A 72,089-nucleotide genomic window follows, 5' to 3' on the forward strand; every position below is an offset into this window, starting at 1 on the left:
GGAAAGTAATATTATAGGACTGATATTATATCCAATATGTATTTTAATATCACTACAGCCTTCCTTTTGATGCATTAACCTTGAAATGTTATTCCCAAATTTACCTATTTCAATTATGACTTTTCCTACTTTTCCACCAGAGAATATATTAAATAAAAATGTTTTGCTGAGATACTCAGTAATCAATATTTACTATTTCTTAACAAATTTGGATTTGCAAAGTCAACATAAGGCTTAACATTTAAAGACTTGGACTAAGTTATTTTAATTACATCAGGCATCAGGAATCTAATAACTTATCCCTTTATTTTCCATTAAGGTATAGCCTTCATTAAAATAATAGCATGAAATATTTAACTGCCCACTCATTACTAAGTAAAACAAAAATGGATGGACTATAGAACACTTTTAAAGAAATATAACCACCTGGGTACAAGTTAACAACTTTTATCTTATCGGCCATCTGGCTGCAACATCTGTTGCCCCTTGATTGCTGATTTTCATTTGCATGGTCTGGATTACTAGGTGAGGTATAGAAGAATTTTTCTCTACAGAAGTGGATCATTTTTTGAACCTGAGTACACAGAGAGCAGTGTTTTTATTCATTAGAAGTTCATAATCTATTGCTACTTTTAATTATGTTCTGTTTGAAGTAATGATCTGTCTTATTGCTCTGCTACCAATTTGGGTCAGAGACCTGCTTAAACCTGGTCACAAGTGAGTTGATAGGTGATTGCTGAATTGCTTATCAATAAGCAACCCTGGAGCACTGTCGCTGCATATAAGGATGTAAGAGGATTGTAGACAGGCACAAAGGAGTAAGACAGAGTCTATTAGGGATATAGAAATAACCTACAGTATAAGAGAACTGCAGAACCAGTAAGAAAGTGGAAATGAACTGGACCAAAGCATTGTCATGCTATGGAACTTGATTTGGTATAGACAGTAAAGGTTACTGAAAGCATTTTATTATTTTTTCCCAAGATTTATTTATTTATTTGTTTGTTTGTTTATTTATGCATACAAGAACTGGTACGGGCCAGAGGTGTGGGGGTGAGAGGACTCACCAGAGACAGAGAGGAAGCATAACAGGCAGATCTACTGAAATACACTGCTGAGGGGAACAGCAGGTGAAACAAGAGAGGTATGATGCACCATGTGGGTCAGCTCCCTGGCCAGGGATTGGACCCCTGCTTCAGAGGCTTCAGATATTTCATAGTGCTGAGACTTAACCCTTGTGCCACCAGGGAGGCCCCTGAAGGCATTTTAATAGGAGAGTGATATGAACATGACTTAAGTAAAGTTTAAAATGTTAAGGGGTCACCAAAACACAGAGATAGAAGTTCAAACTATTGTAACCATCAAAGTTAGATCAGTTCCTGTCATTCTGGAGTCTGAATATTGCATTCTTAGTCTCTATCTCTGTCCTATCCTGCAATTCACTGTCAAACAAGGACTTCTTTGCCTAATGTTTGACTAGTCAGCTTGTAATGTTCTCCAATTTGCCCTACTTGAGGTCAAGGGAAATTATTACCACTTTCTACAGCTTTTATTGATCTTCTTTTATTTTTTAAAATTGTTTATTAATGTTTAGTTTTATTTTTTAAGTCTTTCCCATCACTTAAATCCTCTTTTTAGAACTACCAAACACTCAATCTTAAATAAACACTCAATATTACCCTACATAACACTCAATATTAAATACATTCCCAGCCCTTGACCTAACATCTCTCAGTCCTATTTACAATGGCTGATGTCTGTTCCTCCTTTCCTCTGTCCCAGAATAATTCCTCTTTCTGGTATAGCCCACTTGACTATCAATTTGAAATGTTGCCTAGAATATTCATTTCTCTTGTTTTCTCATCAAACAGATCTTTAGTACAATTTTCAGAAACATATCTGAAATTGCTCATTGTAGCTTGAGATTTTTTTTTTTAAGATTTATTTATTCATACAAGAACTGAGGTACAGGCCAGATGCGTGGGAGGGTGAAAGGATTCACCAGAGACAGAGGGAGCAGAACAGGCAGACTGAAGAAATACACAGCTGAGGGCAGAAGCGGGCAAGACAGGAGAGGTCTGCTTCGCCATGTGGATTCTCGCCGCTGGCCAGGATTGAACTCATGCTGCAGAGGCTGTGGACAGCTTCACAGTGCAGCACTCAACCACCTGTGTCACCAGGGAGGCCCTGTAGCTTGAGATTTTTTGATCCTCATTTTTTGCTTACTCTTGACATGTTGGTTGTAGCTTCAGTTTTTACTCCATATTAATAAGTATGTTACTGCTCATGTTTTTACCATGAAAATCTCTATAAAAGACATTTTTCATTAAGAAGAAACCCTTAAATCATGACTTAGATATTACAGTATATAGCTTTCTACAGGCATGCTTTTGTTTTCTTATTTACCAAATTAGCTCTCATATAACAATTTCACAAAGCTCCATTTAAGTGTTCAACATATTTAATTTAATGATTTTGCTCTTTCAAGGATAATAAACTCAAATGACTTCAGAAAGGTTACATACTTATATAAATCCTCAATACATAAGTTGGTGAATAGCGTATTTCTTCGGTATATTCAAATACAATAACAAAGCAGCTTCTAGCAATGACATGGTAATTTCAAAATACTCCACTCAAAACAACCAGAAAATCAGGAAAAATATCTTTCAAAATATGTCTGAAAGGATTGATTTTCAAACTACCAAAACAATAAGAACCTGTGGATCTAAGACTCTGAGGGAGAGTGAAAAGAAAGCCACAGGAGCTGAGTTTGATATTTGACACCATTTTTCACCTGTGGAATTTGCCATTTAATAGTGCAGCTGAAAGACTGAGAAATTGAGAACTTTGACAATATCACTGAACTGAGTGAACAAAAGTTAGAATTTAGGGCTTGACAAAATTCTGATTAAATCCCAAGCATTTGGATTAATGTGATTCAATCCCAGGCTATTTGTCTTATAGAAAGAAAATATACTTTGGGAAAAAGTGATACAGCCTATAGACTGAAACATTTTCTATATTATTTCAATCATAACACCCATCATTCATTTAGGTAAATGGTAATGAGGCAAGGAAAGACCAAATAACAATAAAAAATGAAAACAGGTCCAAAATAGATTGGTCAAGTAAAAGGTGCTATCTTCCTCTTCCTTCTTTTTTTTTTTTTCTTTTTTGCTTCTATCCTTTTTAATAGAAAAATACATTAAGCAGAGAAAATATTTTTTGCTAACGTTTTAACTCGAGTTTGCTTAATCATTGAATCAATATCAAAGTCTCATGTGTTCTCATAAACTCTACACGTCCTATTATTGTTTCAACTATTTTGGTTGTTTAGTACATTTTCTGAAAACACTTATGGTACATATTGGAGGTAAGTGCTCAAAATAATTTTATAGTTAAAACTCTAACAAGTGAAAAGAAAATCAGTTAATTTTTACACACTTGTTTCTGATCTATTTGACATGAACCATTCTCAGTGGAGTGCAGCGGTATTTCATTGTGGTTTTGGTTTCATTTCCCTGGTGATAAAAGTGATGTTGAACATTTTTCATGTCTTCTTTGGAAAAATGTCTATTTAGGTCTTCTGCCCCTTTTTGTATAGGATTATTTGTTTCTCTGTGTGAGTGTGTGTGTGTCTATGTGCTGTTGTTGAATTGTATGAGTTCTTTCAAGATGTTGGATATTAGCTTCTTATCAGATAAATGATGTGAAATATTTTCTCCTATTCAGTATAGTGTTTTTTCATTTTAATGATAGTTTATTTTTCTGTACAGAAGCTTCCTAGTTTGATGTGGCCCCATTTACTCATTTTTGCTGTTGTTTTTATTGCCATTGGAATTGAATTCCCCATACATATCACTGAAACCAATGTTGCTAGTGTTTCCCCATCTTTAATCCAAGTTCTTAATGCATTTTGAGTTAATTTTTGTTATTACACAAAAACTATGGTATAAGAGAGTGGTGTTGTTTTCTTCTTCTGGAGGTGGTTGTCTAGTTTTCTCATCCCCATTTGTCAAAGACTCTTCTATCTCTGTTGTATACTCCAGGCTACCTTGCTATAGATTAACTGCCCATATAAGTATGGATTTATTGCTGACCTTTAAATTGTAGTACATGATCTATGTGTTTATGTTTAATCCAATACCATATAATTTTGATTACTATAGCCTTGTATTATTGTTTAAAGTGTGGAAACACGATACCTCCATTCCTCTTCTCTGTCACGTTTGCTTTGGCTATTTGGGGTGTTTGTGGGTCCATAAATTTCAGATAATGTTTTCTCTATTTATTTAAAGAATCCATTGAAACTTTGAAGGATTTCATCAATTTACATATTGTTTTGGGTAAGATGGACAGTTTAATAACATTGATTTTTCCAAACCATCTTTTGTTCAGCATAGTACTGGAAGTTGTAGCAAACACAATTAGGTAAGAGAAAGATAAAGAAGAAACCAAATTGGAAAAGAAGTAAAATTATGTTTTTTTTAAATGACATGACTATATACATAGAAAACCCTAAAGACTCCACTAAAAAGTAAAAAAAAAAAACTGTTCAAAACAATAAATTGATATAATAAAATGGCAAGATACAAAATCAACATACAAAATTCTATTGAATTCCTATATGCAAATAATGAACAAGAAGAGAAAGAAATCAAGAAAAGAATCCCATTGACAGTAACATCAAAAAGTATTAAATATTGGGCCTCCCTGTTGGTGCAAGAGGTTAAGACGCAACCTATGAAGCTATCCGCAACCTCTGCAGCATGAGTTCGATCCCCAGCCAGTTAGGGAGCAACTCACATGGGGCAGCAGACCTCTTCTGTCTCGCCCGCTGCTCCTCTCAGCAGTGCATTTCATTCAGTCTGCCTGTTTTGTTCCTCACTCTGTCTCTGGTGAATCCTCTCACCCTCCCCCCAACATGTCTGGCCTGTACCCCAGCTCTTATATGCATAAATAAATAAAGCTAAAAAAAGTATTAAATATCTAGGAATAAACCTAATAAGGGAGGTAAAAGACCTACTTTATGAAAACTATAAGACATTGTTCAAAGAAATAGAAGACACAAGAAATACTGATCATATTTTGCTTTTTGGTGGGTCTTATTCTTTCTTATAGTATACTAAGTAATTAACATGTATACTTACAATATGCTAAGTAGTTAACTAAGTAATTAACAAGAAACTACCAAATATTTTACCTTATATTTTCCAACCCTGAAGGGTTTGCATTATTTTTTTCTTTATTCCAATTTAAACAAATTAGAGACCTACTTAGGTATGAGACCCATCCCAAACCTAGCAAGCATGTCTGGTATATAAGGATAACAAACTTTCACAGGAGATAGGTAGGGTGTGTGTGTGTGTGTGTGTGTGTGTGTGTGTGTGTGTGTGCGCGTGAATGTTTTTCTCATCAATTACAATATTTTTCTCTCTGCTTCATCTCATCTGCATAACACCAGCTCTAATTCTAGCACAGCTGTTCTTGGCTTGGTAATGAATGCTGCTTTTCCATGGTGGATGCTGCTATAGATAGCATAATTGGGTTAACAAGAATCCATCATCAGTATATAGTTTCCATATATAAATAAACCTAGATATTTTACAAAGTGGATCAGATCATTATTAATTAACTTTGATTTAGGACAAAGTATAGAATGACATATCAAAATACTATGGAATAATATATGAAAAATATAGCACTAGTTCTTAATAGAATATAAAATTTTATGAGGTCTGAGATGTCATCCAAGTCTCCTTGACAGGAGAACTGCTCTTTCCAATAAAAACTGAATAATGTACCTTCTGTAAATATAGATATCACACGTTAGGGAGAAAATATAAATCACACCATCAACTCTAGAACAGCATGACCCTCAAACTGTGAGTCTATCTCATTTATTATATTACACATGTGAGAATTATATATTAATCTGACTGCTATTACCAGTGATAACCTCAATAATAGGTGCTGGGAAAAGGATGAATGGCAAGTACTTTGAATAAGCTGCAGAAAGCCTTTTAAGTGGTAAAGTAGACCTAAAATACACCAAGGGAAAAATATAATCCTGAAAAAAACAAAGGAGTTTCTTATAGGCAGTAAAACAAAATCCTCTGTGGCCATTTTTGCTTTATGTTATAACCTGAATGCTATGAATAAATGTGATGCTGAGTTGAAATAATTTCCCATCTGGTGGGTGACCATGCTATTTTTTTTCTTCTGTTGTTAGTACAGTTGATGACTCTTTTGAAAAGCAAATGAAGAATTTTCAGATGGGTTGAGAGTCCTATTTACCAAATTTGGAAGAACTATGCCAAATATACCTTCAATTCTGTATTGTCCACAACAAACTCAAAAATTTTAGTAAAAAACATCATTAAAGCTACTATCTATATTTCCACTAGAATTATATTTACTAGTTTACATATCTTATTATATTAGGAAAATGTCGCTAATCATTACTCCTTAATGAATCCCCAAATGATATGATTTTATTTTATTTTATTTTTTAAAGATTTATTGGGACCTCCCAGGTGGTGTAAGGGATTAAGACTCAGCACTATGAAGCTATTCACAGCCACTGCAGCACGAGTTCGAGCGCCAGCCAGGGAGCTAACCCACATGGCACAGCAGACCTCCCCTGACTTGCCTGCTGCTCCCCTCAGCAATGTATTTCACTCAGTGTGCCTGTTCTGCCTCCCACTCTGTCTCTAGTGAATCCTTTCATGCCCCATTTATGCATACAAGAACTGAGATACAGGCCAGAGGTGGGGGTGGGTGGGTGAGAAGTTTCACCAGAGACAGAGTGGGGAGCAGAACAGGTGGATAGACTGAAACACACTGATGAGGGGAGCAGCAGGCGAATCAGGAGAGGTCTGCTGTGCCATGTGGGTAGCTCCTTGGCTGGGCATTGAAGCTGTGATGCAGTGGCTGTGGATAGCTGCATAAGTTGCATCTTAACCCCTTGAGCCACCACGGAGGCCCCCAAATGATACAATTTTAAAAACAAATTTATTTCTAAAGTAAAATATATCATTGATTTACATCCAGGTTCTAGTATGTATTTTTATTTGATGATTCAATTTATATTTAAAAAATTCTATTATTTACATAGTGCTACACAGATGACTTAAATCAATCCATAACACCCACATAGTGTATTTTTCATCTGAATACTAGAAAAGTATCAGATATTTATAATGAAATGCAGAGTACATGTTATATTGAAATAAAGCTTCATCCATTAACCTCAAGGTAGAGCTTATAATTAATTGGGAACATCAGGGAAGACTTCCTGGAGGAAGCAAATTTTAAAATTGATATTCAATAATTGCTAATACTTTGCTAAGTAGATAGGAGACCAAATTAATAATTGCATAGGGAACTTATCTGACATAAAATCAGTATTTTGTAAATGCTCATTAAATTTGAATTCAATTTTCCAGAAAACACAAGTGAAAAAATAGAACTAGTAAAGGAAAGCCATGTTTGAGAGTGGTCAATAGCACAAATTGTTTGGACCATCAGTTTAAGATAAGTCCTAGGTGAGAGGCCACAGTATAGAAGGCTCATATCACTCTGAGAACTCAGTTTCTTATTAAATATGGATGTAAGCAGGTATATAAATATACATGAGGTTTTCTGGGAAAGAATAAAGCACTCATAGAGTCAGTTAATCTGTCCATAGGCTGTAAAAGGATTCTGAATGAGATACCTGGAGGCAAAAGAATCAGTTAAGAGATTTTGCAATAATCCTTTTGATAGCGGCTGGTTGGCACTTTTCCGCTGAGCACCTGGTAAGACTCCATTTCTCCGACCAGTTGAAGTTTGATCAGCCATGTGTTTTTGCTTTCCCCAAATAATAACACAACAAAAATATGTAGGTGGAAAATGTTAGAATCAGGCCATGTTTTGCTTCTTCTCATTACGTTTGCCATTTTACTAAGCGGCTGCCCTAACATATCAATCCTGGCGTTAGGATGACATTCATGCAAAGCAGTGAATCTAATTGACACTTGACCTTTAGCATGAGTGAGAAATGTCTTAAAAAATAAGCCTTTGAGATTTGAAGATTGGCTTTTATTGCGCTATAAATTCCCTATACTGACTGACCTAATAAAAGGTAATTAGAATTTCGAATAGCATTGATTTAGGGAAAAGGAAATGTTAAAATTGATATGAGATTTTTTATTTTGTGGACTCAATATTCCTTACACTGCTATGATTCCACTTTCTGGGGTTCTGATTATGTTCTCTAATTTTAGAACACCAACTCAAAGGTCCTCCCAGGATTCAAAATATATGCAATAAAATTTTGGATGATACTGCATTACTTAATGACACATAACATTTTGAGAAGAGACAAATAAAAGAGGGCATTAAAACCCATACTAATCAAAGAAAACTTGGAGAAATTTAGAAGTACAATTTTTTAAAAAGATTTATTTTTATTTATGCATTGATAGTACTGAGACTTTAACACCTGCACCACTAGGGAGGTCTGAGAAGCATGATTTTTAAGGATTATATTGTTTCTAAAATTTTTCAACACTGTGTTGAAAAATAGGTGGATTAGGGTTATGACTTCCTCACAATCAGCTGGAGTGTCAATAGGAACGTGATTTCCTGAGTCCAATGCATTCTGAACATCTATGAAAACTAATTTTCTACATGAAAATTTCAGGAAACTAATGCCACACTAAAATTTAAGAACCACCACTAGTGTTATTATGCCCTTGTTTCTGTAAATTCTTAAGAGACTTTATTTTCTTTCCACAATTATAACTCTTAAAATGGTTTACCTAATTGATAGTATTGGATGAGTCTTTTGTTTTTAGCTGTGTGTATGCTCCCAGGAGTCATGGATTACCATTTTTTGAGCTCCATAAGGCACAGTTGTCTCATAGCAGAAATGAAAAAAAAAATACTCAATAGATGGTTCATTGGGTTATGTCACACACACACACACACACACACACACACAGAGAGAGAGAGAGAGAGGAAAGATTTGTTAATGACATTGACTGCCTCGTGGGAAACCTAAGGAAATGTGAGGAAGAAACTAGTCAAAATTGCCACTTACAATCTAGAAGTTTCTCAAAGCAACCACAAGACCTTTGCCACTAGAATGACCCGAGTTTTAAAGCAGGTGTTATACAGCCTACACCCTTGAAAAACTGTTGGTTTCAACTGAGTATTTGAAAGATGGTAAATTCTAGGAAACATGACTCACATCAATTTTCTCACTTTAACATTCATGTTTTTCATGAATATCTATGGATGGAAGAATCTAGTTCTTATGCCTGCATTCATGGCAATGTAGAACTCATAATATTGAAAATCTCAAAATGAAGAGAGACTCAAATAACTGAACCAGCCACAAATTAAAAATGCACACTCTGTGGTTACATGTAACATTCTTTTGTGTGTGTATTCTAAGCATTATATACTGTGTTCTTTCTTTTTTTAAGAGTGTATTTACGCATACAAGAGCTGGGGTATAGGACAGAGGTGTGGGGGGGAGGGGGGTAGAGGATTCACCAGAGACAGATTGGGGAGCAGAACAGGTAGATTGACTGAAATACACTGCTGAGGGGAACAAAGGGAGAGACAGGAGAAGTCTGCTGAGCCATGTGGGTAGCTCCCTGGCCATGATGGAACTCGTGCTACAGTGGCTGCAGATAGCTTCATAGTGCTGAGACTTGACCCCTTGTACCGCCAGGGAGGCAGTGCATTTCAACAGATCCACCTGTTCTGCTCCCCACTGTGTCTCTGTTAATCCTCTCACTCCCCAACCCCCCACCTGTGGCCTACACCCCAGTTCTTTTATGCATAAATAAAAATAAATCTTCAGAAAAAAACGTATGGGTAATATACAGGAAAAACATGGGACAAAAAATAAGACACTGAGGATTCTATCCTAGGATATTACATTTTGGTTATTTAATCTGATCACAGACCTCCAGAAAGTCATAAATCTGGATTGTAATGGATAGCTTTTTAAAGATTTTTTTTTATTTATACAAGAGCTGGGGCACAGGCCAGAGTCGCCGGAGGGTGAGAAGATTCACCACAGAGTGGGAAGCAGAACAGGCAGATGGATCAAAGGCACTGCTGAAGGGCACAGCGGGCGTGACAGGAGAGGTCTGCTTCACTAAGTGGGATTCTCCCTGCCTGGCTGGGAATTGAACCAGCGCTGCGGAAGCTGTGTAGAGCTTTACAGTGTGACGCTCAACCTGCTGCGCCATTGGGGAGGCCCTGCCAGGGAGGCCCTGTAATTGATATTTTTTAAGAGATATTTCTCTTTTAGTTCTCGGGCTATTAATTTTATTCAGATTTCTACCTCCATCTTCCCCTTTTTCTACCAGCTGGAAGTCCTTTGTCTATAAATGTGTTATATGGCACATGATTCGAGATCATAGAGTTCAAAAGCTTTTTCCTCTTGCTTATTGGTTGTAGGTTTATTTGACCTTATGTAATGTTTCATGTGATGCCAAGCCACCCATTTGGGAAGAGGGTTAGTGACCTCATTGACAATATAAAATAACCAAACAGGTTCACTATAACCTCCAACGAGTAAGATGAAAAGGGGGCAATGCATTAAATAGCGATATATACAGCTATTCTTTTAAAGAAAATGAAAGCTGTTGGCATGAATAAAAAACACTCATAGTATTATGGTTCATGTTTTTCTACTTTTTTTTTTTTTAAATTGGGATCTTCCTTTTAGAGATCTATGCTCTAAAGTGTTCTTACTTTAAGGTTTTAGGAGTAAAACCCATTTCTTTTTTTTTTTTTAATCTTTAACACTATCCCTTGTATCCCCCCATATGCCTTTTTAGTTTAACATACACTTTTGCTATAGCATTAGTTGCTGGAATAATTGTGTGCCTTATAGCCACCCAAATAGGGAGAGGGTACACATTCCTAGATGAAATTTTCTGTCCTAAGATATATTAAAAAAGGAAGGCATTAAATAATTGACAATTCAATATTGGTGGAATGAAATGTCAAAGAAGGAGATGACAGTCTCTAATGAAATAATGATACCTAATGAGATTTCTAACTACTCATTTTCACGTTCTAGATGAAACACATTTTTTTAAACTATTACTGCCACAATTTTCCAGCAGCTTATTCTTCATTACATCTAAGGCTATTTTCTCTCACTTAACCTGAGTGACTGTTACAGTTCAGACCAATTTCAAGTGAACTTTCATTCAGCACCTGAATGTTCTGGCTCTTCCATCCTCTTTCTTGATTCTACATAAAACCTTTTCCTTGCATGGATCAACCCCATGGACTTAGGAATGCTCTTTTATGCCTATTTGTTCTTAATATAGCTGTACAACATGAAGAATTTGGGTTTCTTTTATGTCCCCATCTCATCTCTTTATCAGAATTTACATTCTTTTTCTCTTTTTTTTGCATAGAAGAACTGGGGTGTAGGCCAGAAGTGTGAGGGTGACAGGATTCACCAGAGACAGAATAGGGAGCAGAACAGGTGGATCTACTGAAATACACTGCTAATGGGAGCAGTAGGCTAGACAGGAGAGGTCTGCTGCACCATATGTGGGTTAGCTCCCTGGCTGGCCATAGCAGTGATAGCCCTGAGACTTAACCCCTAGGCCACAAGGGATGCTCCAGAATTTACATTCTTGAGGATATGTTTCAAAAATATTCTATATGATTTTTTTTCTCTGCTCGTATTCTTTTCGTAAAATGCAGTATAAATGTATGACTGGATAAACAAGAGCCAAGCCCTCTATCGTTAGCTATTTGATCATGGCTAAAATTTTGCTGCCAACAAACTTTTAGTTATACTTTAAATAATTTTCTATATTGGAAGGGATAATACTTTAGTTTAAAGTACCATTTTATGAATGAGTTTAATCAGTAACTTTTTCTTAAGATTTATTTATTTATGCCTAGAAGAACTGGGGTATAGGCCAGAGGTATGGGGGATGAGAAGATTCAACAGAGAAAGAGTGGGGAGCAGAACAGGCAGATCTACTGAAATACACTGCTGAGGGGAGCAGCGGGTGAGACAGGAGAGGTCTGCTGCGCCATGTGGATCAGCTCCCTGGCCAGGGATTGAGCTCGACCTCATACTACAGTGACTGGGGATAGCTTGATAGCACTTTCTTTAACCCCTGTGCTACCAGGAAGCCCTAATCAGTATTTTTTTTTATTTCAGCACAGAAGTTGAGTCCTGAGACTAAGACTGCAATGTGGCTTGGAATGCAAGGGGTACCAAAGCCCTCAGCATGAATTCAGAAGCAACACCTTTCCTTAGAAGGGATGCATATGGATTTGGTTGAAAAGAGATATGATGGGACTTGTCTTGAAGCTGTGTTGAGTTTTAATTGAATTATTTATAAAGAATGGCTTGAGGAGAGGTCTGGTAGAATTAAATTCTCATCCAAGTCAAACCTTAGAATGGCTGCTTTAAATGCTAGTGCGGATGGGTTAGGTACTGGTTCTGGTCTTTCCAGTTTATTCATTTAGTCAAATATATTATCAGTGTCATGTAATCTTTCAGGTTTTAGTGATCCCATAAAAACAAAATAATTTCTTTTTGTGCAAACCATGGAACTGAATTCCCCCTCTTGTGCCTTAGTTATCACATTCTTTCAAAATCATGTGGAATGTTTCTTTCCTTGCATTTCTGAAAATTCAAATAGCCGTTCAGTCCCCTTTACCATGAAAGGTTTATTAGATAATAGCACAATATTGAAACAATAAGTCTGCCCAGTAAAAATCAAGCAAAATAGCCAATCCATCACAATGAGTTGTTCTTCGAAACAGAAACATCGCCCTTGGGAGAAAATAGTAAATGAGCCCATATATCCTTAGATCCTGAATGTGTGTTTTCGTGCATAAAGTCCTCAGGTAATTATGAGGAGCGGATTTAAAGACCAGCTAGGATTAGTGAGGTGGTGTCCTTAGCAGGAAGAGATACTGAAAATACAGAGGACTGGTTCTGGAACCTCGTCACATAAATAAGTATGAAATTCTCTTCCTTCATCTGGACTTAGCTTCCTACAAGTAAACCAGACTTCCCTGCGTAAATGGCATAAATTGCAAATCACTGTCGGGCAAACGGTCACAGTTCAGTTAACTTTTTCCTATAAAGCCCAAGACTTTATTTGAACAAAGTACTGATTTAAAAGTTAAAAAAAAAAATCCTCAAAATGAATTGTATCTTCATTAGACCAAATATTTACCAGAAGATAAACGCTTCATGACCAGCAAATGATTCTCCTTTACTAAGCTCCTGATCTCACAGCAAAGCAAGTCTACTATCCTGTGACCATTTAAATAAAACCTTTTTTTTAATTTAAAAATAAAATATTTACAGTTTAATGTAGACCATTTTAAAGAACAAATTATTATCATAGAAAAATAAAATGATTACCACCAAGTTCACATATGTTCACAACAACACAGATTTATTATCTCACAGTTTCTGTGGCTCAGCAGTCTGGACATGCTTATCCGAGCCCTTTGCATCAAGACCTTTGCTTCATTCAAATCTCACAAGGTGACAGACAAGGTGTCAGCCTGGGCTACAGCCTCATCTCAAGGTTCTACTGCAGAAGAATCTACTTTCAAGCACATGCGATTGTTGTGCTTTAAATCAGCTCCCTATGGTTTAAATCACTGAGTGTTTCGATTTCTCGCTGACTCTTGAATGGAAACTTCCTTCATTTTCTTGTGCTGTGGGTCTCTCCAGAGGACAGCTAAAAACAGCAGCTTGCTTTATCAAATCCAACAATAGAGTACCAGTGAAATGGATTATAATCTCATGTAATGTAAGCAAAGGTGCATTACCCACTATTTTTGTAGTATTCTATTGATTAAAGTAACCAATAAATTCTGCTCACACTCTAGGAGGGGAAATCATGCAAGGTGTGATAAAAGGAGATATAACTGGGGTCTCATCTTAAGAGTTTCTCCACTGTACTCCACCCTGTGAGTACAGGGTGAGTACACCCTATTTATGTCCATTTCATCTTAATAATACATTAATTTTCTCCCCAGGTCTCTAAGTGTCTTGTCCCATTGTCGCTTCTGCTCCAAGTCAAGAATGATATTGTTTAAATCAAGTACACATGTGGATGAATTTCCTTGGGTAGCATATTTTCTTTTTTTTATACACAAAATGCAATGATAGGGAAGGCACAAGAAAATAAACATCGATATTCCTATTTAAAAAAATGGCACATGGGAGACACAATTCTGAAATATAGTCCACGGCATCAGTCTATAGCAACTCGAAATTCAGCTGGCCAAAATGGGGGTATCTCCTAATTAGGTTTTAAAGATCTGGGAATAATTCACCTTGACTTTTGGTTTCAATGCCTGGGTCACCCTCCTTTTTCTAAAATGAAAAATAGGGGCCTCCCCGGTGGTGCAGCGGTTGAGCGCTGGGTTGCGAAGCTGCCCGCTGCCTCTGCGGCGCCGGTTCGATCCCCGGCTGCTCCCCGGCCACCGGAGGAGGATCCCACATGGTGCGCAGACCTCTCCTGCCACCCGCTGCTCCCCCCAGCAGTGTACTTCAGTCCTCCTGGCTGCTCTGCTCCCCACTCTGGCTCTGGTGAATTCTCTCACCCTCCCGCGCTTCTGACTGTACCCAGTGCATGTATAAACAAAAAAAAAAAACAAACAAATATAATAAATAATAAATAAATAAATAAAAACATGCCTCTATAAAAAAAAAATAAAATGAAAAATAGTATACATTTGCAGTTGAATGGTCTAACCAGTTGGCTTCCTCACCAATAGAATTTGAGGGACCCTACCTATAATCTCTTTGTTTTATTCATTTCATTTTCTGTCTTTCAATCCAAGTTTTCAGAAAGTTTTAATTTATTCTTATTTGGTCTGAAAATAATTGTCTCAAACACTTTGAGGATCTGTGGATCTCACTTGGGGTTCACTGCATTATGCAAGAAGCACACCCCAGAGATCTTTGAGACAAGACCTTCTCTGCCATGAATTAGAGCTAAAAGACTGAGAAGCAGTGTAATTATTTTTCTTAGAGGCCCTATTGTTAGGTTGTGAAGTCCTAGGAAGCACACTTTTATCTCTTTAATGGGTTCTCTGATTCTGACATTTTCATCTTTTTAAGATTTTCACTAAAGCAATAATCATTTCCTTAATTTTTCTCTTTTTTTCCTAGACCAGTTCTTAGTTTGATTCTAACTCCCTCAACAATATACTTGAAAGTTACTTAACTTTGGCATCTTTGACTATCAAAAGATAGATTTTCAACAATCAAGGGCAGATTCCAGTTTGTTTAAATATTTTTGACTCATTTCTCATATTTTCCTATAGTCAGGAAGAAATCAGAAAACCCTTTGCTTGGGATTCTCCTTAGTTTAAATAACCATGTTCATCACTTCACATTCTGATTTCTACATAACTGCAGCATGAATTTTGTCTATTTTTCTGCCACTATGTCATAAGCATCTTTCCTTCCTCCAGTTTCCAATATTTAGCACCTTACTAACTTCTCGGTCCTCAGTCACAATGTGATCCTCAAAGTTCAGACCTGTTGAAGTCACCTTAAATTTTCTCCATCACTGAAGTAACCATAGTTGGAAATATTGAGGTCTGGCCACTTACTAATACAGCTTATTGTGCGCTCTGTAAAATCATATCTACTCATGAGTCCCTCAAATGCATTTCCAGTTTATAATGTATTCTTTCTGTACACATCCTATTCTATGTTTTGGGTCCAAAATAGTTATTTAGGGGCCTCCCTGGTGGCACAAGGGGTTAAGATGCAGCACTGTAAAGCGATCCACAGCTACTGCAGCATGAGTTCTATACCCAGCCAGGAAGGTGACCCACAAGGCGCAGCAGACCACTCCTGTCTTGCCTGCTGCTCTCCTCAGAAGTGTATTTCAGTCAATCCACCCATTCTGCTCCCCATTCTTTCTCTGGTGAATCCTCTCACCCCCGCACCCCTGGACTATACCCCAGTTCTTGTATGCATAAATAAATATTTAAAAAAACCAAAAATCAATTCACTAAATTCACTATACACAGTTCCACACACATTTCCACATGGTTCTTTCTACAAGCTTACACTGTTCTATCTATAAGGGCTGTGTAACGTACAGTATTATATTTATCAAAAATTTCATAATTATTTTATGAGAATACCCAGGAATCTGTGCTATGAGTCTCCCACTAGTGCATGTTTCATGCTTCATCCTGCATCATTTGCCACTACTGACAGTCTAGAAGATTGTATAGCCCCTGTGCCAGGTACACTTGTATATGGACCTGTTGCAATACTTTTTCTGATCCAGACTCCATTTAGTATTGGCAGCCTTCCACTAACCATCTTAAGTATTAGTCAGATTCATTATTCTAAGTGTAACCACTGAATGCCTAAAACTGGAGTGAAATCAGGTCCCTGAATTTTTATAGAATTCACCCTCTACCTTCTGAAGCACATGTTTCTTTCTAAGACTTCCAGCATTTTAGCCTCTAGATTTGAATTATCTAATTAACATATTGTCATTAATTAGTTTATAATGTATTAGTGTGTTATTCAGTAAGATATCTAAGACATTAAGAACTTTTCAGACTATGTCATGACTGACGGTGGTGGATTTAACATAACCTGAAGGCAGAACAGTGAATGAATGCTTTTATTCCCAGGTAGATGCAATCCTTTTTATTTTCTTTCATAATTAGAATCTAAGAAGAATGTGTTTGCCAAATCAATTAATATTTCGTATCTATGTAAATTGTTTTTAATTTTCTCTAGCAATGATAATTCATCCGTCAGCCTAGCTATAAGTGAAGGAAACTATGGTATCTTTTAAAGTCATTCTCTAAGATCTCTATATAGTCTGCAGACTATATGATAATGATGTGAAAAGAACAGCCCCCCCACGCACACGCACATTCTTAAGGTGTTTGATGTTTACACTAATTTTTACCATCGGTTTGGAGATGCAGTATTATTTTTAAGTTATTATCTTGGACAGGGATGGGGCAGTTTCAGAAGTTTCTACTTGGTTAGCCTCAACTATGATAATTCTGTACTCCACAGATCAAAGACCCAATATGGAAATTCCTCCAAATTCCAAATATATCAAATCCAATTATATTCTGGGGCTGGAGAAATAGCTCTTTCATGGTAGATCTGTAGACCGAATGTGTCCTCTGTGAGCTAGGTATTAACAAGAACTCTAGTTGGTACTTTTTCTCCCAAGCCTGAAATGCAATGGGGAGGGAAGGGTGTTGTAAAGACATTTTGGGTTTATGGATAGCAGAAGGGTCAATGGGGTGGCCTAATTAGGAAAAAGGGGTCAATTGCATGATCAAGGATAGATTTTAACTTTTAGTGGTGAATGAACTTATAATAATTCTACATGCATGAAAGTTATATTATGTTATTATGTAAAATGTTACTTGAAAAACATTTTTAGAAAATAAATAATAGCTACAATATTAAAAAATAAAATTTGGTTGTATTTTTTTACTCAGTGATCAGTCACTGCAGTGATGCAATATGTCTCTTCAGGGAAAGAAGCAGATCACTAAAATATTTACCTGCTACACTGTGTTGTAGGTCCTTCCTCTTAGAAGCCTACCTTTTAGACCAATGGGTTCTGGATCATAGATTGGCTAATATCTAGGAACTGCCCAGTAAATCATGACTTTGGGGCAGCAACCACCCTTAGCAGCCTGCTTCCTTATTCTTGCCCCTTTTCTAGGTAAAGATAATGCCCAGAAAATTTTAGACTATACATTTCACTCCATGATATACTAGCAGTTTCTGAAATTTCTTGCCTGTCAGAGTCCCTTGGCTGTTGCTACAGCATTATTGGCTGAGAGATAAATGTTGTCTCTGACTTCTAGAGGTTAGGTATCAAAAACTGGCCTGTTACTTTGGGGCCCTTATCATCATTGACTAAAGTAACCTAGTGTGTGACCACTTCTCCTAATACATCTAGGCTGTAGAAGAGACACCGCTGAACTTTCTAGCGATGCTGGTGTGCCTTCCACCAGTCCATTTCTATGACCTTGGAGGACCGCATGTGCGCTGGGCCCTCCTTTGGAATATCACCCTCCTTTAGTGCTGCATACCTTGTGTAATATGTCCAACACACCCATTCCTGATTTTAAGGATTCTAGACTTTCCCCATTGGAAAACTGGTGTTTGCCATGGCAGGCATCTGTAGCTGTAACTTTCAGATTCTGAGTCTGCTGCTCCGCTTCACAGCAGGAGACAATGCCTCTTTGTAAGCTGTCAAAAGGTCCTAGGTCTGTTACAGTTTTCTGTCTTCACACTGTCTGCTTTGGTTTCTTATTATCCCTCTGCAGTCATCAATGCTACTAATTAAGCTGGGCCACTGTCGCTCTAGGCATTCTTCCTTTACATTATGTGTGAATGCCTGAATATTGCAAACTGGCACAGATGTTTATCTCCACTGGGATATTTTCAGAGGTCATAATTTTGGTAAAATATTTACAGTTGAGACACAACCTTGGTAGGCACTAAGCACTAGGAAAAGGGATGGGCTTTTGTCCCCAGGACAGCTGCTAGCATCAAGATTTGCTTACCTTTCAGAAATCTGGTCTTCAAAAATTCCCTCACAATCCATCCCCCTCAGTCATCCATGATTTCTTTAATGATTGGGGTGTCTCTGATGTTGCCTGCCACATATTTGAGAATTAAGTTTTCTGGGCACTGTTGTATTATGGGAAAAAGATAATTTATATCCCCTTTATTCTTGCCTTCTTTATTTTTCTAACTTTTTTTGTGAGAAAGTATGACAAATCAGATGTCTTGTTAGGTTAATAACGCATTGGTATTAGGTTATAAAGGAGGGGACTTATTAAGATAAAAAAATGTGGTTTTTTGGTCTCTTGAATGCTGAAATTCATTTTCTTTGAATTCTGAATAACTCAAGCTTGCCCTTCCAGAATTTTGAATCTTACAGAGAAGATATATATAATTCATAAACTTCTGAATTATCTACCTGTAAATATCATAGCAATGTCTCCTTTTTGATGACTTATAAAATACAAATAGATTAATTTTTCAGAAAATTTTATCATAATATTTAATTAATGTATTTTACAGTCTATAAGAACTCATACATTTATTTTCAGAAATTTATGCATAATCAAATTATTTTTTAGCATTAGTTTTCTATTGCATAATTAGTTTTCCCAAAACTTAGTGACTTAAGACTATTATCTCACTGTTTCTATAGGTCAGGAATGTTGATATGGTTTAACAGGTGCCTCTGGCTCAGGGTCTTTCATTGGGTTTTGTTCAAGCTGTGCCTTGACATATTGTGAAGCCAAGCAGAGGAGGATCTGCTACCAATATCCATATAATGTTGGTAGCAGAGCGATTGTATACATTATATAATGAAACATTATATAAATCCAGTAGTGAGACTCTCAGGCTGTAGAACTGAGAACCTCACTTTTTTCTAACTATTGATCAGAGTTTGAACAACATGCCATTCCAGCCTCTCCAGAGAGAAGCTCAATCATAACAGCTGGCTTTCCTAAGAATGAATGAGCCAAAGAGCCAGCAGAGGGAAGGGAAGGAGAAAGTATGAGCTGTCAAAAGAGAAACCATAGTCTTTTTATGACCTAATTTCTAAGATTATGTTCCATTCTTCTGCTGCATTCTCCTCATTATAAGAGAGCCAGTGCACCCATCCCATAGTCCAAGGTAAGAAAACACAGGGGATGTTACCAACAGTTGGTAAGTATTGAGGGTCATTTAAATGCTGGGGCCATTGTGCCTCCCACAATTCTCCTCCAACAATTTTAGAAGAATTTCTTTTATATTTTGATGATGATATATTGCATAATAGAAAGCACATCATGATCACTTAAGATGTTGGATTTTCTATTATTTTTGCTGCTTGCTACCAGTATCACCTGTGGCAGATTATTTAATTTGTGGGAATCTCATTTTCTTCCAAGAAAATATGGGGTAATAATATAAATCCTGTACATAAGGCATAGACATAGATATAAATCTTTTGCAGAGGGACTTTTAGTATGGATTAAGTATACATTTGTTAAATAAAATACAAAAGATGGCTACTAGTAATTACTTTCTTTATGTGAAATAATTATTCATTAGCATATATAACAGTTCTGTAAACTTACATACACCAAAGTTGTCTTTTATTCCTTCCAGGAAATGTTCCTTGCAACTTCATTTCTAAATATATGCAATGGAAAGTGTTTACCATTTTTATTATTATCAATTTAGTAGGAATTAACATCATTCTTAGATGAAGTGAGAACTTTATTAGGGCAGGTTTCTACTCTCTGCTCTACTGAATTATAAAAGTATCATTACAGGGTGGTCCCCAGGAAAATGGGAGGTTCCAGGTTCCCTGCCCCACCCAAAAGGAGGGTGGAGCTAAGCAGAGAAGAGAGGAGGCTGGAGAGGGACTGGAGAAGGGAGGAAGCAGGGTGGAGAGCAAGGAGGACACCTGGAGGAGGCACGTGGAACAGAGAGACATGTGAGGAAACTGCACTTGTTTCTTGGTCCTGGCCTGGTTGACACAGATGTGGGTGAGAGACCAGTGGGGAGAATAACCAAGGCAGCTTTTATCTTGATTTTGATTTTGCTGTTTTCCTCCCAGACTGGTCTGGCTGTTTCTGACCCTTTTCTATGGAATTGGCCCAGAGCAAGGCCCGAAAACCTGCCACAAGTCTAAAGCACCTTTTTGGCAGGTTTTCGGGCCTTGCTCTGGGCCAATTCCATTTGGGTGGAATTTGCCCACGAGGGGATGGGTAACTTTGGGTGCTTGATTTAGAAGCTATATTCTTTGTCTTTTCTGTATTGTTTACTAATTGTTTTAAAGTTCCTTTCCATTAAAAGTCTTATTTGTCTTGATGTGGCAGATGACAGAACCTATTTAGAGCAGGCAGGTTTAGGGGTTCTGGGGTGCCCCTCTCCCTGCCCTGTAACAGTACAAGTACAGTGAGTCAGGCAGTACTGGCTCTCACTCATCCATCCCCTCTGCAGCATTAGAGACCACCAAGCAGAGGCTATGTGACCTACCAGCCTCGAATGTGTCCTTCGACTTGTAACATAATGGGAGTGGACTAGGTATTTGGACCATCTCTGTACATTTGTCTCAGTTTCCTGAAAAATTATTGTAGGACATGCCTATTTTCACAAGGGATATGTCCTAAAACTGATCCCTATCAAGAGAATTTTTTTAAAGATTTATTTTTATTGGTGCATATAAGAATTGGGGTACAGGCCACAGGTCTGGGGGGGGTGAGGGGATTCACAAAAGGCAGAGAGGGGAACAGAACAGGCTGATTGACTGAAATATACTGCTGAGGGGAGCAGCGGTAGAGTCAGGAGAGGTCTGTTGTGCCATGTGGGTAGCTCCCTGGCCAGGGATCGAACTCCTGCTTCAGTCGCTGCGGATAGCTTCACAGTGCTGCATTTTAACCCCTTGTGCCACCAGGGAGACCCCTCAAGAGAAATTTTTAACAATTAACCCTTATAATATTACACCTCCCCTTTTCCTGGGCACCACCCTGTGGCACCACCACATTATGTTGATTAGAGTTATGTCAGCAATGATAAATTTAGTTATGTGTGCTGTGTATATTATCAATTTATTTGTTTAATGTTAAGAATAATTTAAACTCTCTGGATAATCTGGAAAAAAAAGTGCCAAGATTTGTGAACACATTTTAATATATCTTCCTATGGCTTTATACTTTATATATATATATATATATATATATATATATATATATATAATTTTTAATACTTATTTATGCATACAAGAAATGGGGTATAGATCAGAAATGGGGGTGAGGGGATTCACCAGAGATAGAGTGGGGAGCAGAACAGGCAGATCGACTGAAATACACTGCTGAGGGGAGCAGCGGCCAAGACAGGAGAGGTCTGCTGCGCCATGTGGGTCACCATGTGGGGATCGAACTTGTGCTGCAGTAGCTGCGGATAGCTTCATAGTGCTGACTCTTAACCCCTTGCGTCACCAGGGAGGCCCTATTTTTTATATTCTTAATGATGTTCACTGACAAATATATAATGGTACAATAAAATATAACATATATTACGTCAAAATACGTAAGAGCATTCTCTGTGTTTTTAAAATCTGGTGTTTTACTTTTTAATAAAAATATGCTTTCACTTAGACAGAAATTTGTTTGTTTTATGGTAAAAACAATTCTGTAGTAGGAATAGCAAAAATGAGTTCTTTGTAATGTGCTTTCCATTTGTTTTTCTGGTGATTTTGAAAGTGTCACTGCCGTTCCTTTAGAAATGTAATCCTGAGCTATCTTTGGCAATGTCCCATGGGGCAAATATGGAGAATAATATAATCTGACACTTAAATAACCATAAATGACAAAATAAATGTCCAAGTCACTAGGGGAAAGAGAAGGTCATAGGATCTGTATTTCAGCTGGCAGAGCAGGAATAAATTATGCCCCAGAGAACTGAGCTGTGTTCAAGGAGGAAGAACATTACCTATGTTAACATATTGACAGAGGACAAAGGAAGCTTTAATTAACTTAATAGTTAATCTTAAAAGTTTAAAAGAACCTACAACCAGAGAAGTAGTATCAAATCTATTATCTCTTTATAAAAAGGGTCATTTATCTGTATAACAATATAGAGCATCAAAAGAATGTAACATTTTACTGATATTTAAATCTAATTAGAGAAATTGAAATTATTACACACATGTAATAAAAATCAGATATATGCTATGTGTCATGAGAATATTTAAGAGAGAAATTTGAATCAGTTTTTGAAGATCAGGAAAAGATAATTAAAAAAAACGACCGTAGCTGAGAGCTGATGATTCAAGTTATTTACTAGCTATTAACCAAATGAGGGATGAGAGGTGAAAGAATTTGGAGAGAGAGCAGAACAGGGGCCTAGGTCTGTGGTAACTGCTCCATAGATAGCTATTTAGTAGTATATATAGTAGTCTACTAGAGTGGTTGGACAAGGAGTAAAAAGAAAATTGGTCACATAAATTTGGAGTAAAGTCTTTAAAGGACATACACTTTGGAAACATTGCAATACCCGATCTCAAATTCCGGTGGCAGGGTCTCGGGTGAGGGGCGGTGGCGCCATGTCTGGCCGCGAAGGTGGCAAGAAGAAGCCCTTGAAGCAGCCCAAGAAGCAGGCCAAGGAGATGGACGAGGAAGATAAGGCATTCAAGCAGAAGCAGAAAGAGGAGCAGAAGAAACTCGAGGAGCTAAAAGCGAAGGCTGCGGGGAAAGGCCCCCTGGCCACAGGTGGAATTAAGAAATCTGGCAAAAAGTAAGATGTTCCTTGTACCTGAGGCAATGGTGGTCCTTAATTCCATTCGTATTTCAACATGTGGATTCTCGGCCATAGTATCTTTCGATGCCAATAGCTAGAATGAAGTGTCTTGGAGCCTGTTGTACATTTAAGAATAAACTTTTGTAAAAAAATAAAATAAGAAAATAAGAAGTCATACACTGAAAAAAAAAGAATTATAAAAAATATTAATTCATAAATAAGAGTAACAAAAATTTAACTTTCATCAGAAGGCTAGGTTGATAGAGTTTTTGAAACATAAGAATCATTGAAAAATTATTTTTGGTTATGATTTCCTGGGAACAAGCTATCTGATGGGAATTTTAATGCTGGGTAGGGCCCTGATCATGCTGGGAGGTGTAGAGCATATTAAATATTTTGTGCTTTATTGTAAGAGAAAGGTAAGGACCTATTGTTGCAGAGGGACAATCTATTTAGAGTGTAGAAGAGAGAATGGGGCATGCCAACATGAAAGCTCATTCAATACATTCTTTTTTTTTTTAAGATTTATTTATTTATGCATGCAAGAAACTGGGGTACAGGCCAGACATGCAGGAGGTGAGAGGATTCACCAGACACAGAGTGGGGAGCAGTACAGGCAGATCTACTGAAATACACTGCTGAGGGGAGCAGCAGGTGAGACAGGAGAGGTCTACTGGGTCATGTAGGTCAGCTCCCTGGCCAGGAATCGAACTTGTACTTCAGTGGCTTCTGAAACTTCATAGTGCTGAGACTTCACCCCATGTGCCACCAAGGAGGCCTCACTTGCCTTCTATTTTTAAGGAAAGAGAGTTGCTTTGTCTTCTATGAAGACAGAAGACTATAAGGGTAAGTGACCCACCAAAATACAATTAAATCCAAAGTCCCTTTGATATTCGGTGATTCATTTTCAATTTTAAAAAGAGATTTATAGCTGGTGTAATTAAATTAATACACGGATATGGGTGCAATGAGCTTAAGTTCTAGACACAAATCCTTGGAAAAATTCAAAATGAAATCTGCATTTTTATGCCTTATTTTTATGTATTTCTCATTAATATCCATACTATTTTTTCCTCTTCAAAAACAATAAGCTCTCTTCATGGAAATATTTTCCTCTCTGAATATTTCTGCTTAGCAATATTATTGAATACACAGACACATACCATTTAAACTATATTTTGGTGCCCAAGAACCTAAACAAGTTAAAAAATTGATTCAGTAAAAACATTATCGTAATGAAAATTAATACCTACCCTGCTTCTTGATTTCCAATAAAAATTGTCTTTTAGTGTTTATTGAATTCATTAATTTCTCTAACTCTCATTAAATTTAACATCATTACAATGCCTAAGGCATTATGGAAAAAATCCTGATCCAAGATTAAAGCAAATTCTACAAGTATTGCTCAACTTCTAACTGTACTTGCTTTACTGTCACACAGGCTGATACCAATGGCTATAAAATAATATGTATTAGGAAATTTAAAGCAATAAACATGTCTTTATGGTGCATGTAAATTAATTTATTGAGTTTCAAGGAGTTATTTTATATTTTCTTTGATTTTATTGCCTTAGAGATGACTCTTTTTTTCAATGTATTTATTTATATAAGAACCAGGGTACAGGCCAGATTCGTGGGAGGGTGAGAGGAGTCACCAGAGACAGAGGGGAACAGAACAGGCAGACTGACAAAATACACTGCTGAGGGGAGCAGCAGGTGGGACAGGAGAGGTCTGCTCTCCATGTGGGTTGCTCCCCGGCCGGCGGGGATCGAACCGGCGCTGCAGAGGCTGCGGAAAGCTTCACAGCGCTGTGCCAACCGCCTGTGTCTCCAGGGGAGGCCCTAGAGATGACTCTTAATTACTTTCTTTCTTTGACTTCATATCTAATAAGATAGATCATTTTTGGTTCTACATTCAAAATATAATTGGTCATTCCCACTAATTCTGCTGAGTCCACATTGATACAAACTATTTTCATCTCTGACCTTGGCAACTGGCATTGTCTCTTCAAAGGTCTGACTTTCTGATGATTTGTTCTTAAAAGAACTGACAAAATGATGCTGCTTTAACAAAAATTACCTCCTATCATCCTGCTCAGTTTCCTCTAACTCTTTCTTACCTCAAATGCAATACAAAATCCTCATAATGGTCTGACACAAATCCTCTTATCATGCATTACATGGCTGACTTTATCACTACTCATTTCCCACTTGGTTATTTTCTTCTACCCACCTAGCTGTCTTACAGTTCTATTCATTGTAGGATATTTAGATGCACTCCTTACTTCTAACCACTAGACACAAGTAGCATTCCCTGCTCCAGTGGAGAAAAGTGGAAAATGTCTACAGACATTGTCAAATCTCCCCTGGGAGCAACTGAGAACCATTTATTTAGAGAAATCCAGAAGTTGTTACTGGCTGCAATCTTAGGAGATTCCCAGGTGTAATTTGAAACCACCCTGTATGGATGGGGATGATAGAGACACCTTAGAGAGAGGCCACTTCAGTTTTAATAGACAAAGGAACCTAGGATGTTTGAACAGCTGCAAGATGAGTTTTTTCCATTGCTCGTCAAATCTCAAAGTTTTCATGGACACTTTAACTGTGTTCAATCACACAGTTGGCTGTTCTATCCTACATTGTTGGCTCAACAGTGTATTATGGTCAACATATGCATTATATGTTTCAACAAGTTTTCTCACAGTTATATCCTGGAGCAGCTTCTGGGAATGCACATTCTAAGCCATGATACACCCACATCCAGATCTTGTGTCAAACACGGATTCATGTTCTCTTGATTGCCTACCCCACTATCATTGCAGTGTTAAGTCATCATGTTCTTGAATTCATTTTCAATTCCATAAATAACTCCTAACTGGCTGCTATCTTTCTCAAGAAGGTATTTGATGTTTGGTAAAACAACACATTTTTCTTGTGGAGGGGAGATAGAAACGTAAAACTTGACTGAACACTATATCATGCAACAGACAAATTATGATGTCTTCAAAAGTCTACAAAAGTCAAATACTTTTAATCACAAATTATTAGTGAACCTATACTATTACAATGGAAGTAATTTCTAAACCTGAAAATGTGCAGCCAAAAAAAAAAAATCACAATTATTAGGAAAAGAACCCTAAAAATCGGGCCTTATTTTTTTTAACATAAAATATTTTACATAAAATGTCAGATATTGTTATATAATAAACCATTCCAATAAAGCAATAAGAATTTATTTAAGGGCCTCCCTGGTGACACAAGGGTTAGGACGCAGCCTGTGAAGCTGTCTGTAGCCTCTGCAGCACGAGTTCGATCCCCGGCTGGCCAGGGAGCTACCCACATGGCGCAGCAGACCTCTCCTGACTCACCCACTGCTCCCCTCAGCAGTGTGCTTCGGTGGATCTGCCTGTTCTGTTCCCCACTCTGTCTTTGGTGAATCCTCTCACCTCCCACACACACACACACCTTTGGCCTGTACTCCAGCACTTGTATGCATAAATAAATCTTTTACAAACAGAATTTATTTAAAAGTCTAAAGCAATTGCATCTATTTAGTTCACAAATATACAACTTGATGGGGCCATTCTGCTGACCAGAGAGATGGGTTCTGCTAATAATAGGGGAGCAAAATTTTGCATCTGTGGTCAGCCAGGTAGCTCTGTGGATATCCATAGACAGGTCTCACACATCTGGGACCTGACTGGGATTACCGAACCAAGTTGTCCAGAAGCACAAAATCTCTGATTTTTGCAAAGGGTTTGGTTGCTCTTATTTATTCTCATGATAAAGAAGGGGTTCCAAAGAGAGTGAAATCCCACAAAGTTTCTTAAAGCTCAAATTCAGAAATGCCCTGTTTTATGTCTGCTGCATTCTATTGACCGAGAGAAATCACAAAGGCAGTTTAGATTGAAGTTTTAGCACAGAGGGTGCTACCTACCTGTGGGAAGAGCACAGTCCCTTTGCAAATGTGTACAAAAGACCACCAATGATACTATTCCTATGCGCCATCTGAATACTTTTTTGAAATATTTGATAAAAGAACACCTGTAAACCTATGTTTACTGCAGCACTATTTACAATAGGTAAGACCTGGAAACAACCCAAATGTCCCTAAATAGATGACTGGATTAAGAAGATGTGGCATATATACGCAATGGAATATTTTTCAGCAATCCAAAAAGATAAACTCATGCCATTCGCTGCAACATGGATGGAGCTAGAAGGAATTATGCTCAGTGAAATAAGCCAGAAGGAAAAAGAAAAATATCAGATGGTTTCACTTATAACAGGAATATAGGGAACCAAATAAGACATCAGTGTAAAAAAATAATAACAGTACAAAACACAACAAAGCAGAAATGGACAATTATAAATCAGAGACATCCTGCAGGGGAGGAGGAGGGAGAGGGATCAGAAGGAGGGAGGGAGGAGCACAGGGGACTGAGGTGATGGTGCACGGGTGCATTGGTGAAGGAAACTCTATGTGATAGACTACACCTGAGGGGGTGGGGGAAGCAAATATTGTTTAAAAATGAACAATGATGTAAAAAATTAAAAAAATATATATAAAAGATGAAAAAAATGAAGTCAAGCCAGAAGGAAAAAAAAAAAAAAAGAAAAAGAAAAAAAAATATCTGATGAACCCTCCTGGTGGCTCAAGGGGTGAAGATGCAACCTATGAAGCTATCCACAGCCTCTGCAGCATGAGTTCGATCCCCAGCCAGCCAGGGAGCAACCCACATGGTGCAGCAGACCTCTCCTGACTTGCCCACTGCTCCTCTCAGCAGTGTACTTTGGTCAATCTGCCCGTTCTGCTCCCCACTCTGTCTCTGGTGAACCCTCTCACCCCCCCCCCACACCTCTGGCCTGTACCCCAGCTCTTGTATACATAAATAAATCAATCTTAAAAAAATATTTAATGAAAATACCAGCTGCATAGCTCCTTCTCTAAGTTCTAATGTCCCATATGTTACACTAAAAACAAAAATCAATACAGTGTTTTTCAGATATACTCTGGAGCACCTGCTTAATTTGGAATTTTGCACACTGTGTAAAGTCTAATGGCTAAAGAAAATCAAAAGAACTTCAAGTTTGCTTCAAAGTCATCAGTGATCTCAGATATTTACACTCCTATAAAAAGCATTTATACTAAGTAACTTTGAGTGTTAATGTCTACTTTGAATAACAAATGTTTATTCAAAAGCATTATCAATGTAACACAAAAGGAGAAAATCTAAAATCACTCCCAAGAAAATAACTTTAATGACTTTTCATAACTTAATGTTTGCTTTTTGAGGGATTACCAGCTTCTTCAAACATCTGGCATTTGTGTTTATGTAAAGAATTCTTATTTGGGTGTTATTTAATTAGAATCAAACAATTCCAGTGTCTTTCATTAGTTCTTGGAAAATAACAATCCATGCCAATTGAGTACAGCTCGAAACACTTTAAACATTTATTTGCAAATATTTGAAACCAAAATAAATCTCTCCTTAAAGACACAAGATTTTCAAAGAAGTTATTATTTTAACAAAAATTCAATTTCTCCATTTAAATTTTACACAAAATTTCAAAAAGTGAATGCCATAAGATAGGAGGAGAGCTCATGATCTTGTCCTCAATTCATCTGTTTCACACAATACACACAATAATTCCTACTTTTACTAGCAACAAATTCTGAATATGTGATTAAACTTTGATAGAATGGAATTTACTGTACCATAATTAATAATACATGAATAAACAATATTATAAGGGAAATTGATGCACATATGTTAGCAAATATACTTAGTATATTTGCTTGGAGGAAAATACTAAAACACACCATTTTATTCTTTACTATACCATTATTATAAATATTTTCACTTTCTTCTTTATATCACCTATACATTTTAATATGGTTGTACTTCATAATCAGAGAGACATGACAAATTAATCATTTAGCAAACTAAACAAAATTAGCAGTTTTTTTATGTGATGCATAGTTGTTCACTTTTGGCACATGAAATATGCTTGAAGGATTTGACATTTTTATACATTAACAAATGCTTCTTGCTCTTTCTTAATAATATAATTGTTGTAAAAGCAGTACTATAGCAGTGAATGTGTGTTGAATGTATACTGATCCTACTAATCAATTATTGTTTCAAATAGTTTGCAAGTACCTGCTCATTTAATTCTTATCACAATGTGAGGCACAGCTATTATCCCTATTTTATAGCTGAGAAACCTGAGATTGGAGAGATATTTAATTTACCCAGCCAAACTTTTAGCCAGGCAGAAAAAAACACAACACATTTGGATAAATCAATGATTTACTAGTACCTCCTCCGTTGTTACATGCACATTGGAAAAAAAAAAATCTAAACAAGTACAAAACTGCATAGGTAAAATATATGATTTTCTTTTTATTTTTTTAAGATTTATTTTTATTTATTTATGCATTCAAGAACTGGGGCACAGGTCAGAGGTGTAGGGGTTGAGAGGATTCACCAGAGACAGATTGGGGAGCAGAACAGGCAGATCTACTGAAATACACTGCTGAGAGGAGCAGAGGGAGAGACAGGAGAGGTCTGCTGTGCCATGTGGGTCAGATCCCTGGCTGGCGGGGGATTGAACTCGTGCTGCAGAGGCTGCAGATATCTCACAGTGCTGTGCTTAACCCCTTGCACTACCAGGGAGGCCCCAATATACAATTTTCTTGGACTTGTTCATAAATGTTTGACAGAAACATGAATAGATCTTTTATTTTAATTCAAAGTACCTGCAATATGAATCTCAGCAAAACATCAGAAAGGTGTTTTTAATGTACATTAAATGTCTGTAAGTATGTAACATCTTTATATTTCAGAATAAAGTCATTTTAATATGATTATGTACCTCTAAATGCTACATGTTCTTAAGGTAAAATATCACAATCCATCCAAAAGTTTATCCTATTGAACACAATAGCTTCACAAGTTTTAGGCGAATATATCATAGTCAATGAATTGTTTAGAAAAAGAGAATTCCAATGTATCATAAAAATTGACATCCTGCACTAAAGTTTTTATACCACCTAAAGCGCAAAAGGATAGTCCCTAAAACCTCCATTCTAGATCCTAACCTTGCTGTCTCGTAACAGCTCATCCCCAATGTGTCTATCGAGTTTATTTTTGCCATGGCAACTTCTTCTGGAAAACTCTATTCACAAATGTATTCTAATCACAACTTCAGTTTTCTTCCAGTAATAAGAATATTGTTCTAAGTAGGAATTACTCAACATAGGATATTAGCCTAAGTGGGATAGATAGTCCATGATAGTTTGTCGCATGTCCCGTTCTACACAGTAGTCTGGGGCCCCTGACTTCACATGCACATCAAGGCATCCTGAATCCTTGATCCCTTCAGGCCCCCGCATCTACGTCAGTTGCAGGAATGCTATTATTTCCCTAGTTTTCCACAATGTAAAAAATTAAATTAAGGAGATACCCATATCATATGTTTCCCAAGGAAAGTTAACTCAGATACAATATAATCTAAAGCCTTAAAGAAATAGGAAATATGGCCTTAATATCTCTAAGTCCATTTTTTTCACACTGGCAAAAGTATGAACTTTTTTTTATGTAGTTCACTTAGTTTTTCCCCATTAGTTAGAACTTTGTAAAGGACAGAAACAAAAAGAAAATGATTCAAACTATATTGCTATCATCTGTCTGCTATCTCTCTCTCTCTCTATCATCTATCTACATGCCTGTCTATCTAACTATTTATTTTCTATCATCTATGTACCAATCAGTATCAACTACCATCTACTGCTTCCCTATTAAATTCATAGTTTTAAAGAGCATTCTGGAAAATGGGGTCAGAAAGAGATTCAAATACTCATTTTTTAAATTTTCTCTATCTGTTACTTAATAACAAGGCCTTTGATTAATTTAAATAATGTAGAGGTACTTGCAAAATGTCTCCAGGTTTATATGTTTTTGCTTCTAAAGGAAAACGTGTTTTCAAATGTCTAATAAAGCATTTAAAATGTGTAGTCACAGATGTTATTTCTAAAGTCTGAATTTAATTTCTGCCTGATTTGAAATATTATGTTTTTTATGCAAAGGCACATCGAGAGTACAAACTATGCAAATATCAGAAAGAGATTATTGTAGATGTAAGTGATATAGCAGAAAATGTAGTTTTCAGTAATTGGAAAAGCAAAATATGGCACATGCTAAAAAAAAAAAAATATCATCTAACAATTCATAACAGGTACAAATATAGTGACCTTGATCTAATCCTCACTTTATAATCAGTTTTGATTTCTGGTTTACTTACAATTGCAGGACATGCATAATTTGAATCATAATAAGGATACACATAAATATAATTGGTGGCAAAACCCAGTGACTATAAAAATGAATTTAAAATTGTGTCTGATGATGCTTCAAATATATAATTCAACTGTATCCTAAATGATAAAGTTATATGACTATGAAGAATGATGGCAAATATTGGAATTGCTCTCCTATATAAAAAGGTGATTTTAACTATAATACACAAATAATTTTTTTCTGAATTTATGAATTCAACAAGAGAGTGCCTTTAAAACTTTAGTGTGAATACACATAATACAAAGTAAATATTAGTTTCTTTATGGAAAATAATTCCCAGAAAATTACATGTTTTAAAGAAAGCTACTTATCTAGAAAACTGGAATTGGTATTGTTGACACCACCAAAGACAAAGGACTGTATAGAATAATCCAATAATAAAAGGGTTCTAGATTTGGTAGACATTCTTATAATATATTTTTTTAATATTTTCACAGAATAATTCACATGATGATTACAAAATTTGGTGATTCTTTGAAGACATAAAGAGGATATCAATGTAACAATTTAATGAATTTTGCTTTTGACAATGTTTCAATTGTATTATTGTAAATGAAATTGCAGTTTGCCTTTGATAATGTTGGAAAACACCAATTTTTTACATGAAATTTTGGCCTCATAAATATTCCTGGAACTCTTCATTGCTGATGTTTTATTTAATTAACTGTATTTATTGATATTGCAATAAAGCAGAGTCACTAAAAGCATGAACTTTAAAGTCAAGAAGGCAAAGATTAAACCATTTTGGTAAACTTGAGTTTCACAGAATGATGTAATTTCTGATCAGGGTTTATTTGGGCAAATTATAATGTATTTACTGTTCTGTTGCTCACCAGGAAAAGAAAACAGTAACACTATCTATCACATGGGGATAGTATCACAGGATCAATGGATATAATGGACATAGTTTTCTGAAGAGCACTTGTCACATAGTTAGGGCCCTAACATTGTTAGCAATTATTAGACAATCAAAAATAAGCAAGTACATATTAATTGTTAATGATTCAGGCTAAGATTCACAATTTCCAAATTTCTTGTCCTTTAGTCACCTCATGGGGTAGCAGTGTTGGAAGCAGCACAGGATCAGAATAAGGGAAAAATACTCAAAAGTCTATGTGCAGCAATGAGAAGCCTAGAGGGGCTATACCAGAAGTGATGTGCAGCCCTGATCCAGAGGCAGTCTCATTTTTTGTTAGCATTGAGTGCAAAGGTGGGACAAGTATAGAGGAAATGTATGTGCAGTGGGTGATGTGATTAGGGTGGAGTGGCCAGGTCCTATTTCCTGGGGGGCTCCATTATACTTGCCAGTCTAAGCATATTATCTCTATTCTAACACCTGCCTGCTGTTTATAGCAGATATGGGTTTCCCAGTATGTTCCTCATACCAGGACTATTGCCCTTGATGATAGGCCCCCTGATGACTCTACACCTAGCTGACAAGCAGAAACTCTGGGCACCAAGACAATATCCCTAAAAACAAGGGAGGCTGGGAATCCCATAGTCCCTAACTGTAGGATGCCTCTTTTTGACTTATCCTAAGATGTGAACATAATCCTTCATTTTGAGTTTATTTGTCACATATTTAGTAAAGTGAATGTGAATTTTCTGGTGACAGAAAGTGATGGTCTCATGTAGAGACAGATTGTCCCCCACTTAAGATCTATAACTCTCTCAGCCAAAGGCTATGACAGGGTTATTATTGACATATATGAGGTTCCAGGAAAGAACAGGACAGGCCACTTAAGCAGGGTTAAAGTGGCTTGAGCAAGCAAGGGATGGGTTTTTGTCATGGTGAGAGGAGGGGTAGAGGAGGTTTGTGTGGGTGGGACTTGCAGAGGTTAAATACCTACCCTCTCCATGGAAAAAAAAAAGAAGTATCTGACCTACTTATCAACCTGTCCAGATGGTAGACACAAAAGAACAGGAAGAGGGGAGACTTCAAAGATGTCAGTAATTGTAAAACAAAATTGAGTTTGAGTCAGACTCCTTTACACAGCAAAAAGAAATGTGAATTCCTTTGATCAATTTCTTATATCCATCTTAAGAAATTACTGTGAAATAGTGCTTTAATATCTTAGAATGCACTGATCAGGTTAAATAATACTCCTGGCAGTCCCAAGGAAATATTATTGCTGGTCAATCCTCTGTAATTATCCTCTTTTTTCCTTTTATTTTTTTCCTCTTCTGTCTTTTCCTCCCTGCTCCTTCTTCATTCTGTCCTTCCTTGTCCATTTTCTTTTTCTTTCTTTTGCTCTCTCTCTTTATAACTTTCCTTTTTTTCATAGTGACATGGTAGAAATGGCAAGAAGGTATCCTTTGTTTCATAATTTGGGAATTTTATAGTAAACATGCAGGATGGGTTTTGAAGTAAGCACTAAAGAAATATTTTTGTTGCTGTTGTTACTTTATGTCTTGTCTCTAATTTATACCACTCTCTGGTAGGCTTATAGAATATAACTTTTTGATGACACTCAGTTCTTATTCTTTCTTTTTCAGTGAAGATAAAATTTAAAAGACATCTAACATCCTAAAAAACATTATCCAGAATACAGAAAGGTATTCATCCTTCGTGACAGTTATCTTGTTCCATGCCTTCCAAACTTTATTGAAACGGGTTTTGATTCTTGTTATATTGGTCTTGTTCCCATTTTTAGTTTTGTATAAGAAAAGAGCCTTTAGGCATATTCTTCATAGATTATTTTTAATTTTAATTTTTTAATGCATGAGAAATTCTCGGGGCTATTTTATAAGATTATTTCCCTTTTCACTAATAAAACATACATATGTTATCCAAACTAATTTATATTCTGTCAGTTAAATTCAACAAGCAATTTTTGAATGCATATTTTTGGATCACTGCAATTTTATAAGAGTGAAGAGAGTAAGGCAGAGAGAAAGATATCATATTTCTTACTGTGCCTAAGGTAATTATTAGCACATTGGGAAGTCTGACATACATAAAAAATTAGAAAAGAGAAGACCATAGAACAAGCTGTATGCAAATCTAACATGTTAATGATAAAATTATGCTATTTTTAAAAGCATTTTCATATTCCTTGACCAAGCTATTTTTATGTTTTTCACTTCACTTAGTAAAACAATTACTGCATATAAGTTGTTCAATTTCTGTTTTGTATAGTGAATTAATGAATAATGAAGGTGATAAATAATGAAGGTGATAAATGTTAGATGAGGGATGATTATTAACTAATGATAATCACACAAGTTTAATAAATGACTTGAGATGGGTAAGATCTGGAAATGTATAGATCTGAATATGTTCCAAGTATAATTATCATAAACAAATTCAGAAGTGCTTGGGATGGATGTCTATGGTATGTAAGAATAGATAGTGAAAATTAAATTAGAAAGTAAAGAAGAAAGCGTTGTTAGAATAGTGGATTTTGAAGTTGCCTTGAAAACTGGCACCAAACTCTGAGAAACAAAATCCTGTGAGGATACTGTAAGGTGGACAGAGGGCACAAGTGAGGATATGGTCTTAGTTAAAATGAAGGATAGTTCATGGTAACAGAATGAAGGCAGGGCATGCAAGCAGTTATCTGTATGTGTTAGAATTATATTGCAATTAAATTCTTCCACTTTCATAGTTAACTAGAAACTGAAAATGAGGATAGCTGGAGATATATACACAGAGAGACAAGATATTTGAAAGAATCCTTTAGGAGAGTGGGTGTGTTATACAGCAGGGAGGACCTTCCAACAGGTCTCTCACCCACAGTTAGTCCAGGACCAAGAAGCAAGTGCAGCTTCTTCACATGTCTCTCTGCTCCATCTGCCTCCTGCAGGTCTCTTTCTGGCTCCATCCTGCTTCCTTCCTTCCCCAGTCTCCTCTCTAGCTTCTTTCCTCCTCCTTGCTCAGTTCCATCTTCCTTGGGTGAGGCAGAGAACCTGGAACCTCCCTTTTACTTGGGGACTACCTCATTATAGGAGAAATGAATAAAGCGAGTAATATAGACTGCCAGAAAGTCCGGAGGAACAATGTGAGGATAGATCAATGAACACTTAAGTCAAAGACAAGCTGGAAAACCAACCCTTGATAACTGACTACAGAACTGAACAGCAAGTAGGGAGAAATGGAGTGGCAGAAGAACAAAGAAGGAAGGATGCACAATGACTATGGTGGTAGAATATGTGTGAGTGGGTGCACTATGGTGATAATATCTGATGGGGGTACCCCAATATTACTCAGTTAAATATAAATACAGAAATAAATAATAAAACTTTTAAAAATAAAGAATAATCAGCATGTTGGTAATTTTCCCCTTTAGACAGCTTTTACTGCATAAACACAAGTGTAAGGAAATGTATTTAATTCTGAACTTTTTTGTCATGTGCAAAAGGAGCAAGTGTGGTGGTGGCTCAAGAGTTGAGACTAGATATTTCAGTATAAGTAGGAAAGAAGGCGAAAAAATATAAAATTGATAGAACATAAAAATTGGTAGATTCATGGGATATTGATCTTGATAGGGTTGAAGGGCTAATGAAGCTAGGATATTAGAAAGTGTGAGATAAAAAAGGGGTGTTGATATCATAAATATCAGACACTTAAAGCTCATATGTTGATGGTGTTGTAGTTGTTGATAATAAGGCCATAGGAGTGAGTAAGGTAGGCCTGGGGAGGAAAAAGGTCATTGGAAGAGTAGAAGTATCTTAGGGGTTAGTCAATTGGGGGGTTATCCATATGGTTAATTAAATTATCAGCAATTTTGACAGAGCAGTAGAGGTCATTGGTGACTGAAAAAAAAGACTTAGTGCTTATTTAGAGTTGCCTGACTTGAGAAAGTAATTTTGATAAGGGATATTTTTGCCAAAATGCTTTTATAATCTTTAAGAAGTTCTTTTGTTGAAAGCTTTCACATTCTTTGGAAACTTGATCATCTCATTGAAAGTACTGTAATAACTTATAAATTTCTTTCTAAATTTTGAGTTTGAGTGATTTTTTGAGAGCTCCTCTCTGCCTTGCATTATTCTTTTTTAAAAAACCAATCATTATGTTTAGAAGAAAAATTACAAAATATTTGAAGTTATTATAAATGTACTTAACCTGAAAATTAAACTGTTAACATTTTTAACTATATCATTTAATAGACAATTGGAAACTTTTAATTATTAATATATCTCAGAAAAATAATCTGTCCATGATGTACATTTCAATTCCAATTTATAATTATCTTTATCATGAGTTTCAATAAAAAGAACTCTCAGTACATGTTTGAAAAAAATGTATTGCCAGCATCGGTAAGAAAGTTATTATTTTTCTACAACTGCAAAAATGTGTCAGTGTGTGTGCAATCTTGAAGATCAGCTGGTAAAATTAAAGATTCAATTACTTAGTAATACAGTTTAGAATATAATTTAGAAACACAATTTAGGCAAAATATCAATAAAATTAAAGGCAATTTAGTGAATTGAGAAGTCTAGCTTAAGATCTAGAGAGTTTGGAAGCTTTTAAGTGAATCAACGATTCCAAACATTAGAGTATTTTAGTGACCTCTTAAGAAATACTGCTGTCTGATTCCATGTCCAGAGGTTTTGGTGTAATCAGTCTATCAGTCTTTTGTTTTATATATATATATATATATATATATATATATTTAAGATTTATTTATGCATATAAGAACTGAGTTGTGGGGGTGAGAGGATTCACCAGAGACCGAGTGAAGAACAGAACAGGCAGACTGACTAAAATTCACTGCTGAAGGGAGCAGTGGGAGAGTCAGGAGAGGTCTGCTGTGCCATGTGGATAGCTCCCTGGCCAGGGATCGAACTCGTGCAGTGGTTGTAGATAGTTTCATAGTGCCGATGTTTAACCCCTTGCACCACCAAGGAGGCCCCTTTTGCTTTATTTTTTTTAGCTACAAATATTCTTCTAATGTTCAGTCCTGGTTGATAACAACACAAGAGGAGAGATTTACATATAAATATCTCTACAGTAAAATGTCTAGCTTTATATCATTATAAGACTCCTAGAAATCCTTCTGGTAGTGGATAATATTAGCAAAATTAGTAAATACAGTTAAGAATGAATACTTCAGGGAAGGCAGTAGCAAATTTTGTCATTTAAAAAGGGACAGAATACTTAAAGTATTAAGTAATTGTTTTACTAAAAACCTTTTCTAAAGCATGTAAAATGTCAGTAGAGGTAATAGCACAATGTTGCTATGAACAAATACATACATCAATTGATGTATAAAGCAGTCCAGTGGTAAGTTTCTGAGAAATGATGTATAAAGTGGTCCAATGGTAAGTTTCTGAGAAATGAAGGAAAGAAAAAAATCACTGAACTTAAAGCAGGAAGGGGATAAAATGGGCTAGTTTTCTACCCTATTAGTTTCACTGCAATATAATTTAGTATAGCCTGAAGTAAGCAGAAGTTGAGGTTAGCCTTGAGGTAAAGAAAATGCAATTACTTGCCATTCTGATTATTTTTGTTTAAAACCCTCCAGTCATATCACCTCATCCTTGCCTTCCTGGTCTCTGGCTTGCTTTGTGCTTGGAAAAGCTGACCTCCATGGAATATGAGACCTGGGCTTTCCTGTCCACCTGTTTCTGGCATTTTGAAATAACTGGATTTACAGACTTGGTGACAAAAAGTATCTGTGGGGCAGTTTTGTAGAAACAACTCTCGGGATAAGCACAAACTCTGAGGATTTGCATCCAGTGGGAATGCACACTAAAGTGCATCTGATGCAAAGGGAGTCAGTGAGACCAGCGACTATTTTATAGCTTCCAATCAGGATCTTTCTTTAACCAATATGCTATATAATTTAAAGACATACATACATATATATATAATTGTGCTTATTTTTTAACTCTAATCCTAAAAGCAATCTATTCCATGAAGACTGCCTTGATTAAATTTTATGTATTTCCCCACAACATCTCAGAATACTTTTTTTAAAGATTTATTTTTAAGTATTTATGCATATAGGAACTGAGGTATAGACCAGAGATGCAGAAGGTGAGAGGATTCACCAGAGACAGAGTGGGAAGCAGAACAGGCAGATCTACTGAAATTCACTGCTGGGGGTGGGGGGACAGGAGAGACAGGAGAGGTCTGCGATGCCATGTGGGTTGCTCCCTGGCCAGCCAGGGATTGGACTCATGCTGCAGTGGCTGGCAATAGCTTGGTAGTGCTGTCTTTAACCCCTGCACCACCAAGGAGGCTGGATTTTGATTTTTAAGCATTAGAAATTGGTAACTCTAAATTTTAAATGAAGATAAAAGATAAATTTTGACGATGATGATAGATGATAAATAAATGACAGATAAACAGACACATTCAGAAAAAAATTTCCATATAAACTCCACAAAATCAAGTACACTTGATTGTCCCTCCAGACAAAGGGACAAAAATCACATTCTGTATAATGACAAAAATTATTGGAACTCGTGTGTCATTTGAATTCCCAGTCTCACTAAAGAAATAAGATGTCTGTCTTTTACTTCTTTTATCTTGACTAAATTTATGCATTCACAGCTGCTACCCTAGATCTTAACACTAGATATTGCTATATTTGTTAGTTTAATTTTTTAAACTTTTTCATTATTTTTTTTTTCCCTTACTGTTTGAACAGTCTTGCCTTTGAGCAGCGATTTTTTTTTTTTTCCGGAAGCAGCAGTTTCTCCTGTTATGCACTCAAGGTCACAGTCTCTCTACCCTTGCCTGCTGTACATAGGTAGAGCAATAAAACAGGTAATACTCTTACTCAATTGAGGTGCAGATCTCATTTCTGCTGAACATCTGTGCAGTATGAATCTCCATATTATACCCTAAACACCAATTTTTTGGTAATATTATAGAGTTTGCCTCTTTGCATTTTTATTTACATTGATATGACTCAACTGGGAAACGCTGTTGTTGAGGCATGCATAATTTTTAATGACATAAAATATAGGAATAACATACTACTATTAGGAAAATGTCAGTTTTAAGCAATGCAATTCCTAATAGGAAACAACTTAGAGAGGCACTAACTATTAGAGAATAAACTGCTTCACTATTCCGAGAATGACACTGTGGGAGAAAAAGATTGGATAATCATATCACAAATGAAAATAGATCATTTTCTGTGATAATATTAAAACTGTGCCTCCTTTCAGCTTTTATTCTCTCCTACTCAAAGATTTCTTTTCATGGTAATGTCTATTTCTAAAACAGAGAAATTAGAGTTATATAAATCAAAAGTAATGAACATCAATGGTTACAAAATATAGCAAGCTTAGCAATATGCATATTATTATTTGGGGGCCAATAAGTATTTAAATCTTATCTTTTCAATTAGACCATCTTTATTATCAAGCATAGAATATTCAGATAAATGTAAGTATAGAAACCTCTAGTTCATTACTGTTTTCTTCCTTGATGATGAGTATGAGTAAACATTTGCAGTAAGTTCAGGGACACATAAATGAAGTGGTTAGCTGTGTCAAAACTTCAAAATGTTTGATGCATTAGTAAGTCACACTCACCCATTTTGCTACATAAGTAACCAATTTTGCAAGTATTTTATGAGTGAAAAGTTTATGCCAAAACCTCAGTTTAAAGTCATTCTTTTTATATTAAGTATGTAACTCTAGTTTGTGGTCCTAAAGAAAAATAATTTTCCTTGATCTTCTGTCCAAAAATATCTTCTTTTTGCAGACACACAAATATATACTTGAAAAAAAAAAAAACTTTGCTTTTGAGAATTGCACTCAAAGATGGAAGTTTTAAAAATTGATATTTTTCCTTTAAGATAATGTATCATACAAATGATTGCAATTAATATTTTTAAGATTTATTTTTATTTACTCACACAAAGCTGGGGTGTAGGCCAGAGGTGCAGGAGGTGAGAGGATTCACCAGAGACAGAGTGGGGGGCAGAACATGCAGATCTACTGAAATATACTGTTGAGGGGAGCAGCAGGTGAAACAGGAGAGGTCTGCTGTATCATATGTGGGTTAGCTCCCTGGCTGGGGATCGAACTCAGACCGTGTTGGTGACAGTGCTGAGACTTAACCTCCAGCCTACCAGGGAAACCCTCATTGCAAATAATTTTTCAATGAGAATTAATTGATTTCCCTCTGTGTGCCCAGATTTACTTCCTAATGATAATTTGACAGAACTTCATTAAAATGAGACACTTTGTGTTCTCCATTTATAAATTATGAGTTCCTTTCAGAAACCAAACCCTCAGCCCCTTGAAACTAAGTAAGTTGAAACTAAGTAAGTGCTTTTTAAATAAATTATCTAAATCTAAGTTGTGTAATGGAGATACATGAACACATCCTACTGGACAATAAGCTAATGACATCCTCTATCCTGTTTTTATTTCAGATTCTGCAGCCTGACTGAGATATGGAAGATTTTCCCAGAAAAAAAGGCAGTAAAGGTAATTATAAAATTTGAAACAAAATTCCTTTGTGAAAAGCACAATGTAATTAGTAAATAAGTTTTAGGGGGGATAACTACAAATATGTATGAGGGTGAAGTCCTAATAATAATCAAATCTGTGAATGTGAAGTAAGCCCCTATAGGCAATACCACATGTTTGCAGTATATATTTTCTTGGCTCTTGTGGGAAGTAAATCAGTATTAAATAACAATTATCCAGTAGAGTTATTCCCATTAATCAAATTAAGCATTTGTTTGTTAGTCTTTCATTTACTTTAAGCTATAAAATCAGATTGTGGTATATTTTATGCCTCTAAAATTATGTGTTAAATTAAAAAAAGATTGGCTTTTTCCTCTCTGTGAAAAAAATATGTAAGATTAAAAAAAAGATCTTTTTTTTTTTTAAATAAGCTCTTCTGATTATTATTGTTCCATGAACCAGATCGTATGGTTATACCTTAAGGGACTATTTAAAATGTTTCCACATAAGGAGAGAAGATTCTGCATTGCTTTTCATAAAGACACTGATAAAGGCAGTGAAACATGCTATTTACTCATCAGTCGGTATCATGGCCAAAAACAGCCAGGCAAAATAAAAACAAGCAATGATGGCCAAATAAAATAAGCCAAATAGACCCAATGATTTACTGACATGACATATTAAAAAATAAGAGTTAAAGGTGTATTTTCTATAAATTTTAGTGTCTTCTTAAAAATAAAGTCAAGCCCAGCCGTGGTCACTGACATTTTTCATTGTTACAGGCTATTTTCCAGTAACAGAGAGAGGGCTGGAATTCTCTGAGTAGAGATGTTTGCAGATTTTATGGAGTAATAAAATATTCAATGAATAGATTATAAAGCACTTGATAAAATTTTAGAGGCATATAAATACCAAGAGATGTAATCTGTTGGGAAAAAGAAACACATGTGCACACACGCACGCGCACACACACACACACACTTCACTGCCAGCAGCTTCATTGGTCTTTTTTGGGGATAAAAAGGAGGATTGAAAAGAGAAGGAGAAAGAGCAAACTAGGAACTGAAAATGCAGGTGGGATCCAGGGAAACATTCTGCACCAGAAGTAATCACCACCTTTTTTTCCCAGATAACTAAATTACCATAACTTCCTCTGATGACTCCTTTGCATTATAAATATTAAACAAAAACAAAAAACAAAACCCAAAAAACTGAAACTACAACTTAACACTTTTTTTTGAAAGAACAGCACCATTTTAAATATACCTTTGGTATAAAATTATCATTCACTCTGTTGTTTTGATCTTAAGATACTCATTTTATCTGAGACACAGTGTCTATCATCTTTCCCTGTGTTTTTTACGCTGTTTACCAAAAATGACTAGTGCCAATTGACTGTGAATCTGACTTGTGGTATTTACGTAAATGATATTAAAACACAGAAATTGCTGAAGTTTATATGTAATGGTGAGAATACATATTTAAGATGCAGCGAAACCGCCCAAGGAGCAGGAGATTGGAAGGTACTTTGCAGAGCGTGCTGTCAGGAGGGTGGTAGACAGGTCCTTTGAAGCTAATGTACTCAAATTTCCTGGGGCTGCTGCTGTCTTCCACAGGAGCAGCCTCTGAATGAGAAATAATTCTGTCTAATCCTGCCGAAGACAGATAAGTCTGCCAATTGAAACGGTGAAGTCCTGACAGCCAACGGCATTGGTTTTGTAATAGCAAAAGACTGATGTTGAAATATCAGAAATGGAATAGCAGTCTCTGACAGCAAGAAACTAACATGTTTGACAAGAAATTGGAACCATGATCATTTCTAGTCAAACAAGATGTCTGTTCATTCAAAGCTTCAAATTTACCTTCATTGCCAAAGTTCAAGATTCATTTCATTACTGACATATTCTTTTCTTTTCCCCTTATCAAGTTAAAAAACTTGTAGAAGCACATGTTTGATATATTTTACCAAGTAGCCACCTTTGGTATTTTCCATTTAATAGGAGCCATAATAAAAAGAATGCAGTGTTACCCTGCTGTGTTCAATCACACGCCACATTCATTTATAAAATCTGCTCAGCTTAACGATGGTCTCTGCACATTTCAGATTTTAAAGAAGTTTTTATTCCAACATTTATCAAATTTAAGCTCCTTTCAGATCCCTTTTTCTCCCTCTCTATCTCATAACCTATTGAGTTGTTACCCATTAGCCTTAAACACCTTTGTGATAGATTAAACTATCTGGATTGACCTGCTATAAACCAAAAAAAGAAGTGTCACCACTTTAAAATACAATATTAGCAAATTAACCAAACTAGAGTGAATGAAGAAAGTGGAGCTTTCTACTGCTTCCCTGGATATTAAAATTAGGCAATAATTTATTGACTTTAGGTAACCAACTTGGATATTTTTCTCCAAGATTTAGGCGACTACAAAATACATTTATTAGAAACAAAGTGGCCCTCCTCACAGCAGCATTTCGTTACATGGAAAGCTTTGGAGTTTTTCAATGAATTTTAAGAATAACTATAAAATAAATGCCAACTGTACAGTAAGCTTCTTTTTAAATATTAAAAATTTTATATATGGCACATGATTTTTTAATATTGTAATGAATGAGTTTTCTATATTTAAATTTGTCAAACATTTCTAAGCTAAAAATAATTTACACTAAACTGTTTAGTTTTTTAAAGATGAATTAAAATCTGATAAGTACTGTAAGTTATAGATAGTAACAAAAGTTATCAGTATGCATACACATACACACTGACAGAATGTAAATATACATTATAATTGAAATAGGATTTTAACCTACTTTACATGGTTTGAATTGTGGCAGTTAGTAACATTATATAAACAATGGAAACATAAATCATTAACTCAAAATTCTAATTATTGATGTCAGTGTGTTACATTCTATTGTGGGAATAACTCATATGACAAATTCCACTGCATACATGCACCATTTCTAAAATGGTTTGGTATCTTGGAACCTATACAATTTGCCTTTGGTTTACATCCCAAGACTTGGAGTTATTTTTGTCAACAGAATTGAGTTAATGGAAAAGAAATCAGTTAGATTTTAAATCACTGCAAATTGGGTATATTTTCTTATTGTATCATTGATTAAGGGAACATTGGTTTGTAAGATTGTATTTAGGGGAATAACTTCACAACTCTTTATATGTATGTTACCACACCATGTCTACCACCAAATCACCCCTTGGGTATACATTAAGAATATTGTTTATTGGGCCTCCCCGGTGGTGCAGCGGTTGAGCGCTGGGTTGCAAAGCCCAGAGGAGGGTCCCACATGGCACGCAGACCTCTCCTGCTGCCCGCTGCTTCCCTCAGCAGTGTACTTCGGTCCTTCTGCCTGCTCTGCTCCCCGCTCTGGCTGTACCCAGTGCGTGTATAAATAAATAAACAAATAAATCTTTAAAAAAAAAAAGAAGAAAAAAAATATTGTATATTTCTAAATGGCATATATCTAACAGGCAAGGTTTGGGTTTATAGTGTCAAGCTCAGTTTCCTAATCCCCACACTACTCTCTGATTTTGTGAAACTGTCTCATAGGGTAGGTTATGAGATCATCTCACTTTAACTTTTATATCATTAGACTATGCCCTACTAGCTTTCCATAATATTTATCTGTAAAGCACTTGCCCAGACCTTCCCCAGTATTCCTTGAATAAAGGAATAATGTTGATCTTTAATACTTCTATCATATCTCTCTTCATTACGAGATCCAGGTAAATGCTTTCCTTAAGTTTTCTTTCCCATCTATAGCAATGCACTAGATTCATCATTAACAATTGCACTTTTCCATAATCTTAGTTTCTAGGGCACAGATTCCTATCCACTATCTTACCAGTAAAAACACATTTATCTTTTTCATTATTACTCAACCCACTGAAGTTTTTACTCTCCCTCTTTTGCCAGCTTAAATCACTACACACTTAAGCCTGTTGTCATTATCTCCATTACTCTAACTTCCTGGCAAAATCCCAAACCTTGGGGGGGGAAACTAAATGTTTGCACAATTTATTTTTTAGATTTATTTATTTATGCATACAAGAGCTGGAGTATAGGCCAGAGGTGTGGGGGGTGAGAGGATTTACCAGATAGTGGGGAACAGAACAGGCAGATTGACTGAAATACACTGGTGAGGGGAGCAGCGGGTGAGCCAGGAGAGGTCTGCTACACCATGAGGGCTGCTCCCTGGCAGGCCAAGGGGATCGAACTCATGCTGCAGAGGCTGTGGACAGCTTCATAGGTTGTGTCTTAACCCCCCGTGCCACCAAGGAAGCCCAAATTTTTATGCAATTTGAACCTGTGTCATCACAGCTTATGTGACTAGAGCACGCACACACACAAACACACACACACACAGCCCTTTCAACTGCTCCTTTATATTAAGACCACTGACTTCAAGTGGGCCACCATCCACTCTTTCTTTCTCCTGGATGACTATTTCAGAGTTTCACCACCCGGCTCCATCCTCCAGTGCCTTCTCCCCCATCATTGCATTCAGCTGATTATCTAAATCCTATTTCAGAATTATAGTTGAAATAATTCTTAAAAGCCTTTAGCCCTAGGTAGCTGAGGGACTCGAGTCCTTGACTTAGGTGCTGGAAGAAACTGTGTGGAAATCAGAGTAGGTGAGTTAGAAGTGAAGCCTCATTACAGATGAGGGAGTACACACTCAAGAGTGAGCGTGGGCAGTTCAAGAGATAATTGTGCCTTGGGTCTTGAGGCTTCTGGGGCCAGGGGTTCACAGATGGGGTCCTGAATGGGTTTTAACAAGTTTTGTTGAACAAAACTGTTACAGGGCAACCCCATTGTGAAATGGGTTGGCCTGAGGGTGGGTCCTCACTTGCGTTCTTATAAAGAACTTATAATAAGACTCAACTGCAGGCACATACAAAAAAGAGTGAGTAAAGGATTATAGGGTAAATGATGTCAGGCTTTTCCACCCTCCTGCCATTAGATTAAATGCATGCCTGGTGGCGGGCACCAGGAGTAGGGTGCGGGCATACATAGGAGGGATTCACCTGGGCTGAGATGGGGCTTATAAGGGTAGCCTAGTGGAGCAGAACCAGAAGAACAAGTGAGAGATGGGAAGAGCACCAGCAGAGAAGCAGAGGCCATGAGAGAACGCTGGAGAGCCCAGAAAGAGTGAAGATTCGCTGTGGCTAGGAGGCCTGTCAGCCTCCTGGCCCCCCGGCACCCCTGCCTGCCATGTACCTGGTAAACTGCATAAAAGCCTGAAAAAGCCACCAAGGGCTCCAGGACACCTACTTCACCCGTCTACTCAGACCATAGAGATCCTGATCTGTGCCCTTCCTGCCCCTACAAGGGTTTATTTACAAAAATGGCAAACGAAGAGGAATAACCCAGAGAGATAAATTGGTGAATGTGTCCCACCAGTTCCATTGAGCTGGGAGCCCAAGAGCATGCAGAAAGCCGGCGAAAACCCAAGAGGCCCCCAAGGCCCACGTGTCTGTTATATACTAAGTCTGGCTGCTTAACTCCACCCTCAGTTCACAGCAACCCTCCCTTTTGTGGTGACGACATTATGGGATTTGTAGTCCTTGGATTGCTGGTCTGGCGTGGGGTGGAGTCCATAAAACCTGTGTTTGTGGAGTTCATTCAGGACATCCTTTTCCCCCCAACAAGACCACTGAATCATAACATCCCTGTGAGGCAAGTAAGAAACAAGGGAAGTTTTACAATCAAAGTCACCAAGTGTGCAAGGGTGACAAAGGGTCTGAAGTAGTAGGGCACAGGTTATCTTGCTCTGGAACGTGCACAGAAGTTTCTTTCAGAGTTACTGGATGTGGGGAAGAGGAGGCTGCAGCTTTTGTGCTAAATTCCAATTCTACCTCACCGCCATCACCCCTAACTACCTGTGTCAACTTCATTACATTCTCCTTTCATTCTTGTTACTGAAACCAAATTGGCTGTGCTCTTACCTAAGGCCAATAGCTCCTTTTGTGCATGGCATTGTCTTTGTTCAGGGACATCTTATCTACCCTTTACTTCCCCTGCACATTGTTGTCATTTCTCTATGATGGATAACTTATACCCAAACTCAAAAATGTTTATATTACTCCTGTTTTAAAGTAAAAAGTCTTTTCCCCACACCTTTAACAGGTAACACCTCAATTATCTTCTTTATTTGAAAAGAGCAACCCTCAGATTGGTCAAGGTCTAATTTTCCCCTCTTGTTCTTTCTTGAAACTCTTTTAATGGGGTTTTTGCTCCCCTTGCTACACTGCAACTGCACTGACAAGCTCACCAATCTTCATGATGTTCAATCCTGGTCAATTTTAAGTCCTCATTTATTTGGCCTCTCAGCAGCATTAATCACCCCCCACCTTGAAGCAACCCAGACACTCTGTTTTCTGGAGCTCACAATTCCCTTTTATTGTTCTATCCTAGTGTCTCCTTCTCACTTTTTTTGTTTTGTATTTCTTTTTTTCTTTGCTGCAGTATCAAACTGTTTTGCTTGATTTGCATACTCTCCTGATGACTCCATCCAGTTTCACAACTCCACTTACCATTAACATCCTGAGACTCCCAAAGTGTATATGTACAATACATATCATTCAGATCTTTCTCCTGAAGTCCATACCTTTGTTTTTGCTGCCTTTTTGACATCTCTACTTGCTTGTTCAACAGGCATTCAGACATAACATGACCCTACTATGCACTAATAACATTTTCTTCCCATTACCTGGCTCTCGAAATTTTCCTCACCTTGGCTTGGAAATTACATTCTTATTTTTATTTTGTGACCCTGCTGTAAAGCCTTCTGGAAAATGACCCGTCCCTGCTCTAACAGAGTAGAGAACAAAGCTATCTGCATAGAATTGAAGTAGCTATGCAGAATTTGAGCCTGAGGATAAAGGTAGCCTTTTCAACCCCCTCTGATGAGGGAGGAGACTTACAAAGAACATTTAAACAATGGGTACTGAGCCTTCGCATCTCCACAGTGCATCCTCTAGGAAGAAAGATATTAAACACCAGTTTTGCTATTCTCTGCTCATAGTGTAACAGGGTGGTCCCCAGGAAAGGGGGAGGTTCCCTGCCCCACCCAAGGGAGGGTGGAGCTGAGCAGGGAGAGGAGAAGCTGAAGAAGAGACTGAGGAAGGAAGCAGGATGGAGCCAGGAGACATGGAGGAGGCGCATGGAGCCTAGAGACACGTGAAGAAACTGTGCTTGTCTTTTGGTTGTGGACTGGGTGACAGATGTGGGTGAGACCTGTGGGGAGGTGACAATGGCAGCTTTTATCTTGATGTTGATTTTGCTCTTTTCCTTCCGGGCTTGTCTGGTTGTTTGTGATCCTTTTCTGTGGGTCCCCACTGGAAGATGCTTTAGACTTGTGGCAGGCTTTGGGGCCTTGCTCTGGGCCAATCCCATTTGGATGGACTTTTACCCACGAGGGGGCGGGTAACTTTGGGTGCTTCATTTAGAAACTAGACTCTTTGCCTTACCTGTATTGTTTCCTAGTTTTATTAAAGTTCCTTCCCATTAAAGTCTCATATGTTTTGTGTTGATGCGGCGGATGGCAGAACCCATTTAGAATAGGCAGGTTTGTGGGGTTTGGGCTGCCCCTCTCCCTGTCCTATAACAATAGTAGCATCAAGGTATTTATATCAAAACAACTTAGAGCTAGAAGGACCCCCTTCCCAACCTGTGTCAAGAATAATTGCATTTTGGACCTCCCTGGTGGCATAGGGAGTTTAGACGCAACCTATGAAGCTGAGTTTGATTCCCGGCCAGGGAGCTACGCACATGGCACAGCAGACTTCTCCTGACTCGCCTGCTGCTCCCCTCAGCAGTGTATTTTGGTCAATCCTCCTGTTCTGCTCCCCACTCTGTCCCTGGTGAATCCTTTCTCCATCCCCCCCCCCCATACGTTTGGCCTTTATCTTAGTTCTTGTATGCACAAATGTTTTAAAAAAATGAATAATTGCATTTTACGTCAATGACATACTATATATTTTTACCTATATAAATGAGATTCAAACTTGTGGTCATTGTAATGGTCTCCTTTACAGAGTAAAATTTGTCAGTACTACTTCCCAGTTTCAATTACTCAATTTGATTATAATAGAGTCTTTAACTATCATCGAGACTTTTATTCCAGTTAACAATTTATTTCATCTAGAATCCTAGGGCCAACCAATTTAGCTCCTTTTTACCCACCTCATCTACAGTTCATCCATAAATTACGTCACTTGAAACGTTTCTCAGTCTTCCATTGTGAGCTACCACCAGGTCCAAAGTAGAACTATCACTCACTGAACATTGTAATAACATCTTATCTGGTCATTCTGTTTCTTCCTTGCCTCCCACTTCAGTCTATTTGCAATGTGACTACCCATATTATAAGTGCACAACCAAGGGGCAACCAGGAACACCCATAGTTGTGTTATAGGGCAGGGAGAGGGGCAGCCCAGACCCCACAAACCTGCCTGCTCTAAATAGGTTCTGCCATCCGCCACATCAACACAAAACCTATGAGACTTTAACGGGAAGGAACTTTAATATAATTAGGAAACAACACAGGAAAGACAAAGAATATAGTTTCTAAATCAAGCACCCAAAGTTATCCGTCCCCTCATGGGTAAAAGTCCACCCAAGCAGGATTGGCCCAGAACAAGGCCCCAAAACCTGTCACAAGTCTAAAGCATCTTCCAGTGGGGACCCACAGAAAAGAATCAGAAACAACCAGACAAGTCTCGGTGGAAAAGAGCAAAATCAAAAGCAAGACAAAAACCGCCATTATCACCTCCCCACAGGTCTCTCACCCACATCCGGGTCACCCAGTCCATGACCAAAAGGCAAGGCGGTTTCTTCACTTGTCTCTGCTCCATGTGCCTTCTCCAGGTCTCCTTCTGGCTCTCCATCCTTCTTCCTTCCTTCCTCAGTCTCCTCTGCAGCTTCTTCTCCTCCCTGGTCAGCTCCACTCTCCTTTTGGGTGGGGCAGGAACCTCCCCCTTTCCCAGGCACCACCTTGTTACAGTTGCATGCCCTAAAGGGACCTGGCCACTTTTGCACACAAAGGCAAAACAGACTCTTAATGTGAAAAAAACTAATAGAATGAGTGTGCACTGAGAGAGAAGGATATTAGTGTCCCAATAAAACACCCCAAATTGCCTGTCTTCCTGTGGGCAAATGCCCAGCCATAAAGGGTCAGCCCAAAGTGGGGCCCTGAGGCTGAAAGCTTGCAACTTCTGGTAAAGAAACATAGGAAAGGAGTTCTGAAACTGGTCCCAGAAACTGGGACAAGATGACATACCACATCAAGGGAACAGCTGCTATTTTTAGCCTTCCCATCTGTCTCTTCCAAGTATCTTACATGTCTCACCTCTACATGTCCCATTCCATGTTTCTTTCCCAGCAGTACCAGTGTGCGTCAGGCTGAAGAATCAAGAGCTGGGCCTCTCCTGGTGGCGCAGGTGGCTGAGCGCGGCGCTGTGAAGCTGTCCCCAGCCCCTGCAGTGCCGGTTGGATCCAGGCTGGCCAGCCAGAGAAGGTAACCGATGGTACAGCAGACCTCTCCTGTCTTGCCTGCTGCTCCCCTCAGCAGTGTATTGCATCAGTCTGCCTGTTCTGTTCCCTGCTCTGTCTCTGGTGAACCCTCTCACCCTCCCACACATCTGGCCTGTACCCCTGTTCTTGTGTAAATGAATAAATAAATCTTAAAAAAAAAAAGAATCAAGAGCTCACTTTTCTTCTACTCAGCTCCACCCATCATTTAGTGGGGGCAGGGAACATGGTAACTCCCCTTTTTGTGGAGATGTCTCTCTAACAATATGATCCATTGGTAATACACTTAAAATCAAGTCAATCCTTTGTTCAAAATCTCAAATGACTTCCTACCCAAGTGAGCACCAAAATTTTTGCAATGTGAGATGACCCCTACTCATTTTGTGACCTTACCTTTTACCTTCCATTGGTCTGAGATTTACTCACTCTATTTCTAGCCCTTTAATCTTAATTTATTCTTTAAAATGTTTTTTGAAACATTTTATTTTTATTATGATTTATTTATGCATACAAGAGCTGGGATGCAGGTCAGAGTTGCAGTGGGTGAGAGGATTCACCAGAGACAGAGTGGGGAGCAGAAGAGGCAGATCTACTAAAATACACTGTTAATGGGAGCAGCAGGCAAGACAGGAGAGGTCTGCTGTGCCATGTGGGTCAACTCTCTGGCTCTGGTTCTGTAACAGGGTGGTCCCCAGGAAAGGGGGAGGTTCCCTGCCCCACCCAAGGGAGGGTGGAGCTGAGCAGGAAGAGGAGAAGCTGCAGAAGAGACTGAGGAAGGAAGCAGGATGGAGCCAGGAGACCTGGAGGAGGCGCATGGAGCCTAGAGACACGTGAAGAAACTGCGCTTGTCTTTTGGTCGTAGACTGGGTGACACAGATGTGGGTGAGACCCGTGGGGAGGTGACCATGGCAGCTTTTATCTTGATGTTGATTTTGCTCTTTTCCTTCCGGGCTTGTCTGGTTATTTCTGACCCTTTGCTGTGGGTCCCCACTGGAAGATGCTTTAGACTTGTGGCAGGCTTTGGGGCTTTGCTCTGGGCCAATCCCATTTGGATGGACTTTTACCCACGAGGGGACGGGTAACTCTGGATGCTTCATTTAGAAACTAGACTCTTTGCCTTACCTGTATTGTTTCCTAGTTTTATTAAAGTTCCTTCCCATTAAAGTCTCCTATGTTTTGTGTTGATGCGGCGGATGGCAGAACCCATGTAGAATAGGCAGGTTTGCGGGGTTTGGGCTGCCCCTCTCCCTGTCCTATAACAGTTCGAACTTGTGCTGTAGTGGCTGCAGATAGCTTCATAGTTGCAGTGGCAGGAATGGGCACAGTGCAGGTTTTCTACAACCCAGGCAGACGGGTGAAGGAGGAGTCCTGGAGCCCTCGGTGGCTTTTGCAGGCTTCTATTGGGATTTACCAGGTATATGGCTGGCAAGGGGTGCTGGGAGGCTGGCAGGCCTTCCAGCCCCCAGCAAGTCTTTACTCTATCTGGGCTCTCCGGCCTTCTCTGGTGGTCTCTGCTTCTCTGCTCTCTCATAGTTCTTCTGGCATCTCCGTGACGCTGCCCTTATAAGCCCAGTCTTAGCCCAGGCAAATTCCATCTACATAGGCCCACACCCTACTCTAGGTGCCCTCCATCAGGCATGCATTCAGTACTGCAAGGATCCATCATCAATTCTAATGGTGGGAGGGCAGAAAAGCCTGAAAATCACTTACCCTACAATAATGCTGCGTCTTAACCCCTTGTGCCACCAGGGAAGCCCCTAGTCTTTAAAATGTTGACTAAAATATTACTTTGTCCTTTAATACAGTATTTCGAATTTCATACTGATATGGAATAATTATTATCAAATTGATGAACTGTGAATTTCACTTATGGACTTGTAAGTTACCACTTCTACCTTTCACCTATTTTGAAGGTAAATTCTATGAGGATAGTTTTTATTTTGTTTGTTTTAAGTGAGGAACAGTGTATGCAGATACTCAGTGCTGTTAAAAACAAACCTTTCTGAGTAAACTTGAAGATCTAATTGTCAAGAAAACAATTGAATGCTTTAGGCAAGGTTACCTTCTCTTAGGAGATGTTAGAGGGGTTTCTTATCTGGCTAATTACTTCTCTAATGCTGACTAAGCAGTTCCAGATGCATTGGTTTAAAATTTCACTGCTGGGAAATGCTGAAACTGCAATTAATTTAGTTATTACAGCTTGTTTTGATTATGCAAGGCTTAGCACAACTGACTCCATTTTGAATCTGCTGTCTCCTTTTAAGAGTATTATTAGATAATTAAATAAATAATGAATTAAAAGATGAACAGAGATAAAAGAGAGGAAGTGTTCTCTTCATTTTTGAAAACATAACCATTACTTAAGCATTAAGATTATTTTCTCCTTGTCAAATGAATAATGCTGAGGGCATAAATAATTCCAAGACTCGGGCTAGAAAAGAAGCAAATAGCAGTATTATTAAACTGTCCTGAAGAAACTGAGGACTGAGTCTTAAGAAGTCAGTAACAAGACAGTGTAACTATCATCACCCTTGCCTTGGAAGTCATCTTTAACATTGGTGATAAATGGAATGGTGGATTTTTTTTAGGTTTTGATATTAAAAAAAAATGTGATTCAAGAAACTGGATAGTGGTTATTAAGTATTGATCTTTTCTCTCTTTTGTTAATTAAAAGAAAACTTAGGGGCAAATTGTTTGCTTGATTTCAGCAAGTATATGGAACTTGAGAGCATCTGTTTTGTGTGTATGTAATTCACATGGGATTAATTTAAAAACCAAAAATTTTTAAACATTAAGGTACTTATTAAACTCTTATTTACCAGATCAGTTTATGAACACTTGAATTTAGCATTTGCAATTATTTTTTTCCAGTTTCCTCGTTAAATCTACCCTGTTTTACAGACATAACCTGTACATTTAATGAGGATAAACACCTTTGGAATAAATTTTTTTAAAGAGTTATTTTATTTATACAAGGGCCAGGATACAGTCCAGATGCACGGGAGGGTGAGAGGATTCACCAGAGACAGAGCGGGGAACAGAACAGGCAGACTGACTGAAACACACTGCTGAGGGGAGCAGCGGGCAAGACAGGAGAGGTCTGCCTCACCATGTGGGTTGCTCCGAGGCCGACAGGGATTGAACCGGCACTGCAGAGGCTGCGGACAGCTTCACAGCGCTGCGCTCAACAGCCTAGGCCACCAGGGAGGCCCCCAGAATAAATATTTTAAGTGCAGAAAAAACACATCAAAACCAAAAGTACCTAACCAAATTATATTCCACTCACAGTGATTGTGGACTTGAATTTTAATCACCTGTAGAAAGGATTTCATATTTCACTACACCTCTAAATCTATTTCCCTCTCCTATGAAGGCCTCATATATTGTATTTTTTGACATATTTTATTTCAGTAATAGAGTCATTACATAAACTGTCAATTATCACTTAATAGCTTAATTTGTGATGAGATCATATATAACATGCTCAAATCATTAAAATTTCAAAATTCAATGTTTTTATTTTAAAGAGCAGTAGATGTTCCTGGGCATCAGAGTATTTGACAGTTGTTTACTGCATTGTAGCTTTTCCAGTGAATGTGAGGTCTAAGCTTTTGCTGCCAAAAGGGAAACATTTTTGATGGATTCTGGGCACCCAGTTTCTGTTTTCATTGTTTACCCAATGTGTGGTCATCTCATCAAAACAGTTTTTACAACCTGGAAGTTGACCCTTGTTGGGAGTCTGCTGCCTTAAAGGGAGCTAGAGTGTTTGGAGAATACCTGTTTACTCTGCATGCGGAGTTCCAGGATGTTAGAAGTTCTGCAAATAGAACTTCTTCCCAGAATTGACTCCTGTTCTCTGAGGACATGCTGGCTTGTGCGCATGTTCCCTACTAACCAGGAAAACTTGTTTTCAGCAGTAACTTATTAATCTGTACAAGCAAAAAAGCAATCGCGTGCTATTTTCTTGTTCCTTTGTTCATATCTTGAAAAAAAGCTTCGACTGGGAGAGTGAAAGGCAAAGCTGTTCTTGATGGCTCTCCCCGCCTCCCCCACTGCAAATTCATTTAGACTCTGAGTTTTCGTTAATGGCAGAGAATGTCATCGATTGTCCTGACAGTGGCAGACATTCCAATCACAGATAGTCAGAAACCATGTCTGTGAACTCAGGGTCCAGGGCAAGAGTGCCACAAAATGCCACATTCTATATTTCCAAATATTGAAACATGGGTGTAGACCTTGGCACATAGATCTTCAGACCATCTAGAAAGGTTTGATTGAAATTCAGAATTTCAGGCTTCTGGGTATTCCTCACCAGAATGGGATAACAGAAGGGGAATCAACTGTCTGGGTCCAAATCTTCCCCTTCTCTCTTCTAACTCCTTATTCCTTTTTTACCACAATGCATAAATCCATTTTTTGTGTGCAGAAATATGGCTACCTTGTTTCTGCAGTTCAGACACTGCTAATACTCATGCAAGAGACTACATGTGACCAAATGCTTAGTTATTTGGACATGAAAATAGACAGATCCTGGAGGTAGGCCTGGAGTCATTTCAAAAAGGAATGTTACAGTATTTAGGTATTTAGGACATGGCTTAAAGTAGAATGCATGGGATCCAGATGTAACTGTCTCTTGGTTCTTGACATTCTTTGCTTCATGGGGAGAACCAGAATGGGTTCCCTATACTTCGCCCCAGGCTTAAGAGTGTTGCTGTTTAGGCTTGTGGTCTGAAGGTACTTGCTAAATAAGAAATATATTTTTTATTATTGGTAAGAGTAAGAAAATAACAAAATTGAGATCAATTTACAATCTCTGAATTCTAAATTTTATCAACTATACTATTTTTTTAAAGATTTATTTATGCATACAAGAGCTGGGGTACAGGCCAGAGATGCAGGGGGTTGAGAGGACTCACCAGAGACAAAGCAGGGAACAGAACAGGTAGACTGACTGAAATACACTGCTGAGGGGAGCAGCAGGCGAGACAGGAGAGGTCTGCTTTGCCATGCGGATTTCTCTCTGGCTAGCCAAGGATCGAAGTTGTGCTACAGAGGCTGCGGATTGCTTCATAGTGCTGTTCACCACCAGGGAGGCCCTCAACTCTACTATTGTTAATACTATTACTATTACTAACATTGCTATATAAATACTGTTCAGTAAAGTACTGGAAATTACATGGTGCATTTTATCTGTTTATTCAGCAGCTTCATAGAGGCATAATTAATATATAGAAATTTCTACATTTAATGTATAGAACTGGATAAGTTTGAGAACATGTATACATATATATTGTACAAATTTTTTAAAGAAAAATATACATTACCTATCTTATGGAATATAGATGTTAGATATACATTTTTAGCTCTTAATTACTCCTCTTTTATCTTTCCTTTTCCCAAGTCACTAAAATTCTTCTCCATGTGTAGAGACGCCACTGAGTGAGGGATATTGATAGAACATTTATGAAATGTGACTGGAGAAGTAATTGAATTCATGAAATTCATTTCAGTGGTAAGAAAACAATAATGGTTTCCAGAGGGGCTTATATATGTCTTTCCTGAACTTGTGCTAGATTTGGTTACTTCACATAAGAGGACGAGTAGGGATGTTAGACAATCTAGAATTAAGGGAAAAAAAGAAATTCCTTTGGATCTCATTGGTTGAGTTACTTTTCTAAAGTAACAGCTGTAAAATTCAGATGTTTTGATGATAGAAAACTTAAAATTTCTCACTTAAATTATAGAATTTAAAAATTAGATCACATAATTTAAATTTAGTCTTCTTGTCACTCAGAGTCACTTGACTTAGCAGTAGAATATTGGTTTTGATTTAGCAAAATTACTTTAGGAGATCAAAATGTTCTAAACAATCGACTATCTTTTTCTTCTCAAAAGTGATTTACGTTGGGGCCTCCCCAGTAGCACAGGGATGAAAGTCTCAGTGCTATCAAGCTATCACCAGCCACTGTGACATGAGTTCAATCCCCAGCCAGGGAGCTGATCCACATAGAGCAGCAGACATCTCCTCTCTGCTGCTCCCCTCAGCAGTGTATTTCATTAGATCTGCCTGTTCTGCTCCCCACTCTGTCTCTGTGAATCCTCTCACATACACTCACCCCACCGGCCTATATCCCAGTTCTTGTATGCATAAATAAATGAAAATAAATCTTAAAAGAAACACAATATACTCACTATTAAAAAAAGAAAAAAGTGATTTATGTCTTCTAATTGCCCAAAGTTGGATTATTCTGGTTTTATCCAGTATATTTAGATTTTCCATAAGTACAAGATTTGTTAATTCTTAGTAAATACCCTAAGTTAAATTATAATTCTATGTTTAATATATAATTATATAAATGCAATATATACTATTTTTAAATTTTTGAGATATAATTAAAAGTAGCACTGTATATGTTTAATGTGTATGGTATAATGACTTGACATATATATTGTAAAGAGAGTTTAATTAAAATCTATCATCTCCATATAAAACTAAAATATGTATATAAAAATTAAAATAGAAGATAAGATGCCCCATTGAATCAACATTTTAAGGACAAAACGGGGCAGAATTCAATTTGTATTTGAATGGAGGGGGACTCAAGTAATCAACGTAGTGAGATTGTAGTCATTTGTTTTAAATTATTTAATTAATTTATACCTCTATGACCATGCAGATATACTTTTGTCTATTTTCATAGTGGGGAGCACAAAGTTGTACATACCTTGAATACTATCAAGAAAAATATTGCATGTTCACTTTACTGTGTCACTTAATTGACAATGTCAATAAACCAGTAGCAGCCATGTAGAAATCTCAGATAGTAAAATAAGGACAAGATAAAGACTTAAGGGCCTCCCCGGTGGTGCAGCGGTTGAGCACTGGGTTGCAAAGCTGCCCGCAGCCTCTGCAGCTCCGGTTTGATCCCCGGCTGCTCCCCGGCCACCGCAGGAGGGTCCCCCATGGCGCGCAGTCCTCTCCTGCCGCCCGCTGCTCCCCTCAGCAGTGTACTTCGGTCCTTCTGCCTGCTCTGCTCCCCGCTCTGGCTCTGGTGAATTCTCTCACCCTCTCGCGCTTCTGACTGTACCCAGTGCTTATATAAATAAACAAATCTTAAAAAAAAAAAGAATTAAAAAAAAATAAAGACTTAAGACAAGAAAATCCATGTCACATTGGTGGTTCTATTTAATAGAAATGGCAAATCAGAATGTTAAAAAATATAGTTGCTTAATACTTGGTATAAGGAGGGACAAGAAGGACTCAAGAAGACAGGTTGGCATCCACATCTCTCTTTAATCTATTTCCCAATGAGATTATGTGAGTAAATTGTGATAGAAATATGAATTTAAGTGCTGCACTGTTATAAAATTGTGTCAGGATGGTGGAGTTGATATACGAGGTGATAATAAACAGGAAGGCAGGAAGTAAGTCAAGGAACTGAAAGGCTAGCATATTAAGTGAATTGTCCACTCACTTATCATGGGAATCCTCAATTCTGCCTACATATCAGAAGTATGTACTAAACAAGTAAATAAACAAACAAACAAATAAATAAATAAATGGGCAATGCTTAAGCCCTACCCATATCAATTTAATCAGACTCTTTAGGCTCATAGAAAGTGTTCAATGGCATTTATTAAGTGAGGTAATTCAGCAAACAGCATCCCATTGGTACTTGATCCCCTGATCATTTCTTCCTAGTACAGTTTTACTTGAGGTCAGAGAGTCAGTGAGCTACAGCATCAGAATTCTGAACACTTACGCTAATATGAATCCAAATTCTATGCTGGGTTTGATATTTAACCAACAGGACATGCCTCTCTCTCAAGGTCTCTGAATTTATCATTTCTACAGCTTGGAATGCTTTACCATCAGCAAGTCATTCACATGTCAGAAAACCATCATGACTAAGGCAGAGTGACTGGACAGGCTGGTGCTATTCTGAGACTGGATAACTCATTGGATCCATGTGGCTTATTACCAAAAAAAAAAAAAAAAAAAAGTTAAGGACGATTGCAAGTTTAGGTTCAGAGAAAACCAATATTATCATCCAAGAGGTCTAGTAAACTTTAGGGCATGGAGATGGATATGAAGATGAGTTATTCTAAGTATCAAGATCTTAGCTATATTACAGGGTTTTGGCAAAAAAAAAAATGTGTGCTGATATTAAGACTGGAAATAGGGTTTAGCATCTTTGTGTGTTGAGAAGTAAGCAAATCTCTTTGTTATGTTCTATAGGACTCCAATTTCATTATGTTCATAGAATCAAATTGGTAGTTTATATTGAAGCAGTAATTCAGATTGAATTTTCACTATGAGAGCTGTAGAAAATCAGCTATATCTCTGGAATTGTGTGAAATCGATAGATTTATATTCACACTTGGTCAAAAGACAGAGAGTAGTTTCTGCTTCTCACTAAACTGTGCTCTAGGTGGAACTTTCCCTGGCTCTGGGCCTGTAATATACTGAGCCTAAAGTTAACAGACTAACTTTCTTCCTGGACAGACTCCAAGACTGTAGAAAAGGACTAATGCCCTTTTATCTTTAAATCTTTCTTTCATTGCATAAACACATCATGCAACAGGGTGGGCCCCAGGGAAAAGGGAGGTTCCAGGTACCCAGCTCCACCCAAGGGAGGGTGGAGCTGAGCAGGGAGGAAGAGACCTTGGAAAAGAGATGGCAGGAAGGAAGGAAGAAAAATGGAGAGCTAGAAGGAGACTTACAGCTTCCTTCTTGGCCTCGAACTTGTACCAGGGACTTGGGGATGTGGAAGGAGATACTTGATACAGACGTGGGTGAAAGACCCGTGGGAAGGTTAACAATGGCAGCGTTTATCTTGATTTTGATTTTGTTCCTTTCCTTCCAGATTTGTCTGGCTCCTCCCCATTTTCTTTTATTTTTTAAGATTTATTTATTTATGCATACAAGAACTGGGGTACAGGCCAGAGGTGTTGAGGGGTGAGAGAATTCACCAGAGACAGAGTGGGGAACAGAACAGGTAGACTGACTGAAACACACTGCTGAGGGGAGCAGCGGGCAAGTCGGGAGAGGTCTGCTGCACCATGTGGGTAGCTCCCTGGCTGGCCAGGGATCGAACTCGTGCTACAGAGGCTGCGGACAGTTTCATAGGTTGTGTCTTAACCCCTTGTGCCACCAGGAAGGCCCTTCTCCCCATTTTCTATGGGTCCCCAACAAGAAGTGCCTTAGACTTGGGATAGGTTTTTGGGCCTCAGTGGCCTGGCTCTGGGCCAACCTTTTTTACCTGGGCATTTATTTACCAATGAGGGGATGAATAACTTTGGGAAACTATTTTATCTATTCTTTCACTTCTCTTCATTGTATACTAATTGTATCAAAGTTCCTGTACATTAAAAGCCATATATTTTGTTGATGTAGCAAATGGAAGAACTCATTTAGAGCAGGCCAATTTGGAGGTCCTGGGGTGCCCCTCACCCCTGCCCAGTAACAATTAGGGAATTCCTAGATGATTTGTGGAATAAGTTGTATAATATGTGGAAAGACACATTTCAGTAGGATAAAGTGAAATATGTTACATACGATAGGATAAATAGAAATATATTGAAATACATAACCCAATTATTTGGTATACATGCTTGACTCTTAAAACTGAATAACTTTCAGAATCTCTAAAAATTACATATCTCTGGAGTTTATATACTTTAATAGCAGAGAGAATGAGGATCCCAGTTTTACTGGTATGCATTGAAGTTTCAGAAGAGTACAAAGAGGCAGGAGACATTTTGCTTATTTAATCTCTGCTCCCATGCATGAGAGTCAAACTCAGTCAAATAATTCCTCCTATTCACGATAATTTCCATGGAAAAGAAAGTTAAATATCTTACACCATCAATTAAAGGTCATATATTAAGCTAGGGACTATTAATTAAATTTCACTCTGTGAAATTCAACTGTTCATGTTTTTGAGCATTTTGTTTCTAGAATGCCCAAGGTACTTAGTGTATGTAAATATTCCTGAGTATAAATTATATCAGGAATAAATTTATTCCTGAGAATAAATATAATGGACTATGGGAATGTTTTTTAAAGCCAGATACATTAAATTTTAGATAATATTTATTTTAATGATAAAATTATTTTCAGTAGACACCCTTACTATGAAACTAGTTTATTAAAATGCATCTGCTAGAGTAAAAAACATTATCATATATTTTAATTCCAAACTTTTTAATAATATTGGTTACTAGAAATAATTCAGAAAACCAATAAAAATACTAAAACAAGATTCAGCTAAGAAATTAGTTTAGCATTGTGCCATTTTCAAAAGACTTTCAACCACTGTTAAAACAAAACAAAATTGTAAAGTAACATATTTGAGAATTAAGTTGAAGAGATGCAGATTTGTTGAGCAAAACAGTAAAAAGTAAATCCTATGGGGATCCTGTTCTGATAAGTAATAGAGTTTATCATTTGAAGTATTAGAGGATAAACTTTAAAATTGTTGTGTGACTAAAGGTGAAGGGTAAGGAATGATATAAGGAAGAAATTCCATTTTATGTATTTACCCAAGACAAATAAAAGCATGTTTCCACAAAAAGTTTGGCCTAAGAATATTTCATATATTTTCTTTTTCATAATAGTCACGCCTTCAGAATCACCGAAATTCCATAGTAAAGAAATGGATAAACAATGTGTGGAATATTCACTCACCTGGAATTCCACCAAAGTAATGAACTTTCAAAAAGCACAACTGCTAAATAATATATAGCATCATAAACCAATGTTGCTTCACTAAAAAGGAAAAAATAAATAAAATACAACTGCTAAAACAGTATGGATACATTGAAAAAATCAGTTAAGCAAATAATGCAATAACAAAATCATTTATACTGTTTTATTCCATTTATATGAAGTTCAAGAAGAGGCAAAGTAAATTTTTAGGAATAGAATCTGTAAAGTGGATTCACATCACATTGGGGATTCACTGGATGGGAAATAGAATTTTATGGGATAATGCAAATTTTCTTTTTTGGTAAAGTTTTGTTTACACAATTTATATGCATATATGTACATATATACCAAGACTCATCAAATTGTAAAGAGCCATTTTTTCGCCACCATATACAAATTTTGCCTCAATAAAAAATATAAATAACTCTTCTAATTTTGTTTGACTCCTTGAAGTTTTCTATAGTTTTTTTTTTTTTTTTAATGCTAATATCCTGTTGGGTCAAATATTTTTTAAAGTTCTTTTCCATGAGCTTAGAAGTAGTCTCATACATTTTTATTTCGTTATTATTGCTTTCATTTATTATTTATAAAGCATCAATAATGAATGTGATGTTCTACAAATAAAGTTCACACATCAAAGACCTTGTGATTCAAAAATGAGAGAAATATTAAAACCGGAAAATGTCATGTTGTAAATGTAAGCAAACACAAAATTAGTTGACATCTGTAATTTTGCTTCTATATGATTTGTTTTTCCCCCTGTATTTTCCTACTATATTGGGGAATGAGATTATTTTAATTGCTATGTAAAGAATCTTAAAAAGAAGTTTCACTGATAGCTTAAGACATGCACATAGGCCTGCAACCTGAGCAATTTCAAAGTAGGCAACTATTCAAAATTTCTTTCAACAAATAAATGAAACACAATGAAGCCAGGTGGAGAAAGTATTTGCATTACATACACTAAAAGATTAGTAGTGGGAAATATACTTTAAAATTTGCTCTTAAATTTCTTTACTTTGGTCTTTGAATATACACACATATACACACCTATATATGGTTATATATACATATATTCATATACTTATGTATTCTTTGTTTCTAATCAATATTTTCTCAATTGGTATTTTAGTAGGTATATTCCATTTCCACAATCTTCACTGAATGAATCTGAATTTGTCAATGTAATATTTACAAAATTAAGGTTGTTAAAATATAGCAGTTTTCCCATTTATAAAATGGGGGTAATGATAGAAAATAATCATATAATATTGCTAGAAGAGGGACTGACACATTATTCCTTATATGAGTTCTCCATTATTATTCAAATTATTAAATTTATCTTAATTTTCAATAATTCTGTTTTTTCATTATATTTAAATGAATAGTTTTAATTTAATACTGCTTGTAAGCTGGGAGCTTAAAAGAAGTTTTTAAGTCAAGTTCATGTTTATACCTACTAAGATGATTTAATCTATGTAACAGTAAACTTAAAAAATAAAAATAAAGCTCTAGGAAAAAAATAATTGCTTCAGTTGGTAGTTTGCTTTAAAATAAGAAGCAGTGTTTTCTCTTTTTTGATAAATTCAGGAGAAAGAAAAAGATGAGAAAACATAACTCAAAGCTTCAATAATTTATTTAATGTGCAAATTTAAAAAACACAGATTACTTAAGTAGCAGATATTTACAGTGGATTATTTACTGTAGGTGAGATGCTGATGGGTGGGGGGGGCATAAGGTAAGTATGAAAGATTATTTATTCTTCTTTTGTTTATTTAATTATCTCAATCTCACTTCTACAAAGAGATAAAACTGCCTCTGGGAAATTTAGCCTGAAAGGTAAATTTTATAAATCATGAAACATCTTCTGCAGGAACAATCCTTTTCATTTCCTATGTCTCAAAGCCAATTTTGACATCAAAGCAGGTTGACATTATTTTTGAACACCTTGACAAATAATTCTTTCATGGTTTATGTAATTGTAAACATAATCGATATGGTCAGTACTCCAGGTGGAAGAAGAGTTTTTTTTTTCTTTTTATCTCCCATGGATAATACAATTTTTGGCAAGTTGCATTTATCTATTAGCATTATTTGGAGCATTTACCATCAGTCACTGAGCTTGGCATTAGAGATATATTGATGAAAAATATAGTCCCTTCCTTCCAAACTTTACCTTTTGAGACACAAGGAGATCAGAGAGGCAAACAGAAATGTGTCAGAGAGTACACCATGTGCTAATATAAACACAGACACCGAGGCCTATGGAATAGACAGTGAGTTCTTCTGAAATAGCCTGAGAGATTAAAGTAACATTCAATAAGCATTTATTGAGTTTTATTTCCTCCAAGAGGGTAAGCAAGCCAGCAGACCGATGACTGGAAAATATATAACTTTGTCAGGTCAAGAGAGAGGATTGACATTGGAAATACAAGGTACAGCATGTGCTAGAATCAAGAGAGTGCAATTTATGCTTTGGAAGCTATGCAAATCATTTCATATATCTAGAATGATATCAGCAGTTTGAGACAGAGAAATAATCAGAGACCATAAAATAAAATGTCTTGAATGTCATTCTAAGGTGTTTAGAAAGACAAATGGGATACTAATTTTAATCAAGGAGTGACAAGATGAGTAGAAAAACTACTTTAGCAGGTGATTTGTGGATCTATCTGAGGCAGGGGAGACTAGAAGCAGAAAGATCACCAGTATTTCAGATAATAAATTTTCAGTTCATAAGCTAGGGTAGAATCTATGCTCACAGAAAGAATGGGGTATTTGGAAGATACAATTGAAAAGGCTTTGTATTAATTCAAGGCATCAGATCAGATCAGGTAATTTCTGACTTGGGTGATTGTCATGTGGAATCTCCATTTGCCTATGTAAGAAACAAAGAAAGAGGAGATTATATGGGCACTGAAATGGTGATTCCAATTAGTCCATTTATTCAGCAGAAATGTATTGAACATTTACCATGTAATATAAATGCTACCTTTTTTGAGGCTACTTCCTGTTGGGAGAAATAGGAAAAAATAATAAAAATGCATACATATATTCAGTAATAATAATCGCAAAATCTAAAAGTAGGCTAGCAAAATTAAGAGTAAAATATTGGTTACCATTTTATGTGATATCTCAGGAGACCTCACTAAGAAGAAAATATCAGGACAAAATCTAGGGAAGATAAAGGAATAAATTGGAAGTTACCTGAGATAGGAATGAGAAGAAAAGGAATAGGTTGCAGGAGTAACCATTTAAAGTTCATGTCGTGCCTGTGCTTTGTCCCAACAGTGACTGGATCCCCTTCTGGGCTCCAACTGGTGGCCAGACGGGGTCTGGTTTGCGGGGGCTTTTCAGGGAAATGCAAATCAAAACTACAATGAGATACCATCTTACACCAGTGAGAATGGCACATATTAAAAAAAAAAAAAAAAAAAAAAAAAACTAGCAACAGCAAATGTTGGTGAGGATGTAGAGAAAAAGGAACTCTCTTGCAGCTGTTGGTGGGAATGCAAACTGGTCCAACCACTATGGAAAGCTGTGTGGAGATTGCTCAGCTTGCTAAAGATGGAGCTTCCATATGATACAGTAATTCCACTCCTAGGTATTTACCCACATGACACAGGCACATTAATTCAAAAAGGGCACCTGCACCCCTATGTTTATAACCACACTATTTACAATAGCTAAGCTATGGAAACAACCCAAATGCCCAAAAATAGATGACTGGATCAAGAAGATGTGGTACATATACATGATAGAATATTACTCAGCAGTCAAAAAAGATAAACTCATACAATTTGCAGCAACATGGATGGAGCTGGAGGGGATCATGCTCAGTGAAATAAGCCAGAAAGAAAAAGAAAAATACCAGATGGTCTCACTCATAGCAGGAATTTAGAAAACCTAAATAAGGGACTAGGTAAAATACTAATTATAATAAAGTAAAAAATCCAAATCAGCAGGCAACTATAAACCAGAGACACACTATAGTGGGGGGAGGAGGGAGTAGGACCAAAACAAGGGAGGGGGTGAGAATTGTATGGGGACTATAACCAAGATGAAAATGCATACATTGTGCAAAAAATGAAAATTGATGTTAAAAGTATACAAAATTAAAAAAATAATAATAAAGAAAGAAATTTAAGGCTCGGAAACAGTACAATATGGCAATCTGAAGTAAAAATTAATTTTTCAAATAAAAAATAAAGTTTAATGTTGTGAGACAAGGCACAAAGTAGTAGGAACAATAATGTTTGAGAAGGCAGGATTAATGGATTGTTTGGAACCCTGTAGACCAATATAATGGCTTTAGTTTTTGAATTAGATGGGATACCATTAGATAATTTTGAGCAGAAGAATGATATGCTATAGTTATGTAAATAAAAGATCTTTAGAACGTCATGTTGACTACAGCATGGTTGAAACAAAGATTCATTTTCAGACATCATGACAATGCAAGGAAGACGTAATTGTATATAGTTTGAGCCATAATAATAGACACAGAGGTGATAAGAATTGCCAGTCTGAAAATATTTTAAAATCACAAGCAAAAGAATTTGGAATATGAAAGTATCCACCCAAGAGAAATACTCAGACTATAATATAATCAGGAAGGAAGAATAGGAATTCTGATTTTGTCCATGAACACTGAGCGGTCCCAAGGTGTGTTCCACCAGGGTCAGGGCAGAGGGCAATTTTAAAGAGGCAGGCAGGGAATTACTCTGAGTTTAAGTAATCCGTAGTAAAACTTTTTGGATTGTTTCTTAAGTTCATCTGACATCCATGATTGATGGGCAAGAGTTTCCAGGACAAGACTGCAGTGTGGAATTCTATCAGCACCTGATGATCTCTTGTTTTTTTTTTCGTAGCCACTGTATGACTGAGTTGGGCTATTTAATTTTCACCTAGGAAACTCCACATCACAGTCAGTAACAAGATGGAGTCTCTGAACCAAAAGCAAGTTCTACAAAAAAAGAAGTATCAGATGACTATGAGATTTGCTTGAAGAAATAAACAAAGGAAACATCTAATAAATGAATTGAAGAAAACTGAAGAAGGAACACATTGGTATGAAAGTTTATTTTCAGATAACAGTGTGAATAATGCTAAATTTAAGATACCCCTAAAACATATAAGTGATGACATTAAGAGGCAGTAACCAGATATGCCATTCAAGAGCTAATGAATGTTCTAGACTTGAGATATAAATTATAGAGACACTAAATAATATAGATAACTTAGTGGGTCATTTAATGTGTGAGCTTGACTGAATCACAAAGTGTCTAGAGATTTGACTAAATATTATTTGTTACTTAATATTTCTGGGTGTGTCGGTGAGGGTGTTTCAGGATGAGGCTCTTATTTGAATTGGTAGGTTGAGTAAAGCAGTTGATCTTTTCTAATGTGGGTGGGCAGAGTAAGATCTGAAAATTTATGAGTGGGGAGGGCAGGGACATCAATCTCATGTCCTAGGACTGGTACTTAAAGGACTCAAACTGGAATTTATTCCATGGTATTTTCTGGGTCTCTACTTAAAGATAGCAGGTTGTGAACTTTTCAGTCTTCATAGTAACATGAGACAGTTCCATATAATAAGTCTCTTTATATCACTATCTTCCTATCGATCATCTGTCTATCAATCATCATTTAATTGTCATTCTAGATTCTCATTGTTTTATATAAATCATAATATCTTTTTAAGTATCATGAAAATGATTTTTAAGATTATAGTGATTGAATAAATTAAATGCATATCATCTTTGTAATATTTTGGTGTCTGAGTCATGAATATGACTTTCTTAATGATATCCACAATGCCTTGCACATTTTGAATGTAGATCTAAGTCCCTTTTATCTTTGTTATAAAATGGCACTTCTTATTTCTTTGACAGTTACATCATTTTAAGTGTTAGATATCAGTAACCAATACATTACCTATAATGTATTGATTCTATCATTGTTAACCCAGTTTATTAGTTTTTACAAATTATCAGTAAAAGTGATAGTTATTTTCAATTAATATTACACATGTATACATATTCTGAAAATGGCTGATTCATATCTTATGTTATATACAGGCATATTCACTTTGAATTGTTATTACTATTACTATTATTATTATCAATATTTCCCTTATCTTACCACAATGTCTAGAACTTCCAGGACAATCCTTACTAAAACAGTGATTACTGGCAACCTGTTCTGTGTTTTGATGGTGTAAGGAATTCCATTCTAGAGCTTTAATTGGAAAGTGGTTTATGATATTTCACTTCCCTCATTAAACTTCCACTGTCCTTCCTATACTTCCTCTTCTCCTCTTCCCCTTCTCTGCCTGATTCTCTTCTTTCTTACCCACTTTATTTCCTTCCTCTTCTTCCTCTTCATCCTTTTTCTTCACTACTTTGCTCTTCCTAGTCAAAGTTCCTAAATGAATTTGAAACGTTTTTTTTAATGTATGCCCAGAAGAACTGGGGTGTAGACCAGAGGTCTGTGGGAGGTGGGTGAGAGGATTCATCGGAGAGAGTGGGGAGCAGAACAGGCAGATCTTCTGAAATACACTGCTGAGGGGAGCAGCGGGTGAGACAGGAGAGTTCTGCTGCATGATATGTGGGTTAGCCCCGGGGCTGGGATCGAACTCATGTCTTAGAGGTGATAGTGCTGAGACGTAACCCCTAGGCCACCAGGGAGGCCCCAATTTGCAACTGTTGTTGAAGTATACAGAGATATGGGCACATTAATATAAAAACACAATAAGTTTTTATATTCCTAAGCCATTTGGTGGCAATTTCATTAAGTATATTTTTTCAATAAAATTATCCTTTTAACTTAGTTTTTAAAGTTGTTTGGAAAGGAATTTTATAATTACAAAGTTAAATTTTACATTCTTTCCCCCAAATATCTTCTACCAGACATGTGTTCCCTTTTTTTGGCTAATTTTATGTGGATTTACTTCCCAGTTTTCTCTGTTAGACTTCCAATATTTGGTACTTTTTCTTTCCAAAAAACCAGGTTGTTATTTTATAAATTCAGCCTAGCTAAACAATATTCTATTTCATCAACTTCATTTTTTAGTCAACAACGTCTACCTTCTATTTTACTTTGGACTTACATTTTTTTCTTATTTGTAATTTTTTGTTATTTTCATTTCTTATTTGTTTCTGGTTATAGTACATGGTTTCTAGCTGGTACAACTGGAATCTAGGTCCCTAAGTCTCAACTGAATATACTGTAAACAAATAAAGGACACTTATAACCCTAACTTGCTGGTGAAGTTGTATTTATCTGCTTGTGCTCCACAAATATAACAATGGGGTATTTTTCATTATTCCTTAGTTTAATCATATATTCTAAGTGTTTTGAGGGACCTCCCTTGTGGCACAAGGGGTTAAGTCTAAACACTATGAAGCTACACCGCAGCCACTGCAGCACAAGTTTGATCCCCCAGCAGGGAGCTGACACACATGGCACAGCAGACTTCTCCTGTCTCGCCCGCTGCTCCCGTCAGTGTATTTCAGTAGATCAACTTGTTCTTTTCCCCACTCTGTCTCTGGTGAATCCTCTCACCCCACCCCTCACCTCCGGCCTACACCCCAGCTCTTGTTTGCATAAATAAATAAATCTTATTTTAAAAAGGTGTTTTGAGAAACTTCCATTAATGAGGCAGACCATTACATGGTATTTGTCTTTGACAGTCATACTGTTTAGTGGAGAAGGCTGATTTACAGGAAAAAGATCATAATATAGCTGTCATAATATGGATTAAATAAGATATTATAAAGCTGTGAGTGAACATTACACATAAAGGGTAACACGTGTACTTTAATAAAGGGCTTGGATATTTAATCATATGGAGAAACAGATTCTATAAGCTGGTGTAGATGGTGAATGGGAGTAGGAAGAAGTGGGTGATGAAACTATTACTCAGCGAGAGTTGATTTTTTTTTAAATAAATGTGGAACTGACAGGAGAAAAATTCCAAGAGAAATGATAACACTTATAAGAGAGCACCACTTTCTCAAAATAAGCAGAGCAACTCTGAACATACTATATTTTCTTGGCTGTCAGGAATATTTTCTAGCATAACCCAATTATGTAGTCAAAATCCAGTAGCTATTACAATTCTCACATCCTAGCAATTCATACTAAGTGATAATAAAACCATTATGGTTAAGTAATGATTTCCACAAAAATAGTGATATGTAGAACTTAAGAAGAGAAACTAAATCAGGATTTAGATGATGAAGCTTTTCTTGATAGAAAAGGTTGATTGTAAAATCCATACCTCTCAGTAATTACCTGAAATAATCTAGACAGAAATAAACCTTCTCTCTCTCTCTTTCTCTGCTCTATCTCTAGATTTTGCTCTCAGGACTTATCACTCCATATTTGTGGTCTGAGGTTTAATTGTCAATGCTTCTTCACTCTTTTTATTGTGATAGCAAGTCTTTTGCAAATTAAACAGCAGTTTCTTTTGCTAAAATTTAGGTATCTTTATATTGGAAAATTCCAGATTTTTTTTCTTGTATTATGAGCAAGAAACAAGCTATGTTATGGTATTCATTATTTTCTCAGACAATAGAACATTAATTTCTTATATATTAAGAAAATCAGTAGAAGAATCTCAAATTTCATTATTAAAATCAACATATGGCTAAGGTTTTTCCATTCATTTCATGTTATGTAATTACTATATTTACATTCAACCATCTGAGTTAAGGCTTAAATTATTAATATTCTTAAAATGCAAAGAAAGTTATATACAATTGAGATATATATTGCAAAAAATTAGTGTTTTCATGAAAAATCACAAAAATTTGCATAAAGTCACTTTATTCCCCTGAACTAAAAGAGACATCTTCATTATAAATCAGACTTCACTTATCATTGATTTTTATTATGAAATGAAAAATCTTCAGGGTGATTTTTTTTTTAAGTGTGTATGTGTTAAGTGCCTACTTGGCGCTGAAAACTTGGCTGACCATGTTTAGAACAATGGTGCTGTACCTATTCTGCAAAAACGTTTTAACAAAAGGGGGACATGTGATTGCTGTGAAACTTAAATTGAGTAGAATGAATGAAATTCTTCAAGAGAAGCGTAAAACAGACCAGCATAAAATAAGAGATATCATCCTGCACTGTGATGGTCCTTCCTATTGAGTGGGATGTGTTTCCTACATCAAATTGAGTTTCCCACTCAATTGTGGGATGTACATCCCACTTCAGACATGACTATATGAAAGGCTTAAAAAAAGGGACTATACAGGTCTAAGTCTCTAAGTGTCTGCTGAGAGTATTTAAGTACAGATTTCTGGAAGGACTTTAATCTTAAAATTTTATCAATGATGAGTGAGGGTTACTTTTGCCATGTAAATAATTTTTTTTAAAGATGTATTTATTTACGCATACAAGAGCTGAGGTACAGGGCAGCAGTGTGTGTGTGTGGGGGGGGTGAGAGGATTCACCAGAGACAGGGGAACAGAACAGGCAAATTGACCGAAGTACACTGCTGAGGGGAGCAGTGGGCGAGTGAGGAGAGGTCTGCTGCGCCATGTGGGTTGCTCCCTGGCTGGCCGGGAATCGAACTCATGCTTCAGTGGCTGCAGATAGCTTCATAGGTTGCGTCTTAACCCTTGTGCCCAGGGAGGCCGCGTAAATAAAATTATTGATACTGAACAGTACTACTGGTGTTACTTTGGTTTATTTAAAATAGTATGCCGAGACACTTGATTTCCAAAAGACATCTGGATTATTGTCTTGGATACACTTAAAGGAATCATTTGACTTTGATGAATTTGATTTAATCTGTGAATTAGAGATGTAAACAAGAGAACAGCTAAACTCCTTTTCATCTTTATACTTCCATTAGATCTTTTTAATTTTTTTGTCTTACATGCTGCTGTGTGTGACCCTAAACTTCTATTTTAATCATTTATTTATATTGACACCCTGCTCATTCATGTTTCACAATGCAAACAAATCATAACCTAATATCCACCCTTCCCCTCCCCACAATTACCATTAACTACATCTTAATTATATGTTGTAGAAATTTGAAATTATAATAAAAATAATCTCCTGGTAATTCCACACATTTGAATCGTGTTAATATTTTAGTGGTCAGGGACTATTCCAGCAAGTATTCCACTCTGCTATGCTGGTGAATACTTTCAGGAGTTACAATTTTATTTCATTCAGCTCTCTAAGTTCACCAAGTTTCTCACCAAATTCCTTACAGTCTCATCAATGATTTTTTTCCTTCTTCTGTACCATGACTAATTTATTCACTGTTATTTCTATAACCAGGAATAGCTAAAATATATTTAAAGCACAGAGCAATCTAAAGTTCAAAATATATCATAAATTTCCTGTGGTAATCTAGGGCAGGATTTCTCAAGCTCAGTGCTAATGACATTGGGGTCTGGATAATTCTTTGTCATGGGCGACAGTTTTGTCATTTTAGGATGTTTAGAAGTGTCCCTGGTCCCTGGGGACAGTACCCCCTCCTTCCCCAGTTGTGTCTATGGATCTACATCTGGATGTTGTCAAATGTTTTATGGATCTAGAAAAATGGAGGATACCTACTTAAGTTTGAATTTCATATAACCACTAAAATGTTTTATAAAATTTATTTCAATTGTATCCCAAATACGGTATAATGCAGATATACTTAAAAAAAATGTTTTCATGAAATTCAAATTTAAATAGATGTTTTTTTCTCTTAATTTTGATAATTTTT

General features: G+C 36.9%; 1 protein-coding gene across 1 annotated transcript; it reads left to right on the forward strand.

Moving 5' to 3' along the window:
- The first annotated feature begins 23,109 nt into the window (after positions 1–23,109).
- LOC119236314 (translation machinery-associated protein 7) lies at positions 23,110–23,498 on the forward strand. Its single transcript, XM_037500109.2, has one exon. The coding sequence runs from the start codon at positions 23,148–23,150 to the stop codon at positions 23,340–23,342; it is 195 nt and encodes a 64-aa protein (XP_037356006.1). The 5' UTR covers positions 23,110–23,147; the 3' UTR covers positions 23,343–23,498.
- Positions 23,499–72,089: the final 48,591 nt, after the last annotated feature.

The sequence above is a fragment of the Talpa occidentalis genome, unplaced genomic scaffold (genome assembly GCF_014898055.3).
Source record: "Talpa occidentalis isolate TD23 unplaced genomic scaffold, MPIMG_talOcc4v2.1 talOcc4.9, whole genome shotgun sequence".
NCBI lineage: Eukaryota > Metazoa > Chordata > Mammalia > Eulipotyphla > Talpidae > Talpa > Talpa occidentalis.

Excerpts from the sequence above, each read along its gene's own strand:
- LOC119236314 (XM_037500109.2), top strand. The coding sequence starts at position 23,148 with ATGTCTGGCCGCGAAGGTGGCAAGAAGAAGCCCTTGAAGCAGCCCAAG.